Genomic DNA, 51,050 nt, shown 5'->3' on the forward strand with positions numbered 1-51,050 from the left:
GGATCTTTAGACTTCTTTAGATGTGATGAAATGTGTCAAAAACTAGAAATTAGTTTCAGTAAATCAAATATTCGGTTTAGTACGAAAGAACAAAAAAAAATGTTTATATATATTTTTTAATTTGTGTGGAACAAAGACAAGAATCTGTGGAAACTCATTCACTTTTTGTCACATAAAACACGACACTGTAAGATTATATACATACGAATAACAATAAAGGACGTTCTCTTTCACAGCTTGGAGTGTGTGTGTGTCTGTGTGCAGTTTCACTTCCTCCCACCCAGTAGGTAGAGGAAGATGAGGATTATGTCCAGGTAGATGTTGAGAGCAGCGTTGATGTAATCTTCTTCACTCACGCCGTAACTACCTGTCCCCATTATGAGCTGACAGTCAATCACCAGGAACTGGGACAGAGAAGAAGAGTTGGGACTGGGTGAGAAATAAGCTCCAGGCTGATGCTAGTAATTCATTACATGTTGTAATAGAAGACATTTTATGTGGAAGACACTTTGACACGTCACAGTGGGAAAACATGTATCAAATTGTACCACCAGTGCCAAGGTATATCATCTAAGTCCAGACATGTCCTTATGTTCATTACTATTGTAAGTGGTTTCCAATGAATTGCATAAGCACTTCTCAGAAACCTCCAATCATACCTCCACAACACTGATGTTGAAGTTCTTGTCATCACACCTCATGGCAAAAATCTGTCATATCTAAATCGAGTTTCAAGTAACAAGTAAACTGACAGTTTCAAAATGGACAATGATTCTCAGAAATGAAGACACAGCTGATTAAGACTGACTTGACTGAAGGGTGAATCATTTAGGAGTTTGTGGCTGCTATGATTGCAACTGGCCACTAGGTGTCACTGGTAGATCAACAAGAAGCTTCTAACTAGAAAATTCCTGCGGAAATTTTGACTGTGCCGATGATGCTGACGTCCAGTTTCAAGTGTGCGTGGTGATGACTGTGACAAGCTCCAGCGAGGGTTAGCTCCAGCGAGGGTTAGCTGCAGCGAAGGTTAGCTGCCCAAGGCTAGCCCCGCGAGTGAGCTCGCGGCTAGCCCCGCTAGCTCGCTAACATACATGAGCTATGCTGGAAGGTTAGCCGCCAGCTAAGTCATTGGTCGGCCAATAGTTAACATATATCAGCAGTGCAGCTATGTTGGGCACAAACACTTAACATATAGATAATTCTAGAAATACCAACTGAGGGGGGAGAGAGAGGGGTGGTGGGGGTCATGGAGTCGTGTTCTGCCACCCTACTATAGTCCTGTAATGGGTTTAGGGGGTCATAATGTTTTGGCAGTCTATTACTGTAATGCTAAAATGGAGTGGGGGGGGGGGGTCATACTGTCAGATTGTGCCACCCTACTATAGTCCTGTAATGGGTTGAGGGGGTCATAATGTTTTGGCAGATCGTCTCCCTCTGTCTCACTCAGCCAGTTGAAAAGTGTGCGTGGTAAATCATCATACTATATCACATCACTCAGCAACAAAGTGACTGGCTGGGTGTGAGTTTGATGTTATGCATGTTGGGGGGGGAGGAGGGAGAGGAGGAAGGGAGGGAGAGAGAGGGAGGGGGGGAGAGGAGGGAGAGGAGGGAGGGAGAAAGAGGGGGGAGGGAGAGAGAGGAGGGAGGGAGAAAGAGGGAGGGAGGGAGAGAGAGGAGGGAGGGAGGGAGAGGAGGGAGGGAGGGAGAGAGAGGGGGAGAGGAGGGAGGGAGAGAGGAGGGGGGGAGGGAGAGGAGGGAGGGAGGGATAGAGAGGAGGGAGGGAGAGAGGAGGGGGGGGGGGAGGGAGAGAGAGGAGGGGGGGGAGAGGAGTGGGGGGGGGGTCATGGAGTGTTCTGCCTCCCCATTGTAACAGTCTGAGAGTCCCTAATGTTTTGTCAGTCTGTGTCTGTAATGCTATAGTGGGAGGGGAGGTGGGGGGGTTGGAGTGGGGGGGTCATAGTGTCAGGTTCTGGCTCCATACAGCACTGGAAGGGGTAGTTTTAATGTTTTGGCAGATCCTGTTATCCACTGAGAACCCTTTTCCCTCCACTTTCTGTGTGCACCTGTGCTGAGTCTGCTCGTCAGGATTGGTCATAATGTTTTGGCACTCTGTGTCTGTGTGAATGTGCTCCTCTTCTGCTGCGTGTGTGAGCATGTGTAAGCTCGTTAGGGTCCGGTTGTCATGGCTACCAGGGCCACCTTCTGTTTGAAGTCTCCTTCTGCCTCTCACCTCTGACTGAGTGAGAGGGAGGTCCAAAAAAACTGGACCCTAGGATTTGCCCTCCGAACAAATGCTCATAAATCAAAAACTACAAGTCCAATCGGGAAAACGAACACATTGTGAGCGTCAGCCGAGGGTTTTCTACAATTTAGTGTTGTTCCCACGCGCGTACTGCGAAAATTGTGGCCGTAGTCGTTTTAGAAAAAAAATATGCGACACGAAAAATCGTCGAAAAATCCCTCTCGCTTTTCACATACACACACATGGGGAAAAATTCGAAATCTGATCGGCGCACTCCTCGCTCGGAGGAACCTCCAGCCCAAACCGTACGTCCCACACAAATAAAACCCACACCATCTGAAAGCCAACAAAAATCCCTACGTTTTTACGTAGTTTTTATCTCTGTACCTCAAAAACTGTGGCCACAGGATCAGAGAGAAACTTTTTTTTTTAGAATTTCGAAGAAAATCTGAAGTTAGAGTGACGGTTAGAGTGGGCCATAGGGATCCATTATAAACAATAATTTCTGACGTTTTTTCCAAAATTTCTCCAAAACGTAAACTGCGACCCTGACCAAACCGTAAAAGGTATCGAAACGCCGTTTTCAGGACTAAAAAGCTACACTTCCCGTGCCTCGTACAAACTTCCAATAATTTTTCTACTCCGAAGCACGGCCGAGTAATCGCTCGACAAAGCGAAGCTCGACATTTTGGAATGTTGCCGCTTTTTTCGGGCTTCTCCATTCATTTCAATGGGCCAAAACGCCCGCTTTTTGCCCGATTATTCTCGCCCCGTTGGAAGAATCGCTTAGAAAAGTCATAGCACACTTGTCCCGATTAAGGCGCACGTCTGGATATACAATTTATCTACTTTGCTCCAAAACTCTGGGAGGAGTAGCGAACCGAAAAATTACGGAAGATAAATAAGAATAACTAGAAAATTCCTGCGGAAATTTTGACTGTGCCGATGATGCTGACGTCCAGTTTCAAGTGTGCGTGGTGTAAAGGCCTGGCTGAGAGAAAGAGAGAGAGACACTGAGAAGGGCCGTCCTTTATGCCCTTCTAAAAACCCTGGCTCTGCAGCTAGATCCGCGGGTTAGCTTCGTGGTTTAGTCCGTCGAAATAGCTGCGGGTTAGCTCACGGTTAGCCGCCGCGGCTATAACCGCGGGTTAGCTCGCGGTTAGCCGCCGCGGCTAGGCCCGCTAGCTCGCTAACATATATGAGCTATGCTGGAAGGCTAGCCTAAGGCTAATTCATTGGTCGGCTAGTAGTTAACTTCTATTAACAGTTCAGCTATGTTGGGCATAAACACTTAACATATAAATAATTCTAGAAATTCAATTACCTAATAAAGTGAAGGAAATATGTCAGAGATGTTCTGTCAGGAGTTACAGCAAAGATATAATTTGTATTTAAAATGGAGGAAATCTGAAAAATGGCTGACAAGTTGTCATTCACTCAATGAGAGGAGCTATGGCTAGCAGGCCTAGCAGCCGTGTGTTAGCACCAACAGAGGGAGGGAGGGAGAGGGAGAGAGGGAGAGGTAGAGGGAAGGAGGGAGAGAGGGAGGGAAGCAGGGAGAGAGGAAGGGAAGCAGGGAGAGAGGAAGGGAGAGAGTGAAGGACAGAGAGAGGGAAGGAGGGAGAGAGGGAGAGAGAGAGTGAAGGATGGAGAGAGGGAAGGAGAGAGGGAGAGAGAGAGGGAAGGAGGGAGGGAGGGAGAGAGGGAGGGAGAGAGAGAGAGAGGGAAGGAGGGAGAGAGGAAAGGAGGAAGAGAGGGAAGGAGGGAGAGAGGAAAGGAGGGAGAGAGGGAGGGGAAGAGAGGGAAGGAGGGAGAGAGGAAAGGAGAGAGGGATGGAAGCAGGGAGAGAGGAAGGGAGAGAGTGAAGGAGGGAGTGATAGAGAGAGGGAAGGAGGGAGAGAGGGAGAGAGAGAGAGGGAGGGAGAGAGAGAGAGGGAAGGAGGGAGAGAGGGAGAGAGAGAGGGAGGGAGAGAGAGAGAGGGAAGGAGGGAGAGAGGAAAGGAGGAAGAGAGGGAAGGAGGGAGAGAGGAAAGGAGGGAGAGAGGGAAGGAGGAAGAGAGGGAGGGGAAGAGAGGGAAGGAGGGAGAGAGGAAAGGAGGGAGAGAGGGAAGGAGGGAGAGAGGGAGGGAAGGAAGGAGGGGGGGGGGGGTTCATGGAGTGTTCTGCCTCCCCATTGTAATGGTCTGAGAGTCCCTAATGTTTTGTCAGTCTGTGTCTGTAATGCTATAGTGGGAGGGGAGGTGGGGGGGTTGGAGTGGGGGGGGGGGTCATGGTGTCAGGTTCTGGGTCCCTACTATAGTCCTGTAATGGGTTTAGGGGGTCATAATGTTTTGGCAGTCTATTACTGTAATGCTAAAATGGAGGGGGGGCATAGTGTCAGATTCTGCCACCCAACTATAGTCCTGTAATGGGTTGAGGGGTCATAATGTTTTGGCAGTCTGTGTCTGTAATGCTATAGAGGGAGGAGTGGTGGGGGTTTGGAGTGGGGGGGGGGGGGGGTCATAATGTCAGGTGCTGGCCCCCTACAGTACTGCAGTCATGGTTTGAGGGGTTTTAATGTTTTGGCAGATCCTGTTATCCACTGAGAACCCTTTTCCCTCCACTTTCTGAGTGCACCTGTGCTGAGTCTGCTCGTCAGGATTGGTCATAATGTTTTGGCACTCTGTGTCTGTGTGAATGTGCTCCTCTTCTGCTGCGTGTGTAAGCTCGTTAGGGTCCAGTTGTCATGGCTACCAGGGCCACCTGCTGCTGGAGTCTCCTTCTGCCTCTCACCTCTGCCTGAGTGAGAGGGAGGTCCAAAAAAAACTGGACCCTAGGATTAGGGGTCCGAACAAATGCTCATAAATCAAAAACTACAAGTCCTATCGGGAAAACGAACACATTGTGAGCGTCAGCCGAGGGTTCTCTACAATTTAGTGTTGTTCCCACGCGCGTACTGCGAAAATTGTGGCCGTAGTCGTTTTAGAAAAAAAATATGCGACACGAAAAATCGTCGAAAAACCGCTCTCGCTTTCCACATACACACACATGGGGAAAAATTCGAAAACTGGTCGGCGCACTCCTCGCTCGGAGGAGCCTGCAGCCCAAACCGTATGTCCCACACAAATAACACCCACACCATCTGAAAGCCAACAAAAATCCCTACGTTTTTATATAGTTTTTATCGGTGTACCTCAAAAACTGTGGCCACCCCGTCAGATTGAACCTTTTTTTTTTCAGAATTTCGACGAAACTCTGAAGTTAGAGTGAGCGCCAGAGTGTGGCCATAGAGATCCATTATAAACGATGATTTTTTCAGATTTTTTCAAAATTTCACCAAAACGTAAACTGCGACCCTGACCAAACCGTAAAAGGTATCGAAACGCCGTTTTCAGAATAAAAAAGCTACACTTCCCGTGCCTCGTACAAACTTCCAAGCATTTTTCTACTCCGAAGCACGGCTGAGTAATCGCTCAGCAAAGCGAAGGAGGAGATTTTGGAATGTTGGCGATTTTTTCGGGCTTCTCCATTCATTTCAATGGGCCAAAACGCCCGCTTTTTGCCCGATTATTCTCGCCCCGTTGGAAGAATCGCTTAGAAAAGTCATAGCACACTTGTCCCGATTAAGGCGCACGTCTGGATATACAATTTGTTTATTTTTTTTAAGAACTCTGGGAGGAGAAGCGAACCGAAAAAACGGGCGGAAGGCGGAAGAAAAATAAACGCAAAGCAATAGTAATATATGTAATATATGTGCACTAGTAATATATGTGCACTAGCTCCCATTGCCTGCAATGGGAGCTAGTGCATCGGCACAGATAATAACATTTCATTTCCTGTAACTGTTTAATACTTTATAACACCTGTCAAGGTTTGCAGGTGGAGGAGTAGGACCCAAGTGCAGGACACAGCAAGCTGTGCCTGCCTGTGCATGCACTAGCTCCCATTGCCTGCAATGGGAGCTAGTGCATCGGCACAGATAATAACATTTCATTTCCTGTAACTGTTTAATACTTTATAACACCTGTCAAGGTTTGCAGGTGGAGGAGTAGGACCCAAGTGCAGGACACAGCGAGCTGAGACAAGAGTGTGCAACAAAATGTATTGAATGAAAATAACAAAAACTGAAGGCACTTCAGAGATGGCAGGTAAATCCAAACATGAAGAGAAAAACCACAAGGAGATATAAACACAGAAGGATGACAAGACAGAAGTTACATACAATATGGAAGGATTTTAATATGACAAAACAGAGAACAAATCGAAAGGCAGGGCTATATATACACAAGCATGGGCAGAGAGGTGACAAGACACAGGTGAAACTAATGAAGGTGGAGCACACAAGGAGAAACCAATGAAACAATCAAAAGTGGAAAAAACAGGGATTAACACTGAGCAGGAAACCAAGAACTTTACAAGATAGAACAGGAAAACTATAGACAGGCTCATGAGGGAGGAGCCAAACAATCACAAAAGTGAAAAAAAACAACAACTCAAGGATGACACAGAAACCAATGAGCTCAAAGAATAACAGAAGGACCAAACTCAGAAGCTTTACAATCCAACAGAAACTGTTCAAAACTCAGTAACATGATGATTTGGACCAAGCATGAACTCCTTTGCTTTATGAGGAACTCGTATGTTTTACCTACACCAATCAAGCATAACATTAAAACCACATTCCTAATTTTGTGTAGGTCTTCCTTGTGCCTGACTCATCAGAGAATGAATATGGGCCTTGAATCCACAAGAGCTGCAGTCTTGGAGATGCTTTGACCCAGTCATCTAGTCACCTTATTTTGTCCCATGTCAAAGTCGCTCAAATTCTTCTGCTTACCCAGTTTTCCTGCATCTAAATCAGCTCCTCCTGGCTGGCCATGGCTGGTAAACCTCCAGAGGGGTCACCATCACTCGTGAACAGCACCCCGAGGTACTTGAACTCCCTCGCTTGAGGCAGGAACTCACCCCCACCCAGAGGGAACAATCCACCATTTTCCATTAGAGCACCATGGCCTCGGACTTGGAGGTGCTGACCCTCATCCCAAAACCTTCACACTTGGCTGCAAACCATCCCAGTGCGTGCTGGAGGTCACGGCTTGACCTCTGCCAAGGATATGGACAAGACTTCGTCCATTCTCAGACTTCAATATCCAGAGCCTTCAGCATCTCAGGGCGAATCTTGTTAGCTGCTGGCCCCTTTCTGCTGGGGAACTTCTTAACTACCTTGGAGTGCGTGGTGGTAGGGTTCAGGATAACCTCAAAGTGTTCCTTCCACAGACAACATCCCCAGTCCGGGTCAGCAGTTCTCCTCCTAGACTCAATACAGTCTGGGCTAAGCCCTGCTTTCCCTTCCAGAGCTTCTATACGGTTTGCCAAAACCTCTTAGAGGCCAACTGAAAGTTCTTCTCCATAGCCTCTCCGAACTCCTCCCACACCTGGGTTGTTACTTCTGAGACCGCAGAAGCTGCAGCCCTTCTGGCCTCCCAATGCCTTCCTGCTGCCTGAGGAGTCCCCTGGGCCAACCAGGATCGAAAGGCCCTCTTCTTCAGCTTGATGGCTTCCCTCACCACTGGTGTCCACCATCTGATTCAAAGGTTGCTGCCACAGCAAGATCTCACGAAGAGGGCCCTCCGCCAGTCGTTCACAGTTCACCTTCACTACCCGTAGTGACGTTCCAGTTGGCATGGCAACTGGTGGTCGCCATTATGTCACATCCTGTTTCTATAGCATCAAATACCTAACTGAAATGAAACTTATCCAAATGTTTGACACTTAAACATTTATCAACATTATATTAACTACCTAAAACGACAGAAACCATCCAAAAAAATATTTGACATATACTTTAGTGTTTTAGTTTGGAGGGACAGTAAAGTACTGACTGTGCCTGCTGCTTTTCCACTTCCCCATCCTAGCCCTGAGAAGCTAACTGATACGGTTTACCATCATTCAACGACTTCCTATGTATCAACTAATTCAGATAAGTGAATGTCAAGTCCCCATTCATTTATCAATTCTTCTAAGTGGCCAGAAGGCAGCGCTGTGGATGCACAATTCACGTGACCAGTCAGTGGTCATAATGTTATGCCTGATCTAAGTAAAGTCAAAGCTGACAGTAGACGTCACAAATTATTTGAAACCTATAAATAAATTTAAAGACCTTTTTTTTTTTAACAGAATATTTTTAGTAGGTGTTACTGATAGCACCTTAAGTGTTCTTATTCCCTACTGTGACGTGTCAAAGTGTCTTCCACACAAAATGTCTTTTATTACAACATGTAATGAATTACTAGCGTCAGTCTGGAGCTTATTTCTCACCCTGTCCCAACTCTTCTTCTCTGTCCCAGTTCCTGGTGATCGACTGTCAGCTCGTAATGAGGACAGGTAGTTATTGCGTGAGTGAAGATTACATCAACGCTGCTCTCAACATCTACCTGGACATAATCCTCATCTTCCTCTACCTGCTGTGCACACACAGACACACACACACTCCAAGCTGTGAAAGAGATCGTCCTTTATTGTTTTTCATATGTATATAATCTTACAGTATCGTGTTTTATGTGACGGAAAGTGAATGAGTTTCCACAGATTCTTGTCTTTGTTTCACACAAATTAAAAAATATATAAAACTGTTTTTTGTTCTTTCATTCTAACCCAAATATTTGATTTACTGAAACTAATTTCTAGTTTTTGACACATTTCATCACATCTAAAGAAGTCTAAAGATCCACATCCAGAAGGCCCAAAATGAAATTCATGTTCACAAACACAGCTTTTATTGATATGAGGACGTCTTGAAGCAACATGGAGCAGTAGTGCAAAATATATCAAGCAGTGGTACAACTTTAAAGGAACCGTATGTAGGATTGTGGCCAAAACTGATACTGCAATCACTTTCAAAATACTGTAGAACGGTGTATCCCCTCCCCCTCCCCCCTGACTCGAGGTTGCCAGCTAAGCTGCAGGATCCAGCAGGAACGTAGGCTGCTACAAGGAGCTTCCAATGGCAAGTGACGAGTCCTACACAGTAAGTTTTTTTTTCTGTTAATAAAGTTTATGCTTCATGAGAGATGTTTTGCGAAGTAATTATGTATCGCAAAAATTTACTAATGGCGATTAGCCAAATATTTCGTAAAGATGTACTGTAATACCACATTTCAGTCGGAACATAGATTGTTTTCATACCCTGCTAGTGGTGCGATAGCGCTTTTTATGAACGCATTTAGCACGGACGACCATGGAAAATCCACTGTCTATATGTACGGAAGCACGGGGCTTTTAGCCTATACCAACAAACATGGTAGAATATAGTATCCAAAAGTCGAGGGTCACTTCCACGCCATTCCGGACTTTGTCACGACGTATTTCGGATTCATAACGAGGTCTTTTAGGTTTAGTAACGTTATACATGTTTTATCCGACACGTTCGTAGCTGCAGCTGTGGTAACTAGAGCAGAGCTGGCAACCCGGATGACGAAACTCTACTGACTTCGTGATTAGTAGATAGGTGGAGGGTGGCGCCTCAGACCAAAACACAACATGACAACATCAACATCAGTTGAGGGCTGCAACTTTCACTTTTAAATGACAATATCCTGGCCAGACCACTGTTGTCAGTGATATAAGTATTTGAAATGAACATGATTTCTTCATGTCTAGTGACATATCAGGGCCATTTTATGATTAATTGAAATACATTTCTTACATACGGTTCCTTTAATTAACCAAGATATATTTAAAAGGATACAGACATAAGGAATTACAGAAATGCCTGTTTACATGTTCACTGAGAGGATGACACAATCAATGAATCCAAGAATCATTTTTAGTCGTCCAACAGCCCAAAGACTTTAAGTTGAATCCAATTCATCACAAAGAAAAAAGCTAACAGTCAGAGAAGCTGCCACCAGACATGTTTATCAGTTGTCTAATCCATGAATTGTTGCAGTGAGGAAATAAACATTACAGTTGTTCACTCAGTTCAACACCAAAACCAGCTAACGGTGCATGAAGACCAATATTATCTGTGATTCTGAGAGAGGAGATCCCCCAGATATCACACCGCCATATTGTTTTCTCAGCCTCACCACAGAGAAGAGTAGTTGAACTGGATCCGCAGCAAGTACTTCATGCGAACCTGGGCAGGATTGTAAACGATGTATTCGTTATAGAGGAGGGAGTAACTGTTGGTTCTACCCACTTCTCTTGTCACTCCAGGCCCCATTGGTACCGTCGCACCATCCCTGAGAGAAAGAGAGAGAATCAAATGAAAATCTGCATTTATTTAAAGACTATTTTAGTGGTTTCAACACATCATTTTCCCTTTCCTTCTGACTCTTGTTAGAAACCTTTTTAGATTAGACAGTGTCCTGTGGTGTCTAGCAACAGGATGTTGTTAGTGGGGGCCTTTGGGTCCCGTATTTAACAGAAAACAACGTAATGATTTTTTTTTTTGTTGTGTTGGCATCCGGGCTCAGCTGAATCAATGTTTGGCCAGTATGAAATGTATAATGAGACAGACTAACAGTGTGACAGAGTTTTTGGGGTCAGGTCCCGTCCGTCCGAGGCCCTTGGTGCTGTGTTTTCCAGCAGGTAGATTGTTGGCCTCGTAGTCGGCATCCAGCAGCTCGTTACAGTCTCCCAGGGCCACCTGCAGCCACACACACACATGCACAGACATTAAAAGATTTTATGTTTGGATGATATATCAAGAAGTTTATTTTACTCAAAAATCTCAGTAAACCATGATAAATATATATATATATATATATATTCTTTATACTCCTTTCCTCTTTGAGTGTGGTTTACCATCAGACGGCGTAACCTAGGCACGTAGCGTATTCTACTTGTGTGCTTGTCAGTCTGGCTCGGTCTGGAAAAGCGGTGGGGTTAATTTTTGTTTCTACTTCCTGCTTCACATTCAACAATGGCGACTGAAACTTTTGCTGAAATTTCGCCAAAGATGAGTCGTACAAATGTTTGTACCTTCGAACCTCCTCAGTCAATCTTTCTTCCATGTGTTCCATCTTCATTGATCCGAAACAATCAATTCGAAAATTGAGGAGATGCAGAAGCAGCTGGAAATACTAAAGCGGAAACACGCTACTACCAAGCGGACCAATCACAGCCCTTGCAGTCTGCGTCGCCGTAACAACAGCGTCAAATTGAAGCAGAAGCATAAACCGCGCATTAGAAGGATTAACTCACTTCACACAGCAGCAGCAGTCCAACAGGGTTGTTCTGGTTGGGAAAGCAGTAGTTGGCACTTTTTGATGACATGTCAGCAAAGTAGATTCCTTTACCAAACTGGATGAAAGAGAAATACATATTAGAAGCAACATCTCTAAACATCAGCCAGGAAGTTAAAGCTTGGTCTCAAGTTGGGTCTTCCAAATGGAGAATGACCAAAGACAGGAAATGTTTACTTCCATTTTTTTTTTTTTTTTGACTTTCATCTTTCCACCCAGCTTACCATGTAACCAGTGACGGGAGCTTCAGGTGGGGCCACTCGGAGACCTTTACTGAGGATGCCGACCCAGTTAGAGAGACGGGAACCGTGCCACAGCAGAGTCCTGGTAGAGACACAAACAGACACAATGAGCTCCTCCAGAAAAACACACCACTTAAACCTGGCAGCACAGACTGGTTTACTGGTTTAAACCTTTGATTACATGTTCAATATGAAAATATTAGCTCCTGATAACCATGTAAATATTAGATGTAATCGTTTAGTCTGACACATCGGGGTAAACATATGGTAGAAACATGGAAGTAGCAAAACAACTAGTTGATGAACGAAACTGGACTTCAAAACACAAGGACTCATCAGAGAATGGACATGGGCCTTCTGAGGGTGTCCTGTGGTGTCTGGTAACAGGATGTTGTTAGTGGTCATCAGATCTACAGCCGTATGTCTCGGACACTCGGGAGAGCTGTCAACTGATCACCACCTGCTGGTTCGATGGATCAGGTGGCGGGGAAGGCTGCCGGTCAGACCTGGTAAACCCAAACATGTAATGAGGGTGACCTGGGAATGACTTGCGTAGGCCGCTGTTCACGAGATCTTCAACTCCAATCTGCGGAAGAGCTTCTCATGCCTCCCGGAGGAGGTTGGGGATATGGAATCTGAGTGGACCATGTTCCAATCCTCCATTGCAGAAGTGGCTGGTGGGAGCTGTGGCCAAAAGGTTGTCAGTGCGCCATGGTGGCAACCTTCAAATCCGTTGGTGGACACCAGTGGTGAGGGAAGCTGTCAAGCTGAAGAGGAGGCCTTTTAGGCCTGATTGGCTCACGGGACTCTGGAAGCAGCATGCAGGTATTGGGAGACCAGAAGCGCTGCAGCTTTTGCAGTCTCAGAAACAAAAACTCGAATGTGGGAGGTGTTTCAAGAGGCTATGGAGAAGGACTTTCAGTTGACCTCTAAGAGGTTCTACCAAATCCTATGGCGGCTCAAGAAGGGAAAGCAGGGCTTAGCCCAGACTGTGTTGAGTCTGGGCGAGAACTGCCAACCCGGATTGGGGATGTTGTTGGGCGGTGGAAAGAGCACTTTGAGGACCTTCTGAACCCTACCCTCTGAGGTAGTTAAGAAGCTCCCCAGTAGAAAGGCGCAAGGGGCTAACAAGATTCACCCTGAGATGCTGACGGCTCTGGATATTGTTGGGCTACCTTGGTTGACTCACCTATTTAATGTCGCATGGAGGTCTGGGAAAGTACCTGTGGAGTGGCAGATCGGGGTGGCGCCTCCCATTGTTAAAAAAGGGGGCCGGAAGGTGTGCTCCAGCTATCAGGGTATCGCACTACTTAGCCTCCCTGGGAAACGTTACTCCCGGATACTGGAAAGAGTGTCCGACCGATAGTCGAACTTCAGATTCAAGAGGAGCAATCTTGATTTCGTCCTGGTCGTAGAACCATGGACCAGATCTTTAGCCTTTCGGAGCTGCTTATGGGATTTGACAATCCAGTCTACATGTGTTTTGTGAACTTGGAGAAGGCCTACAACCGTGTTCCAGAGGGAACTTTGTGGGGGATACCGAGTATGAGATATGGGGGCCATTGTTACAAGCCATCTAGTCCCTGTATAACCAAAGTGAGAGCTGTGTCCGTATCCTCGGCATAAAGTCAAGCATGTTTCCAGTAGGTGCTGGACTCCACCAAGGTTGTCCCTTGTCCCCCGTCCTGTTCATGGTACTCATGGACAGGATCTCAAGGCACCACCAGGGTGAGGAAGGGGTCTGGTATGGGAGCCTTAGAATCACATCCCTGCTTCTCGCAGATGATGTGGTTCTGTTGGCTCCAACAAGACTGTGACCTCCAACACGCACTGGGGCAGTTTGCGCCCGAGTGTGAAGCAGTTGGGATGAGGGTAAGCACCTCCAAGTCTGAGGCCATGGTGCTCTGCCTGAAAATGGTGGATTGTTCCCGCCCCAAGCGAGGGAGTTCAAGTATCATCACCCAGCACGTTCATGGGTGATGGTAAAATGGAGCGAGAGATGTTCGGGCCAGCCGGGAGGAGACCCGGAATCCGCTGGAGGGATTATATATCTCATTAGGCCTGGGAACGCCTCGGGATTCACCAGAAAGAAGTGGAATTTGTTGCTGAGGAAAAGTACGTCCAGAGTTCTTTACCTAGCCTTTTGGCAACGCGACTCGACCTCGGATAAGTTGATGGAAATGAATGAAAGAATGAAAACATGAAACTTGATGAATGTGATTTCAGAGTGGCAAACGGAAACAAACACAAAGGATAAACGGATCTTCTGCTGACCTGTTTTTTAACTGTGACAGGAAGTTGCCGCTTTCCCCGTTTTTGTCCACTGAGAAGATGTCGAGGACAGTCATGGTGTAGTCACGGTGGGTGGAGGCGTGAGTGGTCTGCAGATAATTTTCTATCACCTTCACACACACAGAGGAGAAACGTGAAGTTGCAGCAACACAAGTTACATCTGGAGGATTGAAGTGGCTACAAGTGAAGTGACCCTACTCAGCTAATTAATACCGTCAACAGTTTGATGAGCTTCTTACTTGAAAGTTAATTTCATCGTTACTGACCTGGTACTCATGGCTGCTGGAGTTCAGAGGCTGCAGCTCACACTGGAGCGAGCGGTACTGTCTGTCCAGAGGATTTTCATCACTGTTTATACTGGACTGGACCATTTTCACCGCTATCTGAATGTCACTCAGTGCCTTCAAAAACAACAGCAGCCAGACATTACAGATACACAGTATATAGAAGATTAAGAGAAAGAAATAAAAATAAAACAGTGTTACCTCCAACAGGGCGATTTTCTCCTTCAGCTCATCTTCTGTGTGGATGATTGGGGGAGTTTTCAACCTGGAGAGTTACATCTTTTAGTTACAACCCAGCCCCTAACGCATCATGTTAATGATTCAGCTGCATGCTACTTACCCAAAGTCATGAGGAATGCGAGTGTAAAACCTGTTGCAAGCTTCAAGCAACTGTTTATTTGAGGCCTTCCTCTTCAAACACTCCTCGATGCTCTTTAGTGCCTCGTAGCCTGCACGGATCTGCTCTGAGGTCAGCTTGCCTACAGGTAGAAAGACAAAAACAGTCAGCTCCAATAGCACAAATGGAGCATCAATTCTGAGATGTATAAAAGTGTCCTTTCAGGACACCTTCCAGCACGTTCATAGTGAGATCTGTTTGTTAGACTGACCGAGTGGAGCTTTCTTAATGTCAAACTTCATCTCCAGCACACACTCCTCCATGGCTTTGAGGTCACAGATGAGCTCCAGAAGAGACTGGATCTTCACATCCAACTCAGAAGGGTTCTTTTTGGATACACCATCTACTGTGGTCTGATTCTCCTCCTGGAACAAAGAAAGACATGTAGGAAAACAGCAACAGACACCAGAGTCAGTTCATTCAAAGCTTCTGATAAATACTGAGCAGTCACAGACGTTTTATACCTTTTCATTTGTGTTGTAGTCCATGAACACCATGTCATATTTTCCGTCTACTTTCTCAAAACTCTCCCGGTGCTCCCACTCGTTCTTGGTCTTCTCCAAAAACCTGTAGCAGAACAAACAAGTAGCAGAATTTCATTGAACACACTTCTACAAAACACATCTAGAAATCTATTTGATCAATTACAAAAAACTCTCACTTTTTCTTGAAGACATTTTTGGCCTTCAGCAGGTCTCCACCACAGACTGTGAGGCTGTTTTGACCTACTTTTCCCACTGCAGACACAACAAATCAGTACACCGAGTAGATTTATCAGCCAGGTTCAGTTTATAGAGAAAGAGCTTTACATTTCTCACATCAGTACAAAGTTTTAAATATGAATAATAATATATGAATAAAGTCACCTCTGCCCCATCTCATCCACACACTGTAAACCTTGGAGCCGTCGTCTTCTAGCAGCTGGATCAGGTAATATTTGTTGTTGTTGAACTGAAGGTTTGTCTGTGAAACAAAACAGAAAGTGTTCGCTGCAAGTCTAAAAGAGATATGTTGACTCTGAAGCGTTCACTTAAGTTTTTATTTAATTAGACTCTTAAGAAAGAGTCCATGAGCTGCATCATTATCTATGAAGTTGAAGATCCAGTATGTTTGGTCATTCTAGTGGTTTAACAAAATACACTGAAGTCACAATTATAGAATGAATAAAGGCCTAAAGCTATTTAATTTGAGGGTGTTTACATTCAAATCTGAGGGAAGATGTAAGAATTACAATTTCTTTAGACAGTTCCTTGTTTTCCCTAATTTTGATATGAATACCCTTAAATTAAATGTGAGAGTCTGTTCTTTAAGACCATAATCTATTATATAACTGCAACTGGTTTTAATAAACCGCTGCAATAACAAGAAAATGTGTCCAAGTGTACAGATACGCAACACTTGAAGCCCAGGGATCGGCAGCATCATGTCGTAAATCTTTCTCTCCACGATTATTCTGACATTTCACATTCTTAAAATAAAGTAGTGATCCTGGCTGAGGTACGACAGCTAATGTTCACTAAGATTAAATGTCAGGACTTAAATCAACTAACCTGGTTTAGCATCACGTCGTAAACGTCTTTTCCTTCACAGTAAACATGAGCCTGAAAGACAAAAATGAGTTAAATGAATGAAGGCAACTGATCCTGATCTGACCTGATGATATTTACTTGTACATTTCTCATTTTCTGACTGATATAAAGTTTATTTGTTGTTTTAATCAGATAAATGATTAAAGAAAAGCACACACTGAAAACACAAGTGATCGATTCATGTGAAAAATGTCAAAGACAAACAGTAAATGTGCAAATATGAGTCAGGAAGTTTAAAAAAGGCAAAATACATGAGTTTTTTTAATCAGAACAGTTGCCAGAGTTGTTTTATCAAAGAAAGTTTTCATGTAACAATGGCTACATTAACACTAATAAGCAGAATAAAAATTCTTAACGGTAATATTGGTTTTCAGATTTACTCATTCATTCATTCACTTCCATACGCTTATCTGAAGTCCGGTCGTGGTGGGAACAAGCTAAGTAAGGAACTCCAGACGTCCCTGTCCCCAGTAACACATTCCAGTTCTTCCCAGGGAATTTCAAGGCGTTCCCAGGCCTAACGAGATATATCATCCCTGCATTACTAAAGCTGTTGCACCAAACCGTCTATCCATCTCTCACTCCATTTTACTATCACTTGCCAACAACACCCTGAGACACTTGAACTCCCTTGCTTGGGACAGGAACTCACCCCCAACCTGGAGGGAACAATTCACCGTTTTCCGGCAGAGCACCACACTTGGAGGTGCTTACCCTCATCCCAAACACTTCACACTCAGGTGCAAACCATCCCAGTGCGTGCTGGAGCCAACAGAACCACATCATCTGCAAAAAGCAGAGACGCGATTCTGAGGCTCCCATACCAGACCCCTTCATGAATACCATGAAAAGTCCCGATGGGGACATCTTGGCGGAGTCCAACACCCACCGACAACATGCTTGATTTTACACTGTGGTGGTCGGGTTTCAGCCAAGTAACACTCCACAGGTGCTGTCCCAGACCTCAATGCGACACTGAATGGGTGAGTCAACCAAGACAGGCCAACAATATCCAAAGCCTTCAGCATCTCAGCATCTCATCTGCCCCTGGCCCCATGCCGCTGAGGAACTACCCCTACGACCTCTGCCAAGGATATGGATGAGACTCTGTCCAAATCCTCAGACTCTGCTTCGTTCTTAGAGGGCATGGTGGTGGAGTTCATATGCACCAACCCTGATGCCTTCTCCTGCAGGTGGCCCCATGTTGACTCTTTGGGCTGAGCCCGGCTAGGCCCCATGAAGAATGACTGGCTCCATGTGGGTTCCCTGGATTCCCTAATCCGGACGAGGTGCTGTAGGTCGATTTGTGACTTTGTCGGGCCCCACCCTGAGATCAACTTGCCTTGGGAGACCCTACCAGGGGCCACGTATTTTAAGATTTATTGACAGAATTAAATGAAATGTGTTCATGTATAAGACATTAGTCTGGTTAATCATTCAAATACTTGAGCTTAGTCACTTCAATAGCATAAAGGTTTGTATTTACTGGTTTTTACTGCCATAGGAGGCTACACTGGTATATCAGCATTGTTCTGTAATCACGCCCTATATACAGTACATACTAGTCAGCTCTACTTACATTTCTAGGAAGGTGCCTGTCAGCTCATTCATTTCTCAGACATTGAACAGATTAGTAGCCCACTCACAGCACTGGGGGTAGTTTAACTTGAGGGCCTGTTCTTTGCCAACATCCAGGTGTCAAACCTCAACTGTGACTGACAGAAATAATTCAACATCTGTTGTGGACAGAGATGCTTTACCTTTCCAAGCTTGGCTTTGCATTCAGCGTCCACTGGAGCTTTTCCCTTCATGATCACCGTCTTCACAACTTCTGTTTAACATATAAAGATCAGAAACAATAAACTAGTGAGGTACAGATTCTTTCCTCCCACATAAACTCATGACATTAAAAAAAAAAATTCTGCTCTTTGTGCACCACTGACTCCTCTTTGTAATGATCTTACATATAATATACAACATATTAGATCCACCTTACCTTTTTTTTCTTCAGTTTTTGTCTGACTCTTGCTTTGTCCTCTCCTTCTCTTAGCTGCAGGTTGTTCTTCTACCTCCTGCTCTTCCTCTTTGACTTGAACCGGTTTCTCATCGTGAAGCGCCACGTCACCAGTGTCGCTCAAACTTTCTGAACAAAACAAAGACAACAGATGGAACATTTTAAATGTCTTAAGAAGATTTTCATTTAAGACATATACCATTAATTAAAATTAACAAAAACAGGAAAACTTAAAAGTTTTATAGTTGGTTTTTATAGTTTTGTGTGGTCGTGAATTGTTTTAGAGGCAAATTTCATTGTGGTGTTTATCATTGTGCAATGACAACAAAGGTAAAGTAGAATAGATTCACTGACAAACACAATGAACAGTTGAGACACTGTTTTTAATTAAATGCTAAATAAGTTTCACTGATAGACGAGATGAGAGAGAATACAAAAACGTAAAGGATAAAACCAAAATGTGGGACACAATATAGATATATATATATAATAATAATAATAATAATAAGAATAAGAAAACCTTTAATAGTCCCACAATGGGGAAATTGCAGTTTGCAACAGCATACAGAAATGACAGCGATAGAACAGATAATAGACATATTGCACATATTAGGAGTGCTCGCCATGGAGCCTAACAGCAGCAGGAAGGAAAGACCTTCTGTATCTTTCCTTCACACATTGAGGGTGAAGCAGTCTGTCACTGAAGCTGCTCCTCAGTCCCTTCAGGTCACCATGGAGGGGGGCCGGACTCATCGTCCAGCATGGAGGACAGTTCAGCCAGAACTCCCCCATCACCCACCTCCCCCACCGAGTCCAAGGGGCAGCCCAGGACAGAGCTGGACTTCCTGATGATCTTTTCCAGCTTCTTCCTCTCCCTCTCTGCGATGCCACTGCTCCAGACCATTCCACACAGGACGGCCGAAAATATTTGGCTATGGCGAGACTCCCAATAAAAATCAAAACTAAAAAAGTGCAATGCTGTCTGAAAAAAGTATATACAAAAGTAATGTCCACAAAAAGGGAAGCAAAAAGTGAATTAAATTCGGAAAAAATAGAGATAGAGTAAGAGCTGTTGCAAGCAGCTGCCAGCTTCAACCGGCGCCGCAAAAATGCACACAGATAGATAGATACATAATGAACACACCTGGTTTTACAGTTGGGGAGCGAATTTTCCTTTTATACTTTGTAACAGGATTAATCTGGACCATCTTCTTCAGATCGACTTCGTAGGCCGTCCCCGAGCCCAGATTCAGAGTGACACACTTTTTCCCCGAGGAGACAGCGGAGTCCAACAAGGCGCAGGCTGAAGGCGAGTACGGTTCCCATTGTCCTTCATCTCCCTTCCACTGCCACACTGATCACAAGCACAGTGAGAGAGAAAGACCTGGTTATAACCTGTTACTAAACTAAGAGTTTATTAGTAAATTACTCACATGTCTCTGTACTCTGTATATTAAAGGAGAACAATAATTAAAGGCTTGGCCTCTTTGCATGGAGTATATCTGTGCAGCAACAGAAAGTAGACAAAGAGATTTAAGATAATAACAATAATTGTGTATTTGTTTATTCGGGAAAACTGTCCGATATTACATAAAAGAGAAAAACAAAAGCTCAGTGCATGCTGCAACACTCCTGGTTATTAATGAATTTCACAGGTACAGGTTCAAATATCAGGTAGTGGGTCTGAAAACATAGCCTGTTCATTTTAAATATTTTTATATGAATAGGTGAGCCTTTTAGGACAATAAATAAAGTTTAATTATACTGATTTTCCTGCTGTCCTGTGCCCAGACATGTCCCTAGCCCTGGATGATGAGGTAGTCCCCAGCGGCTAACAGTAGCTAGCCAGTCAAGCTAAAAACAAGCACTAACCTGTGTTTGACTGGGTTTCTTCACTTTCTGGTTCACTCTGTTTGTTGTTTCTGGAACTTCTTGTTCGCCTCATGGTGGTTTATGTTAAAATAATTATCCAGTTGCTGCAAAAGTAAAGGAACTGCGGTGATAATAACATTTATAATGTTCCGCGGCGGGAAACTTTTCACACTGTAGCTTCCCAGCCGGGGCCGGTATGTGTGCGCATGTGCAACATCCTGCTAAAGCTCGTTTAGTACGAAGATGTATCACTCCGCTGTGTTAGTTCCAGAGTGCCTGCTTAGTTGCAATTGCCATGACAACGAATTCGCTGAAACAAATTTCAAAGCTGATTTTGAGCTTGAACATTCAATATACATTACGATTAAGTCCAGTTTTTACTTTTTATAGTTTGTTCGTGTGTGTACGTCCTGTCACATTATGCTAAAATGATCGAGAAGTCAGCCATGTGTCGAATTTGTTGGAGAGTACCTACAAACAATGAGAGAGTGAGCACTCTTTGTTCACTCCAGAGCGGAACGAACGCTTGGGACTAGACGGTTCCGCCTCAGCCGATGGTCGGAATTATTTTGTTGAAGGACTGGGAACAGCTTAACGTGCTTCCGTGCGTATCACGGTGTGGATGGAAGTTAGAGGTGAATTTTAAGGCATTTAATCACAGCTGAGAAAGCGAAGTCATGGCATCACGGAGCTATTCGGCCTGTATTCTTTGTAGGAGGGTGGTTGTTGTGAAGATGATGCGCAGGGTGAGTATTATTTAAGTGTCATTGAACGCAGCGCCTTAATCATGGAGGTCAGACACTTAAACTCAGTAGAGACAGAGGATGTCTTGACGCAACTTTTATTGATAAAATGAAAAGTGTATGTGTGGGGATATATAGAAAGATGGAAAATAATGTAAGCTTAAATTTGTGCATCAAAGTATGAATCATAAATGCTCAGGGAGTCAGTTAATCAGTGAAGAAATGTATATATTAGTTTGTTTTACTAAATCTAAAGCTATTATAGTTGCATGGTGTTTTAAATTAACAATTAATTATCGCTTTCTATTATTTTAATTATATAAATGTGGATAAAAACCCTATTCATTAGAATTTTTAATCTCAGGGAATGAGTGCCACTGCTCAAGCCAAGCCCATGGCAGATTTCCTAAAAGGAGAACCACACAAGAGGCACCCAGGTGTGACCAACCTGAAAACTCTGCGACTACCCGAAGAACTCCAGATGGCTGCACAGTCGATCATTCGAAGTAAGCGTGTTTCTGCAGGTTCCTGGTCTCTCAAAAATTCGCCACAGCGCTTTGTCATTCTTCGATCTCTCTGCCCGTAGAAGCAGAGGTGCCTCGGCTGGCCGAACGCAGTCACAAACTCACAAACTTGCTGTGGAGCAGGAAACGAGCGGTCGAGGACTGGACTCTGAGGAAGAAAGCCGTGGCCATGGAGAAGGAGCTCTGGGAGAAGGCCATGCAGAAGAAAGGAGGTGGGCGAATAATAAGCAAAAAAAAATTAGAGTGAATGTTTAGCGACTGTATCAGCTAGAAGAAAAAAAAAATATGTGCTCTGTATTGCAGATTTAGATGAGCAAGCGCTGGGGGTCCACATCAGGAAGAGCGTTATCTCAGAGCTCAAAAGAACGACATATCGCTGGACTGCCATGAAGTAACGCATGATTTATCTGTGCATGTTCTTCTATTCTAGTCATGAATTGACTTTAAAAGTCACATATCTGTTCAGAAAAGCTCTCAGTCAATTTCATTTACATCTAACAGCCCCTCATCATTTTCTTCACACACCATTAGGGTTCTGCAGTTACATTTAGGAACAAGGGTGTAGCAGGCGGTACATGCGGCTCCCTCTCTGTGTTGCAGGTTTGATGAAGAGCTGGGTGTGGTGTACATGGCGGCTCGGCTCGCCGGATGCTACGCAGCAGTGAGGAGATCTCTAAATGAGGTAATGAAGCTGTGCAGGGAATCATAGTTTAGCTGACGTGAGCATATCCGAGGTTTCAACCAGATGAAAACATGTATTTGTCTCTAACTGATAGTGGTAAAGGCTTGAAAGCTATTAGGATAGGTTATGACCCCTTACAATACTCAGGTTTATCAGTCATAAACGAATGTGTTTTGTCATTTCAGATAAAGAAGAGGGATCCTTCGTTTGCCCCTCAGACACTTCTGGATTTTGGTTCGGGTCTGGGAACAGTTGTCTGGTGATTGTCCTACACTGGTCCAACATTAAGAGAGTTTTGCTCAGATTAAATTAAAACCATAAACTGATTGTCTCCTCCTCCCTCAGGGCATCACACTTGTGTTGGGGCGACTCCCTGAAGGAGATGGTGTGTGTGGACAGCTCCGCACCGATGAACATTTTAGCGGAACGTCTTCTCAAAGGTGCATTTTTTTCTCTTATTACTCAATTTATTTACGCTCTTCTGTGCACGGCAATTAACGAGAAACTAAAACATTGTTGTGTTTTTGTTGCACAGGTGACGATGATAGTGGTGAACCTTTTATTAAACACGTCTATTTCAGACAGTTTCTCCCGGTCTCCCCTAAGGTAAAACCAAAGCCAACCATTTTTAATTGTTAATGAGACAAAAATTGAAGAACTTCCTTACATTAGACTAAAATTCAATAGTTTCCACCGAAGTAATAATATGATAATAGCCTTTGTAGTGGCTTGAGATTAGGAAATTATGTTTTTGTTAATATTTCTGACTACTTTTAAAAAGTTATTATTTTATAATAAAAGTGATACAAAGGAAAATGGTTAGGTTAGTTGGCTACAACAGGAAGAACATTTTTAGGATGGTCTTTTCAAAGGTTGAATATCGACATAACCTTAAACGTCCCGTTTCTTATTTCAGGTGCAGTTTGACTTGGTGACTTCAGCTTTTACTCTGTCAGAACTCCCCAACGCGAAAGACCGAGAGGAGACGGTGGTCACTCTGTGGAGAAAGACGAGCTCGTATCTGGTTGGTTAAGATAATAACGACTCTCTGAAGTCATCAGTTTCCTCATTAGTGAAATAAACGCTGTGCTAGTTGTTTTAATGGCATTTAATAACAGTTTCTATGTTCTATATTCTAGGTGCTGGTGGAAAATGGGACCAAGGAGGGCCATCAGATGCTTATGGAGGCCAGAGACACTTTGTTAAAGGTATTCAGATGCAATAAATAAGGCAGCGGTTTACATTTTCTAAGTGTCAGCTGTAAATGACAGCTAATCAAAGTACACTGATGGGTTTCCAGAAGCAAGAGAAGATCGTCTATGACTCCAGACCAGCGTCAATGTTCGCCCCGGTACGTTTAACTCCCACTTGGTTTAAATGAATCTGGCAGCGTTGCAGTTTTATTGCAGCTCTTCTCTTCTCCCCAGTGTCCACATGAGCTCTCGTGTCCTAAACTGTCCGATGAGTCGATCACACCCTGCAACTTCCCGCAGCAGTACAATCCTCTGGCCCTGCCCGGGGTAAGGTTCAAAATAAATCAGTTGGAATAAAACATCAGCTAATTAAGCAGAAAGTGCCTTGTAGTTGTGGAAAGAAGCAAAACTTCTTTTCAGATACTGCAGATAAAGAGCTTTTCTGTACCAGCCTCTATTAATAATCAGCCACACAGATTTCCCTTCTTGAAAACTCATTAGAAATTCATAAAGATAAACTGCACTTTAGGCAGAGATCCATAAATGAATTCCACGTAACTCCTCCTTTTATTCTTTAGCACAACCAGCATCAGACGGAGAAATTCAGCTACGTGATCTTGAGACGGGCCGAACCGACGGAGGCAGAAACCGAGGGCGTGGACTGGGCTCGGCTAATCGCGCCGGTGCAGTGCAGGACGAGACACGTCCACTGTCGGATGTGCTGCTCCAACGGACAGCTGCAGCACACGGTGGTGACGGCAAAAAAACACAGCAGGTAAACGTGGTGCAGGACATGAATGTGGCAGCGGTTTGATAGTTTTATCTAACGGCTGGTTTTGTCAAAACTATGACCACATGCTGATCACCTGTTTGATCCTGGGACGGTGTACAAAGATGGACGAGCGATTTTGAAGCTCAGTGTGGCGTCTCTGGCAGTCGCCATCTTGGTGGTGCTGGACTTGTGTCCAATTAAAGAAAAAAAACAACAACAAATGCTTAAAGGTGGCGCATGAATGAAGCTGATGACGCCAGGGCAGACAGCCAGCAACGTCTGGGGGCAGCCACTTGTCACAAATTTTAATGGATAAGTTATAAAACAAACTCATCTACCTATAGTTTAAATAATTTGAGCAAGAAACCAAAACTGTTCTTTTATACCAGGCTGTAAACACGTTCGTTTCTGCTCTAAATATTTTAACACGAGGGTCTGGCGGGGCTTGTTTCTGGAGCCTGCCTCAAGTGGCCATTTTAGGAACTGCAATTATTGGCATTTGCGCTTCATTGTTCCCCCTCCCTGATGCCTCACAGCAAGAAGGTCCCGGGTTTGAATCCATGGGCCGACTGGGCCTTTCTGTGTGGAGTTTGCATGTTCTCCCTGTGTCTGCGTGGGTTCTCTCCAGGTACTCCGTCCAAAGACATGCTGGTTAGGTTCATTGGTGATTCTAAATTGGTCGTAGGTGTGAGTGTGAATGGTTGTCTGTCTCTCTGTGTTAGCCCTGAGATAGACTGGAGACCTGTCCAGGGTGTACCCCTGCCTCTCGCCCAATGACAGCCGGGATAGGCTCCAGCAGACCCCGCGACCCTTAACAGGAACAAGCGGGTACAGAAGATGAAATGATGAATGAATGTTCCGCCTCCTTCTGCTTCATTTTTCATCCTGTAATAAGTGTAAAAACTGCTGTTAGGATTAGGACATGGAATATTCTATGAAAGTTAAAATTGAATATTCGTAATGAGCTCTTACCCACCCCAATACTTTTTGTGCAATCGCTGAATTAAGATGACATACTTGTGAAATCTGGAGTTGCCCCATTGCAGAACTAAAAAACAGACCAGACATCCTCTGCTGTATCTGGTAGCTGGCACTGCTGACCCATTCAGTCACTGAATAATGCTGCTGTGATTTCTTGTATAGTGTCACATCTACTGCTTAGAGCTTTTCTATTTCTATATTAACTGCTCTTGATTTCCTTTTCATCAGAGACGTGTACCGCTGCGCTCGGAACAGCAATTGGGGCGATCAAGTGCCGATGGTTCAGAGAGCGGATGAAGAAACCCACAGTGATGCGGAGTGACAGTCCAGATACGAAGACGCATTCGTTGGACATGTTACAGAGTGGAAACACCATAAAGAGACACAGCTTCCATCCATGCGATAAGGAACGGACTCATTATACATCTAATTTGTGGTTATAACTTCAGTTTGTTCAGTTTTACCGTGTAACAATTTAAATACAACTGAGTTTATTCTTTGTTTGTTTTTTTATAAACCTATGAAATTTCCTCCTGCCACATGTTTGTCCTCCAGGTTGAGGAGACTTTGTGGATGAATATCATCCCTATAGTGAGAAAAAAAACAAAAATCCAAAAGCAGCATTGATCCAAATGATTAGTTCCTGTTGTTGAAACCCTTAAATTATGTGTTTGTGGAGGAGCGTTTACACTGCAGGGGATATTCTGACCAAAATAAATGGGATTCAGTGGTTCACAGAAACTGAAACGCATTCAAGCTTTTCTCCAGAACAATATATTGTGCTAGGTGGAGCTCCAGTGATTAGAAAATGAAGCTGAAAAATAATTATTAGTAATTTATTAGCTAATTAAGTCACATTTTCAATACTTTTTCATCACTGGCATCAAACACCATTACTCTGAAGTTGTACGGGACATTTTCCACTGATGTGTGTTAAGAATTTATTAAAGAAAATAGCCGATATCTTCTTCTGCATGTTTGCTCACATTTGAGTTGATGTAAAAGGAAGCAAACGCTTTTTTAGAAAGGACAAAACTCACATTTATGGCCGAGATTTGCAGAACTGTGTGTTTTAAAGCAAACCACGAAGAGAGCCTCAAGTTTTATTTATGCTGCAGCTTCTAAAAGTCGATTTATAAAATGGTGTAATGCCATGTGAAAACCACCAGTTTGTATCAAGATTTCGGATCTTAATTTATTTATTTTATTGCAATACAGTAAATATCAATACACAATTACAGAAGAGTCTGCAAACATTCCTCCAACATCTATTAGCTCCTAATAATGTCCTTCAGGGCTGAGGTCAAGTCTGGGTACTTGTACTCATATCCAGACTCTAAAGTTCTCTGCGGTACGACTCTCTGCCCATCAGTGAGGATCACGGCCCTTTCCGAGCCCAACAGGGCGTTCAAGGCGAAGCCCGGCACAGGCAGGATGGTGGGGCGACTCAGGACGCGGCCCAGTTCTTTAGTGAACTCGTAGTTGGTGTTGAGCGCCGGCGCGACTCCGTTTAGCACTTGCGGAGTAGGGGAGGGGGCGTCGGCGGGGGGCTCCAGGGCGTGGACGATGATTCCTGCCAGGTCTGAGACGTGGATCCAGGGGAACGGCTGCCTCCCAGACCCCAGGGTGCCTCCGAGGCCGAGCCAGAACGGGAGCAGCATTTGCTTCAGGGCGCCGCCGTGACCCAGCACTGCGCCTGGTGGTCGGAGGGCAGGCGATAAAGAGAGTGAGGTCGAGTCTGTTTGATAAACTTGACTGTACAGCTTTCGTGTCAATAAATAGCCACTTACCGGGCCGGATGACGACTTGTTTGGTTGTTTTTGCCGCGCTCTCTGGGAGAACTGCAGAGGCCTCCCACTCTTTGACAAGTTCTGAGAGGAGGTCAAATGGTGTCCACTCACTGTCTTCTGTATACTGAGCTGTCACGCTGGGTTTGTAGCAAGCTGTGGGTCAAAAGCAAGAAATATGCAGCAATAGATGTCATCGTCTTTGCACCTGTAGCTGTTTACAGAAAGATTAGAGGGCAGACTCTTACCTACACCTGACACAAGCACCCAGGAGTGAGGAGGTCTGGGGGAAGCAGCAATGGCTTTAGACAGAGCTTTTGTAGTGTCAATGCGACTCGAGAACAAGTCCTTCTTGTAGCTTTCATTCCACCTTAAAACAACAGCAGGGAACGATTCAGCTTCTGCACATTACAAAAGGTTGAATAGCACAATAAAGCTACAGGTGAAATCATATTAGCTCACTTGAGCCATCCGTAGCAGCTACTCTATTTGCATGAGAGTCCAGTTATGTCTGATGAACTTCCACATGCTTGGATTCAAGAACTTGGGAAATGCTAGCGGACATTAGTGGGAGCAGTTAGGGAAGTGTGAGTATTTGGATGGACCCCTTGTTTATTTGTTACTCACCATCGAAGTGGGTTCATGATATTCTCCCCAGCCAAGTTGACAGCGCCCTCACACGGTGGGAGGCCCCCAGACTCCAACTCATCCTGCGGGAGCAGAGAGGAAGAAAGTTCATAAAGGTCGCTGCGTTTGGAGACGAGCGCAGTCAGCAGCCGTGTAAAAAGACAGTTTAGCTGCAGTGTGTGTCGTATTGGAAGCTGCGATGAATCGTTTGCTCTGTATTAAACAGAGATCATACCCATGTTATCTTCCCTGGACCGGGTTGGCGAGATATCACTGTGACCTCATGACCTTTGTCTCTGAGCATGCGGGTCAGCTCACGGCCCACAAAGCCAGAACCCCCTCCTATGAGGACAGCAATGGAGACATTAAGAAGGGACAAATAAGATAAATTCAAAATATAATCAGCATAGTATAAGAAAGCAGTCCTGCAAAAAAAAAAAAATCTCCCTTCATAATTAATAGTTTTTAAGAAGACACAGGATAAACGTTATTATTATTATTTTGCTGCTTTACTATTTTAATTATATCATAACATACAATACATATATATACATACAATAACATTAATATATTTTTTAAATTTTATGAAATGTTATAAGTTGTTTTTCTATTTAAATTAAAAGGTATTTAAACTCGATGATAAACGGCTGAGAGTCAGAGTAGTGCGCATGCGTACTACACATGCTTACAAAACAGGACATGCACGTTAGCAAACTTGAGCTAACTTATCTCAAAATAACAATAAAAACTAAATCTGTGTGTTAAGCCCTCTGTTTGTCCTACAATTTTCTTTTTCTGTGTGGACGAATATCACACACATACACTGACTGACTAGTGTTTGTAACGACTGCGATGCTAACATTAGCTAACAGCTAGCTGGTAACGTTATGTCACATTGACCTTAACGAGCGACTTTAAACAACAACAAAAAAAGATAAAACAATTAAAACGCGTACGTACCTATTAAGACTCTCATGCTCAACAAGTTGCAGCGCGATGCTGAATAAACTTCATACACGTTGCAGCAAATTACACCTTGTCAGTTTGGCTGCAACGCTCAGGAGGAGTGTCAAGTTATTTTGACATTTTTGGACCGATGGGTTTCCCGTACTTCCGCCAGATACATACGTCATTTTGTAGTTTCATAAAACAAAGCGACTGTTGAGAAAAAAATACCTGCCGCCTCAGGGTTTCAGCGATATTAAATAATCACACAGGACCTTCCTACTATTTCTGTTTTCATAAATATATTAACAATATTAAATAAGTACATAATAATAAAATAATGTGGTTTTACTAACTGTTAACAGATGTCCACATTGTGTGGTCTGTTTTCTTTATTGTGTTTTTATCTAGTCTTTCTTTTTAAAAAAAAACTGATTGTGAAGTTAATTTGTCTTCCTAAATCAAACTAATGATTTAATTTCGGTTTTATTATGTTTAGTTGGATGTTTGCATGTGCACTAATTCACTACTAGCTGTTGAATTATACAGTTTGTTAAACGTTTTATTTTATATTAATAATAAACACATATTAAAGGGGGATGGTGGTGTTTATAACGTATGTTTAGTAAAACAATATTTTTTATATATTACCTCTTTTAAGCGGCACCGAACCCGGAAGTTGAAAGTTGTGTGACGGCAGAGCGTAAACACGTGGTTTTGATAAAGACATAAATTGAGCCTCAGCCTCATTAACGTCCTCTCTTCCTTGTTGCGGTGAAGGGGGTCGGGTGTGTGGCGGAGGACATACCAGAGCCACGAGGGTTTTAATCCTCGTTTACGGTAAATATTCAGCTCTAAATCGACTGTTTACAACGTGAGATTATATTTGTACCTGTGACTGTTTATTGCGGTTATTTCCGCCGAGCTTTTTTTATTTTTCATTTTTACCTCTCTGCTTCTGTGGCGCCGATCCAACCTCGTGGTTTTTACTAATGAGAAGTTGGAACCGCTTAAAAGTAAAATATTATATCCTATGGATGCTGGCTTTAGATTAAAATGTGACTGGCAGCTGCGCATTTTCATTACTCGGTTGCAATTAAGATCTTTTGTAAATCTCTTTGAGGTTTTAATGTTGAGTCTTGGTTAATACAGTTTGATTATGTGTAATTTATAGAATTACACATTGTTCTGAGAGTTAAAAGCTAAATATGCCAGGAAGTCATTCATTTTAGCCAGCTGTACCTAATGAACTGAGTTTAATGCTTAAGTCCTTTTTCTAAATCGTTATTTTGCATCAGTTGCTGAACCATTTCTGTCAAACCTTAATGATGAGTTGCATGTGAGTCCGTGTTTCACCTGAACCTCATGATTATTCTTTCACTGCACTGATGGGTTTGACTATGGACGCGAGTGTCAGGATGGTAATGTTCTTGAAATTGAGGCTAATCTGCCACTTTTTTTTCCTTGTTTAGGATTTAAGACCCTGGTGTGGATATACTTCAATAAGGTAAGGTTATACGTTTAAGAAGTTCATATTAAGTTCTTAACTTTCTTTTCATAAAATGTATATTAATTGAAATTTTGTCTTTTTTTTTTTACAGGACACTTTAGGAGAATCACGGATGAGTCTCGTTTTGGCATCTAATTTGGGTTTGATTTTAAAGCTTTAGGTGAAGTGAATAAAGTCAACATAACATATTAGACAGTGAGTAAACGTATTGTCTTCAGTTGATGAAGGATTTGAACAACCTGCCACTTGCACATTTTATTTTTTTCCTCATTCCAACATCAACTTTGAAGATGAACTGTTCACTTACTGTCTAATGTCTCTGGTATGTATATTCTGTTACAGATTATAGTTGTCTGTTGGATATGTATACATGTAGCACAGTGTTGTTGAGCATATTGTGCAAGTGGCAATAAAAACGTCTTGAATCTTGACTCTGCTTTTAACGTCTTTGTGTTCGTTTCTATGCCGTGAAGTGCAACTGCAAAAAACAGTTGAGCTAAAGATGAGGAAAGCTCCCAACAGAATATTTTTCAACCAAGCCTCTGGTTAGTCCACTAGTTCTCAGCAGGAACTGACAAATTAGATGGCGACTAAGAAAATGCATTCGTTATGCTACTTTTATTGAGCAAATGGTGGAATGTTTCAAATGGCATGCACCTATAGACCAGTCATTACCAAGGTATTTCATGATTTAAAATATTTAGAAAGGTGGATTATTAATTGCGGATGTAGTTAGTGGTACTGTTAAAACTGGACTGAATTAAACACTCAATTGTTATTTAGCCTAGCCCATTTACTGTAAAGGTTGCTATTCTAAAAGAAGCATGTCTTCTCTAGAATGAAAATGGAGTTGAATACACGGCTAATTTAAAACTAATGCATCACAAAATGGCAAGTGAGAGTTCACAAAAAACTTGATCTGAAGTGTGGTTGCTGTAAATATTTTTATCCTGCAGGAGGCAGTGATATGTCCTAAAATAGAAGGTCTCCCATTGTTTGGGTTGCTATGATTGAGTTTGGACCTACAGTATATAGTCTATGGGTTGGACGTGTAACGACAGAGACGCTAAACCACCGTGTCTTTGTTTATGGTACATATTTTACCTTTGCCACTAAATCACTTAGTTTATATTGCAGTCAATGTGTTTGTGCATGTTGAAGTTTGGTGCCGGTTTCCTCAGTTTATCATCGTTAGCTGAAGCAGTTCCTTTTTATATACTAAAAAAGAGTTTCCAGTGTCCAGTCCTATTTATTTTATTAAGAGTGTCTGCAAATGCAAAAGATTGTTAAATAAAATGTGTTTAAGGACTTTATTAGCTGTACCTCATATACTAACAGCCCAGTGTGCTGATGTAGGACGAGAAATATAAAAGCCTATGATGCAGAGGCTGCGAAGACAGTGCAGACCCTAGCGCCGTATCTGACGTGCACCTCCCCAGAAATGTAACTACATGCCGCTGGGACACAGACTGCCAGAGCTCTGATTGGTCCGCTTGATAGTAGCATGTTTAAGCTTTAGTATTTCAGGCTGCTTCTCCATCTCTGCAATTTTTAAACTGATTGCTTTGGCTCAATAAAGATGGAACACATCGAGGAAATGTTAACTGAGGAGGTTCGGAGATACATTCGTATGACTCGTCTTCGGCCAAATTTCAGCGAATGTCACCGGCGTAGGCTACGTACGTAGGTTACGGCGTCTATGTTCTGTAGAGGTATGAACTCTGCTTCAGTTTAATGCAGAAGTCTAACCCACCTATAAGTCTTCAGCTTACGTCAGTACGGACATAGATTCTGTTGAGAAACTAAGAGAGTGGATGCATTCAGTATCTTTTATGATTTTATTGCAGGAAGGGAGATGGTGAGAGACTCAGAGCCTCTTGTGTCTCTGCTTATACAGAGCATCAGACGTACCTATATAGGTTCATTTAAACAAGAGGACGGGCAGGGCTGGACAGTACCGTATAAGGAGTCATTTTTCACTAGAGTTCATTTCTAGCCGTTAATCAAGTCCTCTACTGGAGTCGATCCCGACAGTTATGGCATGTGCATGGTAACTGTCCCACTCCCAGGCACATACCTTGTATGTGTAGGTTCCCATAGTGCTATACTCCTCATCTAAAAGAGAATACAAAGGAAATGTGAGATTATATAGATTATTAGTAAATTAACATTACAGGATTTAATATAAGGTTCTTATTGGTCTTTTTGTTTTATTAGGTTTGTTAAAACACAGATTTTAGGTACGTCGAGGCTTTAGATTGGATTGAAGTATTCATTTTGCTTTTTTGTTTCTATCCTGCTGTAATTTGTCAACATTCATTCATTCATTCATTTTCTATACCTGGTTATTCCTGTTAAGGGTCGCGGGGGTCTGCTGGAGCCTATCCCAGCTGTCATCGTGCGAGAGGCAGGGGTACACCCTGGACAGGTCGCCAGTCCATCGCAGGGCTAACACAGAGAGACAGACAACCATTCACACTCACACCTACGACCAATTTAGAATAACCGATTAACCTAATGAGCATGACTTTGGAAGGTGGGAGGAAGCCGGAGTACCCGGAGAGAACCCACGCAGACACAGGGAGAACATGCAAACTCCACACAGAAAGGCCCAGTCGGCCCATGGATTTGAACCGGTGACCTTCTTGCTGTGAGGCATCAGTGCTAACCTTGTCAATAACAGCCGCTGTAAAATGTTTTTGCATGTGATCTCTGGTAAATAATGTGCAGAAAAATCGCCATTAGCATTTTTATTTTATTTTTGACCTTCATATTGATTGATGAATCTTAACTTAACCTTTTAACCATTTTGCTGTTTATTCAGGTGAAGCTTCTGTCATTAATATATATTTTATTATTAGTGACTGCAACGTCAATTTAACACTAATTAGCGTTGCAGAATTGCATTAATACTTGACATCTTGTCAGATATCAGACAAACAGTCCAGGAAAATACAGCCAAATAGATCAGACTATATCAGCTGAAATGCTGCTGCAAGTAATGAGCTTTCAGTAAATGGTTCCTCATTCATTTTCATTTAATAGTCTCCTAAGTTTAAGTACGTAAAATGTTGCCTTATTGGAATAAATTCTACCCTGCTCGTACAATAATTATAGTTTCAAAAGGCTGATAATAATTTACCTTTTGTCTTTTACATGTCAAAAAACGTTTAGTAAACATGATGTGAATAGTGGGCGCTGTACATAATTTTGTCCTGCAGGGGGCGGTGACACTTCCGGTAGCGTCAAAACTGCCAAAAATAGAAGACGAAGAAGAAGAAGAGGGTGGTTTCCATAGTGTGGTGGTCTCTCATTGTTTAGTTGCTGCTGCTGTGATTGAGGTTGGACGTGAAGCGACGGAGAGACTAAAACCTTCGTGCTTCATTTGTCATTTACGGTAAATATTTTACATTTAGCACCAAAATCCCTCCGTTTATATCGCAGTACAAAGTGTTTCTGCTTGTATTCGTTTGTGTTTTGTTGCGCTTAATTTCCTCGCAGTTTATCATTGTTAGCACCGTTAGCTCAGTGTTTCACTAACGAGGAGTTGTTAATATTTATTAGTCGACACGTTACAGCTTAAAATCAGAAGTTGCGTCCGTCTGAACGATGGTTTTAGGTCAAAACCAGCTGTTGGAGAGCGCAGTGAACCTCGAGGTGTATTTGGTGGAATAAATTGTCTTGTTTAAGTCGTGTTGCTTGGGTTTGCAGAGATAAAGACTACTTTAGAAGTGCAGCTGAAAGTTTTAGCTATTAGAAACGCATCACGAAAAACAGAGGAGCTCTTAAATAAATCCTCCTCCTTTAAGGTTTTTAATATTACCATTTAGTTTAAAGGTCTTGATGCAGATGTAGTGTGTTTTGTGGTATGCTAAAAAGAAGTTTCTGCTCTGTCCAGTCCTATTTGTTTTATTAAGAGCGTCTGCAAATGCAAGAGATTGTTAAATAAAACGTGTTTACTGACTTTATTAGCTGGACCTCATAAACTGGCAGCCCAGTGTGCTGTTGTAGTAATCCAGCTGTTACTCCACACGCGTAACAGCTGCATGCTCCCAGGCTTTTTAACATCTGTATATACTTAGATATTATATATACACAGATCAGCCACAACATTAAAACCACTGACGGGAGAAGTAAATAACATTGTCCGTTTTGTGACAATTAAACGTTCTGCTGGGAAACTATTAGACCTGGCATTTGTGTGGATGTTACTTAGACATGTACCACCCACCTAGACCAGACCAGGCCCCCCTACCCCATAGCAATGACACTCCTTGATGGCAGCAGGACGGCACATACACAAATAGCTTTGGAACAACTGAAAAAACAGCACAAGGTGTTGTCCTGGCCTCCAAGTTCCCCAGACCGATCAAGTATCTGTGGGATACACTGCAACAAACCTGATCCACAGAGGCCCTTCCCCCACAACCTAAAGGCCCCCCCACCAACAACATCCTGTTCTCCAGACACCACAGGACACCCTCACAAGGCCCATGTCCATTCTCTGATGAGTCACAACTGTTTTGGAGGCACAAGGGAGATCTTGTTGTTATGCCTGATCTGTGTATTCGAGGAAAAACATCCAATCTAGTTTATATCAGATGAAACCCCGGCTTTTTTTTTTAGTAGGATAATGCACAAAAAACAGTTCAGCAATGGTTCGAGGAACACAACGAGCTCCATGTGTTGACTTGGCCTCCAAATTCCTCAGATCTCAGGCCAGTCGAGCATCTGCGGGCCGTGCTGGACAAACAAGTCTGATCCGCGGAGGCCTCACCTCTCAGCTTGCAGTTCTGAAAGGATCTGCTGCTAACGTATTGGTGTCAAATACCACAGCACACCCCCCCCCCCCCCCCCCCCCCCCAAGGTTTCGTAGAGTCAAAGGCCTCGAGTAGGCAGGGCTGTTTAGCTGGCAAAAGGGTGACCTACACAATATTATACCATACAGCTGCTGTAAAATGTTTTTGCATGGGAAGGCAAATAATGTGATGAAAAATTCTCATTACAATTGTTTTTAATTCTGACCTCCTTTACCCTTTCTGCTGTTTATTCAGGTCAGTGTTCTGTCAGTAATCATTTCTAATGTTAATTAACTAGCGCTGCCGTTAACCACATTTGAAAACCCAGTGTTTCAACCCAAAGAGTTCAGATTATATCGGCTGCGTTGAGTAATGAGCTCTCAGTAAATGGGTCCTCATTCATTCTCATACTGTAATTGTTTTTAAATCTTATTAATTTTAACTAGGTAAAATGGAGTCTTATAAATTGTACCCTGCTTGTACAATAATTGTCTATAGTTTCAAAAGGTTGATATTAATTTATGTTTTGTCTTTTACAGGTCACCGTTGGAGCCACTACTGCTGGGACAAATCCGAATGCATTGCCACTTGCGTTCACACGTTGCAGTCTCGCACAGCTGTAGGTCAGTTTGAAACTCTAGCCGAAGTGAATAACACTATAACATAACACCTTAGGCAGCAAGTGAGGATTTTGTCATCTAGTTGATGTGTAAGAAGCAAATAAAATGGGCAAGTCGAAGGATTTGAGCGACTTTGACAAGGGCCAAATTGTGATGGCGAGACGACTGGGTCTGAGCATCTCCAAAACTGCAGCTCTTGTGGGATGTTCCCGGTCTGCAGTGGTCAATACCTATCAAAAGTGGTTGAAGGAAGGGAAAGCAGTGAACCGGCGACAGGGTAACGGGCGGCCAAGGCTCATTGATGAAGAAATGCTGGCCAGCGTGGTCCAGTCCAACAAACAAGCTACTGTAGCCGAAATTGCTGAAAAGGTTAATGCTAGTTCTGATGTAAAGGTGTCAGAACACACAGTGCATCGCAGTTTGTTGCGTATGGGGCTGGGTAGCCGCAGCGCAGTCAGGGTGACCATGGTTTGAGGAATGCAACGACGAGTTCAAGATGTTGACTTGCCTTCCGAACTCCCCAAATCTCAATTCAGTCGAGCATCTGTGGGATGCGCTGGACAAATAATTCTGATCCATGGAGGCCTCACCGCACAACCTGCAAGACTTAAAGGATCTGCTGCTAACGTCTTGGTTCCAAATACCACAGCACACCTTCAGAGGTAGAGGAGTCCATTCCTCGACAGGTCAGGACAGCTTTGGTGGAAAAAGCGGAGCCTGCATTTATTTCCAACATTGTGTGGAGGTTTTTGTTGTTGTAACTTGATTAGTTTGTTACTGCTACAAACATAGCTTAATACTAAACTTGTGCTTTGGTGTTCTGTGTAGAATCTTGAAACCACAATCTCCAAAGCTTCACATTGTATATTAGAGTGCTCTCATCTGTGTACTAACTAAATTCTTTTGAATAAAGTTTGTGTCTGTTTGTAGAGTCACCGTTACTGCGTCCTATGTTCTTTACCCATTACAATGACAAGAGACGAGAACAGTCTCGGGCCATGATGTATCCAGAAGACATGTTGAAACAAAGACATCTGGACTTGTAGTGAAGCTTCTTCTGTTTTGAAGGACTGATGGGAAGTTGGCGTTTAAATAGGAACGTCTGTGGGAGTTGTCCATCAGAAACTCACATGACTAGACTAGTGTCTGTTAATGACTAGATACTTGCCTGTATTTGTAGGAAACGTTTGATCCTGTACTGAGCCTCCAGTCTGAAGGTGTCAACTGAGGTGAAACCTCATGGGAACATTAGTCATATACAGACCCCCTCCCCCACCACCAGTTCTTTAGAATTGAAGAAGCTATTTGGAAATTTATTCACGAAATTACAAGTTTAGTTCCTCTTTCTTTTTTTTCCACTTGTGTTTTGGGTATGACCACACACAGTGCTAGACCCCATAACTAGATCTTCAAAGGTCTAGTAGAGTCCATGCATCGACGGGTCAGGGCGTATGAACACATTAGGCCATTGTTTTATCGCTCACTAGAAAATCCTCATTTCAAACACCAATGATCCAACGAAATATTAGAGCGTGTGACCTTTTTTTTTGATGACGAGTTTTTTATTTTTTTTGGCCAGGTAGTGTATGAGCGACTTTGAAGGGAGCTTATATGGCTGGATGACTACCCTACCTCCACCCAAACTTTAACAGAACTGATTTAATTTTATTGAAAAAGAAGGCAGACAACTGTTTTTAATAAAGTGTTTATTCCAACCACAGGAAAAACGATCATATCAAATGTTCACATGGTTATTAGACGCTAAAATTTACAGATTGAACTGATCAAGGCTTATTGTGATTGGGGTATTATTATGACCATTAGTGGAATACCAGAGTCTGAGTAAATGTTGCCTATGTTCTGATCTTACATCACAAAGAAACTGTGTAGAATTTAGTGGCATTTAGTTCTGAGACTTCACATTTATACCAAGTAAATACCACTGCTTTCCAACGTAAAAAACATACAAGACCCTCTCTAGAGTGTTTGGTTTGTCTGTTATTGGTTGATGATGAGATCTTTCTAAGCTGCCGAAAACAATGGTGCAACATACTTACAGGAAAAAGACACTATGAATACTATCCTCCCATTTCCGCCAACAGATCCATGTAAATCCTAAACTGGTTCCTCAAAACAGTTTGTAGTGTCATATTAGAAAAGTGTCTGAACTCTAGTATCATCTTTAGCCATAAAATACTGAAAATTAAAATCACAAGACAGTACAGCGTTTTAAAAGCAGCACATGTACAGTGTAAAACTCATTTTAAGTCAAGCTGAGGTCGATACCGTGCAACAAAGAACTTTCATAATCAAACGTAACAGTAATCATTTTTTTTTTTTTTTTTTAAATAGTAACTCTGACAAAAAATACAAAAATAGATAGAAATTAAACTTGGTACATCAACATTTCGTTTTAGGTTTTCATACACTGTGTTCGGTTTAGTAGTTGCTACAAAATTTGCACAACATGTTGTCAGAGTCCAGCTCCAAACATTTCAAAGGAGAAAATAAGATATACCCTTTAAAATAAAGTATTTCAAGAGTGGATCTGACTACCATAATGCATTTGTTAGGCGATAGAAGCAATTAATTCAAGATAAATGGCAAAGTGAAAGATATGTAGTTAGTCTAGGAGAGCTTGTAATTTCTGACAAACACTGTGACTTGATAAACAAAATGTCATATCTTTTTAAGCTCATTTGGTGAGCTACATACCTTTCTTTAAATTATATGTGGTTAAAGTGTTACTGGTTTTCTCACAATGCAATTGTAAGCAATAAATACAGGGCTGGGAGTTGCAGTTATTAACTTTATGTAAAAATGTAGAGAGTATTTACAGACCTCGTACTGCACAGGCATACGGACGTGGGTAGAGATAATTAAATTTGATCCCTGATTCCCACTTATCTTTCACCCTGATTTTGCTTTGCAGCCCCTTTAAACAGCACACTCCATAGCCACCCACATTTTTGATTTCTTAGAGTGCACTGATCTATGAACAAAGTCAGTTCGGTGAGTTAAGTTTCATCGATGCTTCCATTTTGTGCAGAATAAGCCACGCTGTCACTTGGGGTGTCACCATTACCGTGCACTGTCCTGTCTGAGGTCAACACCCGACTGGTTTTGGTCGTGCCTTGTTCTGACAAGGTGCCCTCGAAGAGCTTAGCCATGAACCCAAAGCCGTTCTTCTTCATGTAGGATTTCCCAGCGAAGGTGTAGAGCACAGGGTTGGCACAGCTGCTGATGAAGGCCAGAGCTGAGGTCACTGCACGGCTTAACTGAGTGATATCGACCAGGCTGTAGGTAAACACAAGATCCAATTTAGGACTGGTAAAAAAAAAAATCACTTAACTATCAAGATCTGAGATTAACTGATAAAGCGGCACACACACAAAAACGCTTTAGGAACAACTAAAAAAAAAACATGAACAGCACAAGGTGTTGACCTGGCCTCCAAATTCACTAGATCCCAAACTGATCAAGTATCTGAGGGATGATCCACAGAGGCCCCTCCCCTCAACCCATGGGACCTAAAGGCCAGACACCACAGGACACCCTCAGATTGCCCATGTCCATTCTCTGACGAGTTACAACCATTTTATAGGCACATGGGAGACCTACATAATACTAGGCAGGTGGTCATAATGTTATCCCTGATCAGTGTAGACATGCAACACAACTAAAAAGAGATGACAAATGTCCACATAACCACAAAGAGACAAAAACTGTCTACCCGATGACCATAAAACAAGCACAAAGTGACACAAAATGTGTTCTTGGATACAAAATGACCACGAAACTATCGATAATAGACGATTAACAATTTAGAACGACAAGAGATAAAACAAAGAGAAACAAAATGAGTGTGATATAACGATAAGATTACAAGAGACGGAAAAACAAAATGACCACATTACTAAAGAGACACTAAAGAGACATCCACAATATCTAGAAACACGAAGAGACAAAAAAAACTACAAATAGCAACAAAAGACGTTTAGGAGACACAAAGCAGCTACGAAAAGATGTGAGACAAAAAGAAAGAGACATAAAATGACTACACTAAAAAAAGGGTTTGCAAAAATAGCCATGCAATTAGCATACAATACAAAGAGACTCGGTTCAGATGTCCTGCAGAGACATGTTGCATTTTTCTTAGTTTTGTTTCTCACTCAGTGTGGATGTCTTGCTCCCATGTATGAGAGACAAGGGTTTTTTCAGAGAGACAGTACAAAATAGATTCACTACTGAAAAATAAACAAACTGTAGTGGGTCAGCTTCAGCATAAACACGAGTCCTTCTAAGACCTGATTGGGCCAGAATTTATCACTGATTTATTTGTCATCTGTTTAGGAACTGCATTCACACACACTGAGTGTTGGTAAATCCATATACTGCATAAAACAAACATGCTGCTATTATATCAGTATAACGATGGAGGAAAAAATCTTTTGTTACTCACATTTCTCTTCGGGGGGAACCCACTTCATACCACTCAGCTGCCACCTTGGACAGACCAAAAAAAACATTCAGCACTGATTCAGAAGGTTAGAAACAGAGAATGTCTAATAAGGGGAGAAGTTCCACTCTCAGTGAACTTCTGGCTTCTGAACTGTTTGTTACAATGGGACTTAATAGAGAGTGGCGAGGCTCTCCGTAGACGGGCTATGGTTAGAAATGTGCCTGAACTCACGTGCCCCCACACACCTGTATCATGTTGACGACGTGGTACGGCAGCCAGAACAGGCCAAACATCACCACAATAGCCAGGATGAGTTTCTCGCTGCGGACCGCCCGACGGAACTTGGTCTGCCTCAGACGTTTCAGGATGAGGACGTAGCTGGTTATGATGACCGCGTACGGAAGAATGAATCCCACCACTGTCTCAAAGGCATACTGAAACCTCACCTGTGCGCAGACAAAACAAGGCAAACAAGAAATGATTAGTTGATATATAGTTTATATGATGCCTCACAGCAAAAAGGTTTCCGGCTGTTTCAAGCTGTTCAGAAGCTTTCAATCACGTCACATTTTATAAACCAAATGATTCATCTTTAAGTCTTTAAAATAATATGGTCAAAAGCAGATAAAGAAGTTAGTCAGACCTGGGACACTTACATATCGAGGCAGTGTGTGATTGGGCGCACACACCCTCCTGATTTCGTCATTCTCGACTTGGTCCTCTCTCACATCTCGAAACACCAGTGAGGGGACAGCAATGACCATCACCAGCACCCACATGCCTATGATCACCCTCCTCACAATCTTCTCGGTGAACAGGTGGGACAGTCTCCGTGGAAACACCACAGCCACCAGCCTGTGCACGCTCATCAGCGTGATCAGAAAGATGGAGGCGTACATGTTGGCGTTGCACAGGTAGAACAGGCCTTTGCACATGACATCACCGAAGATCCACGTCTGCGTGGCCAGGTAGATGATGAAGAAGATGGTGAGGGCCATGAGGAATCCATCAGCAAAGGCCAGGTTGAGGATGAGGAGGGTGGTGACTGAGCGACGCCGGACGCGTGCCATGATACTCCAGACGATGAAGAAGTTGCCTGGGACGCCCAGGAGGAAGACCAGGCTGAGGATGAGGGCACCCACGGTTGTGGAGTAGTCATTGCTCACGACGCTGTCATCTTCAGTGTTATTGCCGTGTGTCATGCTGGAAGAAGTTTTGATCCTGAAGACAAAAGACAAAGTTACAACTAGTCCTGAAAACAATGCTACCTTTATTAAGGAAAAACTGTTCAGTTAACAGATGTTTGTGTTATTTAGGCTATATAAATGGCAAAGTTATTTTAATGTTCGTCAGTACAACACTTTCAAAATGGCTGGTATGTTTTGAATAAAGTTATTTTTTTTCCATGAAATCCTGATTTAGACAAAGTTTACTGGTCCAGTTGCAATTGTAACCCCTGTACGTTGACCACATTTTTAAAAAAAAATAGAAAGCTTGTGGCTTAGCCTAGCATTGTCATCTTGGAATATGCCTGTGAACATCAGGGAAGAAGAAATCCATTGATCCATTGAATAACCTGGTCATTCAGTATATTCAGGTAGTCAGCTGACCTCATTCTTTGGGAACATAATGTTGCTGAACCTAGACCTGAGCAACTGCAGCAACCCCAGATCATAGCACTGCCCCCACAGGCTTGTACAGTAGACACTAGGCATGATGGGTGCATCACTTCATCTGCCTCTCTTCTTACCCTGATGCCCCCTTCACTCTGGAACAGGGTAAATCTGGACTCATCAGACCACATGACCTTCTTCCATTGCTCCAGAGTCCAATCTTTAATAGTGGTTTTCTTAAGGCTACACAGCTGTTAGTCCCAATCCATTGAGTTCCCTTCACATTGTACCTGTGGAAATGCTCTTACTTTCACTATTAAACATAGCCCTGAGTTCTACTGTTGTTTTTCTTCGATTTGATTTCACTAAACGTTTAAGTGATCGCTGATCATGATCAGATATTTTTCCAACCACATTTCTTCCTCAAAGACAATGGTTCCCCACTATCCTTCCAGTTTATAATAATGCGTTGGACAGTTCTTAACCCAATTTTAGTAGTTTCTGCAATCTCCTTAGATGTTTTCTCTGCTTGATGCATGCCAATGATTTGACCCTTCTCAAATAGACTAACAACTTTTCCATGACCACAGGATGTGTCTTTCAACATGGTTGTTTAAGAAACGAGAAGCTACTCATTGCATCAGTTGGGGTTAAATAACTTGTTGCCAGATGAGATAATCACCCATGCAGTAATTATCCAATAGGAGGCTTGAACCTATTTGCTTAGTTAAGTCCAGGTGGCGACTCTTTTTTGGCCAGTCAGTGTATATACACCTTATCCATGTCTTCTGAGGAGTTAGAAGTTACATATGCTAAATGACGGTATTGGCTTAGCCTAGCTTAAAGACTACCATAAAAATAGCTGCTCAAAAACAATACACCAGGCAGAACATTTCTTAAGTTTATTCACTAACACATTATATCTAAAGTGGTTAACCTGTATACAGATAAAAATGCAAAAGCAACTTTTTGTGGCTTAGCGAAGGAGTTAACGATTAAACGTTGAAGCCGTTCTTTCCAAATGTGTTTTGGAAACTTTCACCATAGATGTTGCACAAATATGTTGGACAGATAAAGGTACTAGTATTAGTCAACAACCAGCTTCATCCAGTATCATAGCAAGTTTGGCTCTGATCATAGTGATTCTACAAGCTTACACAGTCCCACCGTTCTTATTTAATCTGCACATAATCAAAAATTTTAATGACAGTGTGTGATTTTGGTGGAGTCCTGATAGCAAACTGTTACCTGCGTTAGACAAATGGGATCCAGTACATGCTACTTCTCTAAGGCATTTGACTCTTTCAGGGTGAGTTGCATCAAGTACATCCTCTGCATAAATTTTCCAGTAACGAATCGATCTACTACAGTGTTACGTAATTATGTGTTAACATGTAATCTTTGTCCCAGACTTTTTGAGTTTGACATTGTGTAAGTATGAGGTCTCATCTTCAAGATTTGTCAATAGGCAATGAGTAAAAAAAAATAAAGTGGAAGAAATATGCTTCGGACCAGGCAGCAAGCTCATTGCTGCTGATTATTAGTTGTTGCTGGGGCCTCTGCAGACTTTAAGATGCAGAATCTATCTCAGCATCATTCATTCATTTATTCATCTTCTTTGACCACTTGTCCTGTGAAGGGTCGCGGGGGGTGCTGGAGCCTATCCCAGCTGTCATCGGGCCAGCCTATCACAGGGCTACCACAAAGAGACAGACAACCATTCGCACTCACACCTACGGACAATTTAGAATCACCAGTGACCCTAACCAGCATGTCTATGGACGGTGGGAGGAAGCCGGAGTACCTGGAGAGAACCCAAGCAGACACAGGGAGAACATGCAAACTCCACAGCCGATGGATTAGAACCCAGAACCTTCTTGCTGTGAGGCATCAGTGCTAACCACCACACCACTGTGCCGCCCTATTCATAGCATCATCAACATCCGGTCTAAAACCTGGCCTGAAACCCCCAAAGCAAGCCTGAAGGCGACGGTGGGCTTTTAACGGAAAGAAACCTTGAGCAGAACCCAACTCATGTGGAGGGACCCATCTACCTAAGGCCAGCTGGACGTCACTGACAAGGACGTTTTTTCATAAGTTCCAGAGGATGATCGCACAACTTCTTGTTGCGTCACTCCTCTGAAATTTTCCATTCAGTCGGCTTCAGAAAAGCCCACTTTAATCAACTAAATCCCTTCCAAACATGACTTAACGGTGCCTTTTTGAGGCTGTCACAAAAAATTATTACTCACAGTCTTCGCTCTTTTCATAGTTATCTTTTTAATCTGTTTCCATTGCATGACTCTGTAAAAGAAGAATTTCCTCTTGAGGTAAGTTGTGTAACGTGAAGACACGGCAAAAGAGGAAAAAGCTGATAGATGACACGGCGGTAATTGATTGTTAGATTTCTGAGCACTTATCATGTGTAGTTCTGGGGAGATTGCCACAAAATAGCTAAGGATAAAATATTTGTTTCGCTAATGGTACACAAACGCTTTGCAGAGGCTGTCTGCAACCCTGACGCAACCTCGAAAATATTTATGTCATCATGTAGCCAACAGTGCAGTCCGAACTGAGAGGCAGCGTGCTAAAACATGCCACACATTAGCAGCTCTGCGTCAAAGAAGAACAAGGTTTCAACATGATCCTCTATTAACATTTGGCTCTGTTCTGGGAGACTTTCCCATTGTCTTTTCACATGGAAATCACAGTTCAGAGGTCCAACAGGGTCAACCCTCAAGTTAATTTTGCACACTGTATTAAAAGATGCTATATCTGTGACCAGAATTAAACATTTGTGGCGGAAAGAGAAGGTAAAACAAGAAGGAAGCTGAGTCATCATATCTAGACATGAGAGCAAACATCATGTCCTTATTTTCTGATTAACTCTCAATTTCCTTGCCCAGGGCCCAATAACCCCGGTTGTTTATTTTCCCCTGGCGGCTCTATACGAGAGTGAGCGGGGTAAACAAAACAAATCCAATCCAGACACGGTGCAACGAGGAATGAACAGGGCGAAATAGAAAGCGCGGTCTAAGCAACACATCCACACTGTGAGGTGAAAACAGAACAGCTGTTACTACTAGGTAGCCGCACAAACCCCACAGATGTAATCAGTTAGTCAAAGAAAGAAAATATGTGCTGATTAGAGCCTAATAATGCAATCAATGATGTGAAATGACTTGATGTGAAAGAGGAAAGATTTTGAAATGACAAATTAACAAAAAAACAAAAAGCTGTTAACACACGGAGAAGACAAACTACCTAATGTTGTAAAGGACATTGAGTGTTTGATTTTTGATGATTCTGTTCATATTGTAAACTCAGTCTGGCAGTAAATTAATAGACTGGGAACACACAGATTAACGATACGGAAACAATCACACATTTGTAATTAACCCGCTTCGTAAAGAAGAGTAAATTATTACTTTAACATATACAGGAAAGAATAAGGAAGCAGAGAGAGACTAAAGAGAGATGCCCAAGTCCAAAACAAGGTTCTGAGATTTCATTTAAGGGTGACTGACCTGTCCGTGATGCGATGCCTTACAGTGAACTGCGCCGGATTCAAATGTCCCACTGCTGTCCAGCTCTGACAGTGTCTCTGTTTTCTCACTGTCTCGCAGGCTGCAACATGTTGAGAGGGAGGCAGCAGGGGTGTGTCCTTCCTTAAAACTCTCACTCCCCTTCCTCTCTCTCTCTCTCTCTCTCTCTCAAGCAATATATATACACCGATCAGGCATAACATTATGACCTAATATATATATATATATTATGTCCTAATATTGTGTAGGTCTCCCTTGTGCCTCCAAAACAGTTGTGACTCATCAGAGAATGGACATGGACCTTCTGAGGGTGTCCTGTGGTGTCTGGCAACAGAATGTTGTTAGTAGGGGGCCTTTGGGTCCTATGGGTTGAGCCGAGGGGCCATTGTGGGTCATCCCACAGATACTTGATCAGTTTGGGATCTAGTGAATTTGGAGGCCGGCTCAACACCTTGTGCTGTTCTTCATGTTTTTTTTTTAGTTGTTCCTGCTGCCCTCAAGGAGTGTCATTGCTATGGGGTGGGGTGGCCTGGTCTGGTCTAGGTGGGTGCTACAACATCCACAGGATTGCCAGGTCCAAAAGTTTCCCAGCAGCACACTGAATTGTCACGAGATGGTTGACGTTACTTACTTCTCACGGTCGGTGGTTTTCATCTTATGTCTGATCGGTGTACGATATACACTCACCGGCCACTTTATTAGGTACACCTGTCCAACTGCTCGTTAACTTAAATTTCTAATCAGCCAATCACATGGCAGCAACTCAATGCATTTAGGCATGTAGACATGGTCAAGACGATCTGCTGCAGTTCAAACCGAGCATCAGAATGGGGAAGAAAGGTGATTTAAGTGACTTTGAACGTGGCATGGTTGTTGGTGCCAGACGGGCTGGTCTGAGTATTTCAGAAACTGCTGATCTACTGGGATTTTCACGCACAACCATCTCTAGGGTTTACAGAGAATGGTCCGAAAAAGAGAAAATATCCAGTGAGCGGCAGTTCTGTGGGCGCAAATTCCTTGTTGATGCCAGAGGTCAGAGGAGAATGGCCAGACTGGTTCGAGCTGATAGAAAGGCAACAGTAACTCAAATAACCACTCGTTACAACCGAGGTATGCAGAAGAGCATCTCTGAACGCACAACACGTCGAACCTTGAGGCGGATGGGCTACAGCAGCAGAAGACCACACCGGGTGCCACTCCTGTCAGCTAAGAACAGGAAACTGAGGCTACAATTCGCACAGGCTCACTAAAATTGGACAATAGAAGATTGGAAAAACGTTGCCTGGTCTGATGAGTCTCGATTTCTGCTGCGACATTCGGATGGTAGGGTCAGAATTTGGCGTCAACAACATGAAAGCATGGATCCATCCTGCCTTGTATCAACGGTTCAGGCTGGTGGTGGTGGTGTAATGGTGTGGGGGATATTTTCTTGGCACACTTTGGGCCCATTAGTATCAATTGAGCATCGTGTCAACGCCACAGCCTACCTGAGTATTGTTGCTGACCATGTCCATCCCTTTATGACCACAGTGTACCCATCTTCTGATGGCTACTTCCAGCAGGATAACGCGCCATGTCATAAAGCGCGAATCATCTCAGACTGGTTTCTTGAACATGACAATGAGTTCACTGTACTCAAATGGCCTCCACAGTCACCAGATCTCAATCCAATAGAGCACCTTTGGGATGTGGTGGAACGGGAGATTCGCATCATGAATGTGCAGCCTACAAATCTGCAGCAACTGCGTGATGCTATCATGTCAATATGGACCAAACTCTCTGAGGAATGTTTCCAGTACCTTGTTGAATCTATGCCACGAAGGATTAAAGCAGTTCTGAAGGCAAAAGGGGTTCCAACCCGGTACTAGCAAGGTGTACCTAATAAAGTGGCCGGTGAGTGTAGTTCTATGGAAATTTTCTCAAGGATCCGTGCTTCAACACAGAGTGCACTTTGTCCTTTTTTAATAAACAAGCATGCATTCTTTAGGAAGACATGTCCCAGCACAACAAATCAAATGCATATTTGTGTATCCTGAGGCACTCTTCACTGTGACTCAACTGTTGCTTAATGAAACGGAACCTAGGCGTGGAGTTGATTCAGATGGTTGCTCAAGTGCCGTCTGACTGATGGATGCCGTGCACTCATATAAAAACCTTACCAGTTCCTACAAGTCTCTTCACTGACGGGAATGCTCGTTTCAGTGCAGGAGTGGGGTGGAGACAACTCCAAGAAGATCAAAGCTGGCGATCAAGTTCTGAGTAAATCCTGACTTCTCTCCTGCCATCTTTCCAAGAAAGGATTTCCTGGGCATGCATGCCCTTGTTTGGTGACGTCATGTCACACACTCATGCAGTTTCACTATGATGCTGGCGATGGGCCGACAACTCTTATCAGATTATTGCATTTTAGCTTGTGCAAGGCTGAAATAAAGACACTAAAGTCAAGTAGGTTCTCTACGTTGTTGTTTGCGCATCAGATAAGTTGCTTCGAGAGTTGCAGGTTGAGCGAGTCGAACCGGATGTGAAGTTATCAGCAGCTCAAGGTTACATCAGCGGGTTTGTGGTCAGGCTGCACTCGCTTACTGGGTTGTTTACTGTTGGTCACACAACTGAGTGAGGAAAGTAAGAAATAAATACACAAACACAGAGGTTGGGTCACAAAATTAACCAGCCCGAGTGGACTTACTCTGTGAAAGAAACTTATTGTTCTGGCAAGAATGGTTATGCTGATAGAGAACAGCTTTATTGTGCAATTTCAATTAAAAGGTTGTTCAGGATGTTTGATAAGGAGGTGGCTGTGGGGCATGAATCTGTTATCGTGAGTAATACTCCAAAAAGAAAGACCCAAGCGCATGAGTCAGGAGTTCAGGCTTGAAAAACGTGAGTTTAATGTATAAAGCATTTGAAAGCAAGAGTTCAGAGCTCAATCTAAACACAGGAAGTCCATGACTGGAGAACACGTTACTAAGAGTCCAGAATGTAAACTGGAGCGGAGTCCCGAGGGAAGTAAAAGACGCTGCTGAAACACTAGATCACGGGCTGCACCTGCTGCAAAGAGGAAAAGCAAGCAAACTAGGAATTTGCGCTGCCAAGACAGACAGAAGAACGAAGGCTGGTTCGCAAGTAGATACCACAGGGGTAAACGGGAGAACTGGCAACAAGTCGGGGTTGGCAATTAGTTGGATGAGTGGAAAAGAGGCGAGTTAGCAGCTGAGGCCCAGCGTATGGCGCCCAGCAGCAGCTCCGATGAGCCAAAGCCGTACTGACAACCAACTCCTGATTGAGAAAACAGTTTTACACGTTGTACATGATGCTGGGCTCAATACTAAGATCTGAAATGTGGTAACTGTGAATGATCCTAGCGGCCACCAGAGGGCGACAAGTGACGTCTTGGCAGATTGTGCACTCCTTCTAGGAAATAGGATATCTTATTCTTTGGTTACAAAATTTGGGTTAAGGTGACTTTTGTCACATGTGAGACATGCTATTACTCTGAAATACTGTGTTTTAATTCATTAAACGCTACAGCATTTCTAAGAGAGAAACACATCTTTTTGCTTTTTATTTCCAATAATGGTAAAGTGAGACATGTTTTCATTGTTTGCTAGAAACATGAATTCATCTGATACATCATTTCCTTCTCACTATTAGACTTAAATCTGTCAGTAATCCTGATTTAAAACCGTCTCTTCTGTCTTTGCTCTCAGGCAGGTCTGTTTGGCCTTTCACCACATGAGGGCAACATGTTCACAGGAATCAGATCTTCTTCTTCTTCTTCTTCTTCCATAAACTAGACACTCATCAGCTCCTCCTGTGTGCTGCAATCGTCCTTCACAATTATACCAGACTTTCAACTTTGGTTTCACTGCCCATTTCTAGAGATGTCCTGTGTTTGAACAGCTCTATATGTGCATACAGACAGTGTTTCTTTTCTTCTTGACTCTTAACCTATCACATGATACAGATATTAACATGTTAACGTGACAATTTTGTGATTTAAAATGTTAAAATTACAAATAAAAAGAAATTTTAGCCAATTTCTTTGACAATTTTACACTCAATTACAAGTACTTACAGTTGATGAAATAATCATAGGACTTATATGTCTTCAAACATTCATACATATATGATGCAAACTGGTCTTGATTCCATTGTCTTGGATCTGAACCCCAGCTTTGATCTAAGACATACACTAATCAGCCACAACATTAAAACCACTGACAGGAGAAGTAAATAACATTGACCATCTTGTGACAATTCAATGTTCTGCTGGGAAACTTTTGGACCTGGCATTCATTCATGTTTATATTACTTAGACATGTAGCACCCACCTAGACCAGACCAGGCACCCCCACCCCATTGCAATGACACTCCTTGATGGCAGCAGCCATCCACAGCAGGATGCAGCCTGACACAGACACACACACACAAACGCTTTAGAAACAACTAAAAACAAAAACATGAAGAACAGCACAAGGTGTTGACCTGGCCTCCAAATTCACTAGATCCCAAACTGATCAAGTATCTGTGGGATGATCCACAGAGGCCCCTCCTCTCAAAGGCCCCCCCAATAACAACATCCTGTTGCCAGACACGACAGGACACCCTCAGAAGGACCATGTCCATTCTCTGATGGGTCACAACTGTTCAAGTAGTTCATACTTGGTCCAAATCATCATGTTGTTGGATTGTCAAGTTCTTGAGTTTGATCCTTCTGTTATTCCTTGAGCTCACTTCCTGTTTTATTTTGAAAATACTCTAGTTTCTGTGTCATTCTTGAGTGATTGTTTGGCTCCTTCATGATCCTCACCTGTCTGTAATTTACTTGCTCCGCCCTAATTAGTTTCACCTGTCTCTTGTTAACCTGTGTGTGTATATATAGTCCTAGTCTCTTACTTTGTTTGTTGTGCTTTCTTGCTTTATCCCCCCCTTTTTTATTTTTTTTTATTTTTATAGCTTCTTGTGTTTATTGACTGCTTTTTGGTTTTTTGAAGCACTGTATTTGTTGGGTCATCTTTTCTGGATTGCACCCTTTGTTGGGCTGATGTTACTGTCAATGCCACTGCAGCACCATTTCTTCTCTGTTAGAGTAAGTTGTCATTAATGTTCTTCTGCTTCCTCCTCCTGTGTCCTACATTTGTGTCCTATTCACCTATTAAACCTCAAATGTGACACAAATGGCCTAATTCAAAGGCTGAATAAAATGCCTACTTGTTAATAATGAGACAACTTAAATCACATTTGGCCTTAATGGAAACATTACATTTGTTTCTACATACAGAACATGATGGTAGACATTTTATGAAGTTCAAACTCTTCATACTTCTCAACTCTGAGTACCTGGACTATGTTTCACTGCATGTTTGTAGCTTTAAGTTTGTGAATAAAATTAAGTAACGCTTATAGGCGTTTTAGGCTTCTGCGTCAATTCGACACCGGAGCTACGGCAACAGCGCAGACCCTACACAAACCCTAACGCAGTAGCTGATGTACACCTCCCCAGAAATTTAACTACGCGTTGCGGCGACGCAGAGTAGTATTTCCGGCTGCTTCTCCATCTCCACAATTTTTTAATTGATTGTTTTAGATCAATAAAGATGGAACACATGGAGGAAAGGTTAACTGAGGTGGTCCGAAGGTACAAACATTTATATGACTCGTCTTTGGCGAAAGTTTCAGTCGCCACTGTTGAAAGTGAAGCAGGAAGTAGAAACAAAACTTAACCCGACTGGCAAAAAAGACACAGCGCCGTCTAGCTCAAGTAGAAATGGCTCGCACCGCCATCAGCTTTGTACGTAGGTTACGGCATCTATGTCCTACAGTACTTTAAATGAGTCTTAACAGTAGTGTTCCCATGGAAACAGCGGTTTCTAGTTTCCATGAGCGCTACATGCATTGACTCTGATTCCAGCCAAATCCACATGCACATACGTATATATCATCCGTTTAGCACCCAACAAAATGATTTATTTTTATTGAAAGGTATACAGCTTTAACTAAAACAGTTATTCACAGCAAATTAATACCTTGTTTTTCAGTTTTCTTTTTGGTAATGTGACCATAATAGCCTGAACACAGACCAACATCT

At 42.9% G+C, this 51,050-nt stretch overlaps 4 protein-coding genes and 1 long non-coding RNA gene across 5 annotated transcripts; 2 read left to right on the forward strand and 3 right to left on the reverse strand.

The window, feature by feature from the left end:
- Positions 1 to 8,423: 8,423 nt before the first annotated feature.
- Positions 8,424 to 20,342, reverse strand: LOC311489996 (poly [ADP-ribose] polymerase 2-like). Its single transcript, XM_084547328.1, has 17 exons — positions 20,160 to 20,342; positions 19,432 to 19,641; positions 18,270 to 18,416; positions 18,034 to 18,104; positions 16,235 to 16,285; positions 15,551 to 15,647; positions 15,346 to 15,421; positions 15,149 to 15,251; positions 14,896 to 15,049; positions 14,628 to 14,766; positions 14,489 to 14,552; positions 14,270 to 14,404; positions 13,986 to 14,113; positions 11,694 to 11,793; positions 11,429 to 11,527; positions 10,747 to 10,871; positions 8,424 to 10,464 (listed from the first exon to the last, which is right to left on the reverse strand). Exons 1-17 carry the CDS (start codon positions 20,230 to 20,232, stop codon positions 10,305 to 10,307), a joined length of 1,932 nt encoding a protein of 643 aa, XP_084403454.1. The 5' UTR covers positions 20,233 to 20,342; the 3' UTR covers positions 8,424 to 10,304.
- Positions 20,343 to 20,691: 349 nt separating this feature from the next.
- On the forward strand, positions 20,692 to 25,971 carry mettl17 (methyltransferase like 17). Its single transcript, XM_084547329.1, has 14 exons — positions 20,692 to 20,905; positions 21,267 to 21,408; positions 21,489 to 21,638; positions 21,730 to 21,817; positions 22,027 to 22,108; positions 22,294 to 22,367; positions 22,454 to 22,548; positions 22,644 to 22,714; positions 23,025 to 23,132; positions 23,248 to 23,316; positions 23,409 to 23,459; positions 23,536 to 23,628; positions 23,880 to 24,076; positions 25,283 to 25,971. Exons 1-14 carry the CDS (start codon positions 20,837 to 20,839, stop codon positions 25,374 to 25,376), a joined length of 1,383 nt encoding a protein of 460 aa, XP_084403455.1. The 5' UTR covers positions 20,692 to 20,836; the 3' UTR covers positions 25,377 to 25,971.
- A 180-nt stretch (positions 25,972 to 26,151) lies between these two features.
- sdr39u1 (short chain dehydrogenase/reductase family 39U, member 1) lies at positions 26,152 to 28,547 on the reverse strand. The gene is made up of 6 exons (XM_084546820.1): positions 28,429 to 28,547; positions 27,704 to 27,810; positions 27,469 to 27,551; positions 27,090 to 27,211; positions 26,845 to 26,997; positions 26,152 to 26,750 (listed from the first exon to the last, which is right to left on the reverse strand). Exons 1-6 carry the CDS (start codon positions 28,442 to 28,444, stop codon positions 26,326 to 26,328), a joined length of 906 nt encoding a protein of 301 aa, XP_084402946.1. The 5' UTR covers positions 28,445 to 28,547; the 3' UTR covers positions 26,152 to 26,325.
- A 607-nt stretch (positions 28,548 to 29,154) lies between these two features.
- LOC311489943 lies at positions 29,155 to 30,593 on the forward strand. The gene is made up of 3 exons (XR_014699134.1): positions 29,155 to 29,253; positions 29,886 to 29,920; positions 30,015 to 30,593. It is a non-coding gene; the product is annotated as an uncharacterized lncRNA (long non-coding RNA).
- A 6,109-nt stretch (positions 30,594 to 36,702) lies between these two features.
- On the reverse strand, positions 36,703 to 45,135 carry ltb4r2b (leukotriene B4 receptor 2b). The gene is made up of 5 exons (XM_084546086.1): positions 44,945 to 45,135; positions 40,461 to 41,025; positions 40,050 to 40,250; positions 39,805 to 39,848; positions 36,703 to 38,639 (listed from the first exon to the last, which is right to left on the reverse strand). Exons 2-5 carry the CDS (start codon positions 41,004 to 41,006, stop codon positions 38,360 to 38,362), a joined length of 1,071 nt encoding a protein of 356 aa, XP_084402212.1. The 5' UTR covers positions 41,007 to 41,025; positions 44,945 to 45,135; the 3' UTR covers positions 36,703 to 38,359.
- Between the last annotated feature and the right edge of the window lie 5,915 nt (positions 45,136 to 51,050).

This window comes from Chelon labrosus (assembly GCF_963514085.1).
Source record: "Chelon labrosus genome assembly, chromosome: 6".
NCBI classification, from domain to species: Eukaryota; Metazoa; Chordata; class Actinopteri; order Mugiliformes; family Mugilidae; genus Chelon; species Chelon labrosus.

What these genes read in the sequence shown, in the direction of transcription:
- mettl17 (XM_084547329.1), top strand. Translation starts at nt 20,837, where the DNA reads ATGGCATCACGGAGCTATTCGGCCTGTATTCTTTGTAGGAGGGTGGTT. An exon ending in TTGTGAAGATGATGCGCAGG is followed by an intron (nt 20,906 to 21,266) that starts GTGAGTATTATT and finishes TTTTAATCTCAG; the next exon opens with GGAATGAGTGCCACTGCTCA. An exon ending in TGAGGAGATCTCTAAATGAG is followed by an intron (nt 22,109 to 22,293) that starts GTAATGAAGCTG and finishes TTGTCATTTCAG; the next exon opens with ATAAAGAAGAGGGATCCTTC.
- sdr39u1 (XM_084546820.1), bottom strand. An exon ending in GTCCAGGGAAGATAACATGG is followed by an intron (nt 27,552 to 27,703) that starts GTATGATCTCTG and finishes CTGCTCCCGCAG; the next exon opens with GATGAGTTGGAGTCTGGGGG. An exon ending in GGTGCTTGTGTCAGGTGTAG is followed by an intron (nt 26,998 to 27,089) that starts GTAAGAGTCTGC and finishes TTTGACCCACAG; the next exon opens with CTTGCTACAAACCCAGCGTG.
- ltb4r2b (XM_084546086.1), bottom strand. Translation starts at nt 41,006, where the DNA reads ATGACACACGGCAATAACACTGAAGATGACAGCGTCGTGAGCAATGAC. An exon ending in ATCACACACTGCCTCGATAT is followed by an intron (nt 40,251 to 40,460) that starts GTAAGTGTCCCA and finishes GTCTGCGCACAG; the next exon opens with GTGAGGTTTCAGTATGCCTT. An exon ending in GGTTCCCCCCGAAGAGAAAT is followed by an intron (nt 38,640 to 39,804) that starts GTGAGTAACAAA and finishes GTTTACCTACAG; the next exon opens with CCTGGTCGATATCACTCAGT.
- LOC311489996 (XM_084547328.1), bottom strand. Translation starts at nt 20,232, where the DNA reads ATGAGGCGAACAAGAAGTTCCAGAAACAACAAACAGAGTGAACCAGAA. An exon ending in ACTACAACACAAATGAAAAG is followed by an intron (nt 15,050 to 15,148) that starts GTATAAAACGTC and finishes TCTTTGTTCCAG; the next exon opens with GAGGAGAATCAGACCACAGT. An exon ending in CCAGCAGCCATGAGTACCAG is followed by an intron (nt 14,114 to 14,269) that starts GTCAGTAACGAT and finishes GTGTGTGTGAAG; the next exon opens with GTGATAGAAAATTATCTGCA.